Source organism: Elaeis guineensis, chromosome 4 (assembly GCF_000442705.2).
Source record: "Elaeis guineensis isolate ETL-2024a chromosome 4, EG11, whole genome shotgun sequence".
NCBI lineage: Eukaryota > Viridiplantae > Streptophyta > Magnoliopsida > Arecales > Arecaceae > Elaeis > Elaeis guineensis.
In genome coordinates, this window is record NC_025996.2 from 70626610 (window position 1) to 70698698 (window position 72089).

A 72089-nucleotide genomic window follows, 5' to 3' on the forward strand; every position below is an offset into this window, starting at 1 on the left:
AAAAGTAATTTTGAATCTATCTAGGGACCTATAGATAATTTTTCTTTAATAATTGTGTCATGTTCATGTTTAGATTATATGGATCGTGTTGTAAACAAATTGACCCGTTTACGAGCTGCCAACATGAATTGCCACCCCTATCAAGTGGCTCGAGAGATTCTAATGCAACAGTAAAAATAATTCATATTCTTAAGTACAATGACACCATGTCTTTTTTAAGCAAAATGTTTATATTGATACATGGTTTCTTTCTTGAATTGAAGGGTAAAAGGACTTATGAAAATAGTATAGATTCAGCACTATTTAGTCAATCAAATGGACCACCAAGACAAAATGTAGATGTAATAGTTTATTAATGAAGATGATCAAATATAATTTTTAATTTCTTAACTGAATGCCATTTGTAAGTTCTATTTATATATTATATTTTTTCAAATAAAGGTTACAAAGAAGACTGCCTATGGAGGATCATATTTTCAAGGGCTTTCATCAATAATCAGTGGCAAGTGGATGCTTCATGTGAGCTTATCCATATCCTCATTATAATCCTTTGTTTTATCTTTCATTTATCTTCTTATATATTCCATATTTGCTAATTTAATTATTACCATTTCTATTTTAGGGCTCTAACCAACTTCGAACATCATTGATAAATAGAGCTGCACCATCTAACATACCTGATATAATGGCATCATGACCAGTACCAAGTCAATCTACATCAACTATAGCTGAACTCATAGCAACCCCAAGTACACAATAAAACTAGACAGAATCAGTGGAGAATGTTTTAGTACAAATTGAACCCACTGCAATCTAGTCTGCTAAAGTAAGTAATATTGCAGTGCAGGAGGATATATTAAGTTGAGGGTGTGAAAGGTGCTTATTTTTTAATTTATGAGAAGAAATCCTTATTAATAGCAATGTAATTATAGGCACATGTTATATGTTGTTGCCTTTTTTGTGTAAAGGTTAGTGTCAAACTATAAAGATTGATACTTAACTGGCAAACTTTTTTATATACCATTCTCTTCTTACAGAAATTTAATGAAAAAGAAAAGTTTTTATTTATATCATATTTTTAGAATAACTGATTAATTATGATTAGTTATGTTTAATATTTATTTTGTAATTCCAAAGAGTTTTCATTATATACTAGCAATATAGTGAAGCATTATCTGCTATGGAGTTAATATCAATGTTGCAAATGGAAAGGTTCCATTTAGACATATTCATATATCAATAATTGGTCTTTCCTCTGGTATAAGTAATTGAGATTTGCCTTGTCTTGCCAAACATGATTGAGATTTGCCTTGCCTTGCCTTGCCTTGCCTTCCTTGATATATGAATATATCAACAAAATATTTTGTACAAGATTCAGTGATATGTTCAACTGTTATATGGATTCTATAGAGCTTTCACTACATGGACTTGTCCTATATAATTAGGTTATATGTCCAGTCTATGATGGTCATCAAAACTTAAAAACTGTTGCAATTGGGATCCTGTGCTACATAGGGTCTATTAGCAGCTTGTTATCACATTATATACCATATACTTAGTAGTATATAGTAAAAAAGAGATTGAGCAAAAAAGGCACTATTCTAAAACATAAATAATAGCAATTCATTATAGATTCTTCTGGTCATTACAGAATTATTGTTACAAGTACAATCAGTATTATCCAAACTGAAATAAAGAAAATAACTCTCTCCATCATAAATATTGCAATGTCACTTATACTAGCTTAAACCACACCAAAAAAGGCATAAGTCATAGATAACCATTGGTGCTTATTACCATCACATCCCATAACAGTTTTTTGTTCTAGCTAAGTAAATATATAAGAAGATAAACATAGAAGACACAAAAAAACTAATGCAAATCTCATAAAGAAAACAACATAGTTTGAAATATATTTTCCTTCTTCTTCGGGCTACATTTTTCATCTTTATTCTTCTAACCATTCGTAGTTGTCCTATAAAAACCTGTCTCTCACGATCACTAACTAGAGAGTCATGCCAAGTAAAGTATCTACATGCACTAGATTGCTAGAATCAAAAAAAAACAAGGAGATCAAATATGTTATGTATCAAATAAAGAAAGAGCATAGGATTCTATCAACTAATGAAAAAAGAAAAGAAAGGCAGCAAACCCATCCCATAATTTTTGCATTAGAGAAATCTCCTCCAAGATTGATCTTTATCCTTGAAGTCTTTAATAGTGTACTTTTGCTAAAAAAAAAAAGTTGACTATATTAGGTGCTTTCATTTTTGAAAATAAGGTAATTCTTCTCTTTCTCAATGCCTTAATTTTTTTTTCTTGTAGAAGCTTTGTTCTCTCTCAAATTAGAGTTTTTCCTCTCTTTTCTTTTTTATAAAAAATTTCTTCCCAACAATACAATGATGTAGCATATTCCCTTCTAATTAACTCTTTCTGTCATATCTTAGATATATTAATACCATATAAAGCCATATGTAAAGTTTCATTTGATTAAGAATGGAATATTGATGGTCATGATTATAATGGATTCAATCTTTAAATTAAAAATTTAATTAAAATTTTAAAAAATTGAGGACTCAAGTAATTGCAGCCCAGATTGCAGGATTATTTTATTAATTAAGCCGTATCAAAATCAAAACAAAATTTAAGATTATATATTTTATTTTTAAAAAAAATTGATCTTGAGAAGCTTCTGGAAGCGCCCACCTGCCCCGCGATACGTTCAAAAGCAGACCAAACAAGCGGAGCGCACCTCATCTTCTTAATTTTTCTTGGTATACCTCACCCTCTTTATTTATTGCCACTTTAATTTTTTCTTGGTATATCTCATCCTCTTTATTTATTGCCACGCCTGTACGTCTTTCATTATTTAGCTCTCGCTCATACCGCGTGGCCCACCTCAACCATCATTTCCTCACTCCAACCGCCCACGCACGTCCATGTTAACCTTGCTCCAGTTGATGGGAAACGGGATGTGAAACGTGCCAACATTGATGGGAAACGTCTGAGATACAAGTATACCTTGCCCTGTCTGTTCCTGAGTTACGGAACTTTCCCTTTTTATGCTTTGCCCGAAAGGCATCATTTTTGGAGTAGAAAGAAAGGAATTCCTATGGAGCACAACTGGGATACCAAACACATCCTCGATTGCAGCGTACTGGCGTGGTTTAAGATGGGTGACGCATGGCAACTGTGTTGGTAGAGCTTTGGGCCTCACAGCTCTGCTTGAAAGATTTAAAGATAAAAGGGGGACGCGGCATTTCATGGAAGCGCTTCAAACCCTCCGCTCCAGAAAACCTAGAACCCATTTAATTTTATCCTCGGCCGCTCTATTCGTTTGTTAATACATACTACATTTTATCCTCCCGACAGAACCATCGAGCGACGACTTGTACGCTTCCTCCAAAGCAAATACCCAGATCGAAGAAAGCCAAGGAATTCAATCCACAGAGAGTGGAGAGGAGCCTCCTCTCGTCCCAGCCCTAGTCCTTCGAGATCCGGTCCCTGCAAAACTCCCCGGTTTGTTCCCAGATCCACATCTCTCGTTCAACAATTCCAGATCCGATCTCTATCTTGATCTGGAGTCGTTTTGACGCAAATTGGCTTCGATTTTTGTGTTGCTTTTGGATTGATTCAGAGGAATGGCGGATGATGCCGGCGCGGCCGCGGGGGAGGATCCGGCGAAGTCGTTGGCGTCGGCGGCGGCGAAGAAGCAGCGAAGGGGGATCTTCTCCCGGATTTGGCGGGGGATCTTTGGAGTGAGGAGTGAGGACTATGAGAAGAGGCTGCAGTCCTTGTCCAAAGAAGAGGCCGCGGTTCATGCGAGGATGAAGCGGCGGGCTCAGTCGTCCAGGAGGATGGTCAGGAATCTTATTGTTCTCTCAGTGATCGTGGAGGTGCGTTCTTGATGCTATCTTTAGGCAGTGCTTTCGTTGTTGGAGTTGTTTGAGATTTTCGGAGTTGGAAGTTTAGTTAGTAATGCGGTGAATTGCTTCAAGACTCTGTGTTTGGTTTGTAGTATTGGTCAGGTAGTTTGTTGGTGCTCAAGTAGGAAAATTTATTGTTTTATCTTAAATTTTGCGCTCATACTTGCTCTTGCTGTGACTAAGGCATAAAAAAAAGACACGAAAAATAAAAGAAAATAGCTTGCTTATGAGAATCATGATAGCTCTTATAGATTTTTGGTTCCTTATTTGGAAAATCAGCTAACAGAACGCACTGGCTGTACTTCTAGAGCTTGATTTCAGATGAGTGTCTTGTGGGGATTGTGGCTTTTGCTGACCAAATCTACTTTGGGAAAAAGCTTGTAACGGTGGAATCTTGAATACAGTGTCAAGAAAGAATCGCAGTTAGGGCTATTTTGTTCCAGATGATTTCCTAGGAATGGAACTAGAGGTTTGAAGCTGAAGTTCTATAAGATATAGTTCACATTCAGCATACAACTAACAAATGATCTCTTCAGATGCTTACACCTATTCTCTCCAACTTATTATACCCATCTACTTGTATTCCATAGTTTGGTCCCAAATGCGACTCCTAATCATTGTAAGAAAACTTGATATTAGCCATTTGACTTCTTCCTTAAATCTGTATTCTCTACTTACATGGTCAATCTGCTGAGACAATAAGCAAAGTGCCACCCACTTTCATGTCTTTTGGGCTTCTTTTGTGTCCTTGAACAAGCCCATTCCCTTATTGGTGACACTATATCCTTTACTTTTCGGTTTCATGGAATTATTTCACAAAATTTGTCCTAGAGATCGTCAAACTAGTGATGAACCAATATTTGATTTTAAAAGTAGAGGCATCACCCTTGATGATTTCATATTTATTGGAGTATTTGACACTAAATCTGTGCATGGATATGTAAGTGATGATCTGATCATTGTAAACCACACATCTTTTGAAGAACCAACAGTGTTCCATTGAGCTATATGAAGATGTCTTTGGAACCACATTAAACAGGGTTAATAAAACGTTGATATCTCATTAAGGTTTGTTCATGGTTATTTTATCAGTGACAGTTTTATTTGCTTTTATTGATATTCAATTTCTTTGTGAATCCGCGAAAAATGATATTTCCTCTTACATTGCCATAAATGAATAAAGCTTCAATATGTTATAGAAATCTTATCATGGTCATTGATGAGTTTAATTGTTTTCATTATTGATTAGGAATTCACCTTTACGATTCTATATCTTCACAGTTAGCATTTTCACTGACTATTGGAGCATGTTTATGACCAGTTTTGGAATTGTGGTGCACTTTCTTTTAACTTTCAGTGCTAGTTCAAACTTGATGTCATTTGTATTGATACGACCTAAGATTTACGAAACTGATGTAATTAAACTATATAGAGGCCAGTTCCAACCTTTTCTCCATCTAAAGTTTAATTTGGACTCTGGGCATGGTCTGAGATATTTTTCTCTATTAATCATGCGTGAAGGCCAACCAGTTCTAAATCTTAAAAACACAAAATTACTTGATGTTTTCACACCATCATTTTTCATTTTCATTGCTGCACTAAGTTTGAAAAAATCTGTGCTACAATAACTGGGTAATCCTAATATTCTAGCCAATGAACTTACAACTGGTGCGTTGGACATGAATGCGGAGGATTATGTTATATTTTCTGCCATGCAGGAGCTTCTTTGCTTGAATGATGATGAGATTATTGCATTAACTACGTCAACCATTCTTTGCAATCTTTGTATTCTTCATAATTTTACTCTTTTGCCTTCGTTAGAGGGGCCGGGGGGTGGGGGGTGGGGTGAGGCATGGTGATGCAGGATAATTTAGGAGGATGGCCTGCTATGTGTAGATGGGCTTAAGGGGTGAGTGAAATCAAGAAAATTGGGAGAAAAGTGTATAGAAGAAGAAATTAGAGATAGATGACATAGAGAGAGAGGGTAAGGAGAGGAGGAGAGAGAGAGAGAAGCAACTTTCTTGTTCAACAATACAAATACAATACATGATTCAAATATATTCTCTTAGCTACAATCAATATATATAACATACCCTAACTTGAGAAACTCATAACCAAATACATTGAAAAGGTGACTTAGGGCCCAAGTAACTTGACAGACAAGTAACTTGAGGTAGGCTAAGCAAACCAAGAAGGATCATGATTCTAATAAAATATTAAAAAAAAAGCACCTAATACATTAACAAATTTGGACCATATGATAGTTTTCATGTTTCAATATATTGTGTTGATACCACAAGTAATTGGATGAGGCTTGAATCATTATAATAAAAATTGTGTCCCATGATCCTAGCCCTTAACTTCCTCATACTCTTGTGCTGCATGGATCTTGTCCTCGAGATCATTTTGATGTTGTCTATCATCATGCTCCATTGTTGGATCTCCAATATTTGATGATGCAGGCCAACTTGTGATTTTCTTGCAATTGCTCCATCAATTGATTCTTTAATCCCCCTATGATCAATGACCGTGAAGCTTTTGATTAACCAATTGATATCACCATTGATAAATATGCAAAATCGGTGAGAGAACTGATCTTCGAAGTTCTTTGGTACAATTTCAATCCTTGTAGATGGTGATCCATCTTTCATGAATTAGAGAGTCCTTCAAGGCTGCATCTTCAAAGCCTTTAAAGCCTTCACTTTTCTTATCAAGGTTCTCTAGGCATGGTGCATCTTCAGTTGCAGCTTCTTGATATCAAGGGTTAATTGCTTCTTGGACGTTCCATGGACTGATCTTTGATGATAGGACTCTTATCTGATTGATATTTGTATGCAATACTTTTGATTTGTGGTTATTTATGTTGATGGATCTGTATTTGCACTGGAAGAATATGTGCAGAAGCTTGCTGATGATTGAGGATCAGATGGGATGAAACTAGATAGATGTATTGTGCAACTCCTTGGGCTATAGCAGATTCTTGCAACAAAGCTTTAGTTGATGAAAGATCAATCCTAAAACATAACCCTTCATTTGATACCATGATGATGAGGGGAAAGAGGAACGATAAAAAGATCAGCAGGGGAAGAAAGGAAGAAAAGAATAGGACCCTTTAGCTTTGTTATCCTTTGTCAAATTTGACTCACTATTTCATGACATGTGAAAAGACAACCAAAGGAAGAGTAGAACAGTGGAATAAGGAATGCAGGACAAGTTAGGGGGATGGCATGCTATGCATATATTGGTCTGGCACAATAAGATAATCAAGGAAATAGAGAGAGAAGAAAGTATGGGAAAGAAGACAAGGCACTTGAGCATGAGAGGAGAGAGTGAGGGCGAGGCGAGAGAGAGGGATAAGAGGAAGCAACAACTTTCTTGCTCAAAAATACAGATTCATTCCATGATTAAAGTCTATCCTCTCAGCTAGTTCAGACACTCGATATATATATATATATATAGCCTACCCTAACTTAAACATGTAAAAAATACACAAAAAATGTGACTGACTGTCCAAGTAAATTGATGGCCAGGTAACTCAAGTCCCAATGTACTCAAGCCTTTGCAATGCAAGGACCAAGGACCATGACTCTAGTAAAATATTAAACAAATACACACCTAAAACATAAACAAATTTGGACCATATGATAGTTTTCATGTTTCAATATACTTCATGGATACAAAAGTAACTGGATGAGGCTTGAATCATTATGACAAAAATTGTATCTCATGATCCTAACCCTTGACTTCATCAAGGGGAGGTGGTTTCAGCATAGAAAAGATTGAGGCGATCAAATTTGAAATTCTTCATGATGATCTCAATCTATTTCGAATCTATAATTTTCACCTAAATTTGGAATGAAAAATAAGATCTACACAACAAATATGTGAGAGATAGGTTTTGAGTCTTACCAAGGAAATAGCAAGAATTATAGAAAAGTTGGCAGTGAAGAGAAAGAAGAAAACAAGGCTCATTCCTTGATGTATCCAAAAACTTCCTTGTCATTGTTTTTACTACATGTATATAGGCCTTATAACTTCCCACTTCTTGAAACTTTGTTTTAACTATTGATTTAGTCAAGGTTTATGGTACCAGTTTTGGTACACATGCCAATACCCAAATGGTAGTTTTGGTATATTATGGTTCTTGGTATCAACAGTTGGTATTGGGAAACATTCCTAGGGTTGCAAACAAGCCAAACATAAGCAAGCTAAGGCTAGCTTGAGCTTGGCTTGAAATTTTAGAACATTAGCTTGAGCTTAGCTCAAGCTCAATTCATATTGGGAGGATGGAGCTTGGGCTTCACTGTCTCACATTAATCCAGCTTGACATCAGCTCTCTTCAACTTAAAATGGCATTGTTTCCCTATTGAGGTAGCAGAGATTGTGAAGAGAATCTAAGCAGCCATTGAAATGGATGTCAAGGCTAGGTATGATCAGATCAATATTTTGTTGTGAAAATCACCTTCTTCAAGGCTAGGATCATAAATATGAAAAGAATATAAGTAAAGCTGGAATGCCAGTGTCAAGAGATGTGGGCTTTCATGGTGAATAGATGATTTTGTAGAGGAGTCGGAGTTGTGTTGGTGGAGTTTGTATGTGAGAGAGAAGAGGGAGGAATGTGTAAGGTAACAGCCATGGAGGGTTGGAGGGAAGAAATAGATCTTTCATCAGAGAGAAGAAAGAAGGGTAGTACACCACTGTGGAGTGTTGTAGGTAGATAGAAGGAGTGGACTAGGGTATCTTAAAAGCTCTCCCATCAATTATGATCCAAGTGCTAGAATGTATATGGCATCTTAAGAGCTCACTTATTAATCCTAACCTTTAGATTTTGATCAAATGACTACAATGTACTGCATATATTTACAACCATTAAAATACATTCTTCAAACGACAGTTGCTAATTTTTAATTTCACATGCAATGAAATATTTATATATAATGAAAAGTTCTATCTAGTATTTGATGCTATATTGAGCCAAGGATGAACAAGCTATGGCCAGTCTGTTTTCATATTTCTTATTTTTCAAGCTCAAATTTCTTGCTCGTGTTCATCTTGTATACCTGTTGAGAAGCTAGTATCAAGCCTTGTTTTGAACCAAACATGAGTTGTTCATGAAGAGCTTGTTCATTTGACAGCCCTAGGTGCACAGAGTATTGGTTCCCTATGGGTATGCATTAGTATGCCTAGTAAGGACCAGTATGCTCAGGTATTGTAAACCATGGATTTAATCAAATTTGTCCAAAGCCTAAACTAAACTTGTGGGTAAATAAAATAAAACTATGATATTATATTTCTAATCCTGCCATGACCCCCTTCATACTAGGTTAACTTGGTCAAACCAAGTCTGTTTGGTGTCTGAAACACAATGAATCGATTTGTCTCCCAAAGCATGTGGCATATAGCTGAAATGGACTTTGGCATCTGAAGTCATGGCTTCCAAAATTAAGAGATTATTCCTGACAGGAGGAAAAAAATTCAAAATTTAATTATGGTAAAAGATTTATCTGATCCTAAACTACTAATTAACTGTTTACTGTTGCTTTATTAGTTGGGCAGGGGAGTGGAGATGAGGGTAGGCATATGAAACATCTTTGGCTATTCAAATTTGAAATTCCAAAAGATGCAATTATCTTATGGATTAGTGACTTCTAAAAATGTCAAACAAGTTTTCTTCTTCCATCAAATGGATATTATCATAGCAAAATAGTTCTTGATGCTTAAACTGAAGCAATTAACTTGAGAACCAGTCAACTAAGTTGTTAACTGAGGACTTTCAGTGCTGATGAGCTTTTCACAAAGAATAAGTGCTAAACAGATGTTTTTGAATTGCCATTAATGTGGCATATTAAAATCTTGGTATTCATATAAACAATGCTATATTGGTAGAATATACCTTTTAACACTGTCCTCTTCTAATGGTTCGTTAGTAAATTTTGTTGGTCTACTTCAAAATGAGATAAGTTGATTAGTGATAAAATTTCTGAATGTAATGCGTTTCTCGCTGAGAATGTTGATCAGAAACATAATGCATATTTATTAAATTTAAAGTTTTGCTGCTCAGTTATGACCATGAATAACAAGCGAAGACACTTAGAGTTTGACCAAATTTGTTGAATTTCCTTGTTTTGCAACATGTGCAACTATTTCTTACTGAAAAATTATAAATTTGGTGGATTTGTTGTACATATGCTTGTATAGTCACAATACTAGACACTCTAAAGTATTAGGCAATAGATGGCTTGAACATCCTTTCACCTTTTGAGGACTAACATCTATAATATAGTGGATTAATTGTAACAATGCTTTAAATATCTTTTATATTCAAAATGCTTTCAAGATCCTGTGCATGTCAAAGTAGGTGGTGGAGGTCAAAGCAGGTGATCCATATTCTTTTGCAATCTTCAGCTAATACTTATTTTCCATCTATGGGATGCTTTTGCATTTAACCCTAGGGCCTTATTAGGCAAATGTGGTTAAATAAATCAAATCTCCACAAGTACATGGCTATCATTTGTCATAGAAAGACAGGGCATATAGCTTACTTGAAGAGGATTTTTGTCTGACATTATTTTTCAAAAATTATGTGTCATATTTTTCAGTGAACTTTGCACTTTTAATCTTGCAATGATCATTTCCTTGTGGACCTTAATAATAAATATATAATTTTTAGAGGGGCTTTATTTCTGATCTTTCTCTTACTGAGTTTGACATCCAACATCTCAAAATCTGGATCCAGCCATTGTGCCTTTATAACAAATATTTTCTTCTACTTTAACGCTAGCAGGTAGTGTTATAATTTGAGGTGCTTGATAACCTTTTGACTCATATGAAGTGTTTTAATTCCTCATTATAGCAGAGGGACTTTTTATTGGATGCATAACCTGCATGGCTATGAAATTTATAATGCTTTTGCTGTTTTCCCATGTATGGTGAAAATATAGGTGTAAAATTGTTTGATTCTTGATACATGTAAGTTTTGTTTGGATATCAGAAGGTCTTACTGGCTGATAAGATCCTTAGGTGGGCATTATTATTGGAAGTCATGGTGAAAATGGAATCTTTATGAGGGATCAAGGAGATATTGGCGAGCTGAAGGAGCAACTAATATCTAAATTTTTAGGATAACATAGGTCACATCTGAGAAGTGTTTTCTTATCCTGAAAAATAGGACTAGCTGTCTGCCTCCTATCTATTTCTGCCACTTGGTTCCGATGGTTTTCTCAAAAGAGAGGCCTTGTTGAAAGATCTTGTTAGACCAATAACATCTTCTGACATCCAAACTGGACTCTTAATGTAACAATTTACTTGATACAAATGGGCTTAAATAAAGTTGCTGTATTTGTCTTTGAGCATATCGAGCATAATTTATTTCAAGTGTTAGGTACTCATTTAAGGTGCACAAGAAGTTAACAAAATTCAAAGGACTTCTTTGGTTGATCAGTGGACTTCCTGTGCTTAGGGATGGTACTTGATCTTGGCCTTGCATTGGCAGCATCATCGGCCTAGCATAGGACATATACGTATACGTATATGTATATATATATATACGTATGCTTAGGGATGTGCAAGAGTTTCTAGTCACTTTTGTTGCAAAATGGTGTGATTCTTTTCATGGTTTTAAGTCCTAGTGCGATAGGGGGCATCCCGGCAGGACAAGGGGCGTCCTAGCTATCCTATCCTGTTCCTGTGAGAAAACGGGATAGGGATGAAGTGGGAACTCCGAAATCCATCCATGTAGGGAGAGAAAAAGAAAGAGGAAATAAAAAAAGAAGGAAAGATGAAGAAAAGGAAAAACTAAAAGGAAAAAAGAAGATTAAGAAAAGAAAGAAAGGGAGAAGAAAAAGAAAGGAAGCAAGGGAAGAGAAAGAAGAAGAACAAGGAAGGGAAGAAAAGAAGAAGAACAAGGAAAAAAGAAATAAAGGGATAAGAAAAAGAAAGAAAAAGGAAAAGAGAGAAAGGAAGGTAGAAGAAAAAGAAACACAGGGAGGAAGGAAAGAAAGAAGAAAAAAGAAAAAGATGAAAAAGAAAGAAAAAGAGAAAAAAAGAAGGGGAGAGAGACGGAGGATATCTATTGGGATACATGATCGGGATGCTATTGAGAAGGGGCAGGACAATGGGGCATCCTGTTCCATGGAGAAATGGGGACATGCCTGCCTCACGGGATTTAAAACATTGATTCCCTTGTTGCAAATTTATTTATAATCTAGGTGAACAATGAAATGTGCATGTCTTATGGTTTAGTTGATGAAATCAAGATGGATGCCTGTGCCATTAGATGATATCATGTCAAGCACTGCCATTTCAGAGAATAATCAAATAGCAGACATGTACATAATGTCATTGATATACGTACTCCCAGATGAGGGTGTATATAGGAATTCTGCACTTACTGAAGCTAGTTTGTATGTTTCTCCATGTTATAATGCAAGAACAGTCATAGTTGAAAGATCTCGTTAATGTTTTATACAAAAATAATGAAATTTGTTGTAATTTTAGGAGCACTCAAGCTGGCATATTTGATAATTTAGGGGTTGCTTCGATTTGATGTTAGCAATGTTTACATCTAGTCTAGATAAAGTTCTTAAAAAAGTGCTTGACTTAGTTCTGTCTTGCTGAGACGTATTCTAGACTTGTTTTCATCCTTTATGCACGGTGGCAGGGAATAAAGATGTTAGTCTATGCAGATTTTCAGATATTAATATCAGAATACTGGAAATTAGTTGGCCCCTAGCTAGGTGAAGACCACACTATATTCTGGATTTCCTTTTTTTCCTTTTTTGTCAATTGTTGTTTCTTTTCTTTTTGAAGTTTCTTATAGATGCATGGTTGCAAGCACTTGTTACCAAACAATTTGTGCTGTTGCCACTTTGTCAAAATAGGCTGGTTATTTTTCATATATTCTTTTGTTTAGGAGTGGCGTCAGTATTCATCTTGTCTCTGTGAAAAATACATGCTTTCCTATTTAGTTATAGATTGCATTTTCAACTTGAACCGTGCTTCTTATATCTCTTAACTTTTTTCTTTTCTTTTTTTTTTTTCAGGTCATAGCAGTTGTATATGCTATTATGACCACAAGATCACTAGATCTGAACTGGCAGATGAGGGCAGTTCGAGTTTTGCCTATGTTTGTTTTACCTGGTTTATCTTCTGTTATCTATTCAACACTTGTAAGCTTCACAAGGATGCGTAAATATCTCAAACTCTAAACTCAAGCTGAATTGTTATTTAACCTTCACATTTACTAGTGATCTTCTATTTTTCATCTACCAATAGATTGTTTTTACTATTTATTATTTATATATATATATATATATATATATATTTGGTCTTGTGTATTATTCGGTTGAACTGATTTACCATGGAGAGTACCTTTATGCCAGTGAGAAGATTGTGTTTCCAAGATGTCTGTTTGGTCAAAACTTTTTTCTTTAACACTATGCAGTATAAATATGAATATTTACATGATGACACGTGGCTTGGAAATTTGAATTTGTGACGATTTTGACACAAAAGGGGCTTTAATGGCAATATTTTTGTCATTCAAAAACATGTATACATATTTGATGAATTATGCCTTTGTAGGTTGCCAAATGTTATCATCCTAACCAATGACCACCGAACCAATATCAAGAGTCATACCAGTCAGCGACTGGTATGGTACCTATATGTACCTTATTGAATCACAATGTACTGGAATTAGGGGAGGGAGAGGGAGGGGAGGGAGAGGAAGGAGTGGAGGGGGGGGGGGGAGGCGGAGGGAGAGAGTGGGAGAGGCTGAGGCCTCACATGGAAATAGAGAGGCTGATGAGGGCTTCGAGGAGGAGATGAGAGAGGGGGAGAGGGGAAGCAAGGGCTTTGAGAGCTTCAAGCTGTCCGACAACTCTGGATCCTATGATGGAGACTGAGAGAGAGAGAGAGAGAGGACTCGGTCAGGTTGTGATTGTCGTTGGACATGGATGAGATGTTGTCAAATGGTGCTGTCAAAGGACAAAGGTCGGTTGAGGAGGTGGCATGGGGAGAGAGGGGACGCGAGAGGGCTTCAACCTTCGAGGGCTTTGGGAAAGTCAGAATTCTTCGAGCTTTCTTAACCAATGTTTATTCGACTGGCTGAATCATGCCTATAACCAACCTTTATGATTTGGTACATCCTGAATTGGCCAGTTTAGCATAGTTTGGTGATCCATGATTCCGAATCAAACACCAAAAAATGCTTAGCATTAGAGGTGCACTGGACTTAGGTCTTTACCTAGTACGTAGCAGACCATCATGCTCTGTAGCTAATGTCACTGGTGGCCCTCTCTGTGGCAGCTCCTACTCTAGTCTAGGTCACCCTCTCTATGTGACAGCTTTCACTTGAGGACAATAAGGTAGCCCTTTCCCTATGGCAGCTATGCTCTAGTCACTAGGACCGGCAGTTCTTGCTCTAGCCCTTTTTTCGTCGAGCAGCCTTTTCTATAGGTTGCCCATTCTGTGGCTCAAACCCCAGACATAGGGCTAGCTTTGGTACCAAATGTTATGATGCTAACCAATCCACCAAAAATGCCTAGGTGTTTAGAGGCTTGGAAATTCGAATTTGTAAATGATTTTGACACATAAGGGGGCTTTAATGGAAATACTTTGGTTGTTCAGAAAAAAAGTTATGTATTTTGACATGTTTAAGCCTTTATAGGATGCTCAAGCAGAAAATTCTTCTACATATCTCTAATACTAAAGAGCATTACACATTCAAAATTTGAATAATATGCATTTCTCTGAGAATGATTCCATTTGTACTTTAACATATTACATCGTAAATTCTGACCTCATTTTGTTCAGGTCCTTCATCCTTCATGCTTTATCAGGAATATCATTCAACTTAAAGAATAGTATATTTGGATGTTTGACCACTAATTTAAACTATTTTGACAAACCATATTAACAATCAATGCCGTCTTCTGCTGAATCATGCCTGCTATAAATTTTTAATGATCTGCCTAATTCCTTTTTATCATTTTAAATAAATTTCTTCCTTCTGTCAATGTACTTTCTAGTTTCAACTCCTGTTGGCAAAAATTATTTCAAATAAAATCTTGCAAAATACAGGAGGATTTATGTATTAACAAAGTTGCCTGTCACAGCTCGTCCGTTGTGCTGGAGCATTCTCCTGGCATTTGTTCTCATGTTAATTAATTTTCCATTCAGTTTAAACAAAGGCATGGAGCTTGCGTCCATATATCATTTGAACTTGTCTTTAAAATATTGTGGAGATGTCAACATGTCCACAATTCCCATAAACAGCATAACCTATGTCAATGTTGGTTGTGTGAAATAGGTGAGGTTCTAGAAATATTTGGGTCCTCAGTGATGTAATAGTCTGCATCATGGTCATATTTTCGAAAGAAATCTAACAATGTCACGAAAAAATTACATCCCTGATATATGATAATGGCAGATTAATTGACTCTAAAACATCTTGGGAATACCTAACTTACAGACTCCCCATTCTCATGGGGTAATCATAACCATGATCTCATTCTTATCATTTAGGATTAATTGGTGGAGATGGAAATCCACAATTTGACAAAACTTTATAAGAAACAAAATGCATATGAAACAGAATTTTCCAACGACTATGGAGATGTCCTAAGCTTATATTTGAGTGAACAAAGATCTTCATGTAAAGTTCATGAGATTTTGCTACGTTAGAGGCATTTCTATGTTATATTTATTGTAGTTGATGTCCTAGAATGCTTGGTTGATGAGGATTTTTAAAGTCAAACTCGTTGGAAAAGGATTAGATGGTTGTGATCATGGTTTTCTGAAGCATCTCGAATCAAATGGTTCAAGCTGTGCCGAACCGTAGCAGTGAGAAACTGATTTGGTTCCGGCATACAAAACGGCACGGTGGAGTCTCGAAGGAAGGGAGAAGAAATAGAGGAAGAGAGAGAGGGGGGAGGAGAGGGAGAGCAAGAGAGGGCGCTGGAGGCCGTCGGAGATCATCCAAAGCTCTGCCAAGCTTGGTAATGGCGGAGGGAGAGAAGGAGAGAGGGGGAGACTGGGAGATCGGGGTTACTGGATCATCGAAGCGACTTTGACGTCGATGCAACTTTTTCGACAGCAGGTGTGCGAGCATCGAGGACGGCCTCCACCCTCTTTTTGTGCGGAATAGGGGCTCACCCTTGTTTTGTGTTTTTTTTTTATTTTTAACGGGCGAAGTCGGCAACGAAATTGCCGACTTCACCTTTTTTAAAAAAAAATTTGATTGAAGTTGGCAAATTATTTGCTGACTTCAATCGATTTTTTTTTTAAAAAAAAATAAGGTGAACCCCTATTTCGAATCCGGCCTCCTCCAGCCCAGCCGTCCTCCGCTCCCTCGGAGCTGGCTCGCCAGCCATCGGAGAGCTTGCGGTGGTTTTGCCGTCTGTTCGGAGGCCTTTAAGGGCCTCCGGTGATCCTATGAGTTCTTCGTCTCTCTTCTTCCCTCCTTCCGGCCTTACCATGCTTGGAAGCCATCGGAGGCCTTCTGTTCCTCTCCCTCTTCCTCCCCTCTTTCCCTCTCCCTCTTCCTCTCCTTCTCCCACCCCCCCTCTCTTCCCTTTTTTCTCCCTCTCCCCTTCTCTATCGTATCAGTTTGCGTCGATCTGGTCTGGTACAGATCCATACCGATTTGTACCCCGATCGGCCGACACAGATCCTGGTTTCGGCTCCGAGAACCTTGGTTGTGATTGTGATATTTATAGTTGGCAGGAATCTAAATGGTTTGATAAATCCTTCAGTTTTACAACATCACCTGAATCTTTCGATTTGGTTGGGCATTCTTTGTGGTTGATAAGTTATCTTTTGCGTGGAATCCCTATGTACAGGATTGGTTCTTATTCTTGACGTTTCTGTTGTCCAATTTTTTTATTCTTAAGCAAGCTCCTGATAAAGCTTGGTTGATCATGATTCATTTTTTTGTCTTTGATTTTTTTTACTTTTGTTTTGACAAAGATTTCACCTAGCTTTTTTTTCCTCTTAATTCTTTTTCTTTGCAAGAATGCTAGCCAATCTCATTGGTGTCTTATTTGGGCTAGATGGTTGTGATCAAGGTTTGCCATCTCAGTATCGGCCCCGTACCGGTGTCAACTTGTTATTTTGTTAGTATGGGACTAGTTCAGTGTACCGAGTGTCAATACGCCCCTTGTACCACATACCGGTATTGAACTGATACGATGCGGTATATGCCTCGTACCATCCATTTTAGTATGGTTTGGCAAACCTTGGTTGTGATTGTGATGTTTATTTATTGTAGGATGAAATGCTTGCCTCTAGTAGAATTATTTCAGAGTTTGCTATACTTGTCAACACCGGTGCATACTGACCATACTGTACCATATCGGTATTGAACTGATATGTGGTATTGGGGGCGCATCAATACTCGACATGTCAAATTGGCCCCCATATTGGGTATATAGATGTCATAATAGGATGGTACCGGTATGGGGATTGTATTGAGATGGTGAATCCTAGATTTTTTCATTACATCTTTGGAAGCCAACAGAAATATATATCGACAATAGACAATCCTTCTTGCTTTATTGTGGTGGCTCATGTTGATTAATATTTATAAAGTCCTTGTTGAATTCAAAAAGTTTTGATCCATCTTCATGTCTCCGTTCAAGTTTTCTTGGGTTGCTTCTGTACCTCTTAGCACTTCATTTTCCTGATTCTTGAATGTGGGTCCCTTGCTTTGCTTGGTCTATTGGTAATTCTTCATTGCATGTGATTATTCCATCCCAAAAGGTTCTGTTTCTTTACCATCTATTTCTGTAACTTCCACTGATGATATAATCTACCTATTGTATCTTGGTGGCAAGGCTGGGTAACAGCATGTAACTAGTCCACCAAGTCACATTTTTTGCAAGATGTTAAATGAGTTTTTCTTGGTTGGTTCTGCATCTGGCTAGATGTTTGGTCTGTTTTGTGCAGAATTTTCTTTAATGGACTTAACAATGACAAATATGTGAAAGAGAGTTTCTTTTTACCTTTTACTTTTCTTCCACTTGTGCCTTAAGAGTTTCTTTACTTCAGGTATCTTATGGGATTTCTGTTGTCAGAATTGTAATCTCTCTTATCAGAATGTTGTTGCATATGTTGTTGTAGTTGATATCCTGTTAGATTTCTAATGACCAAATATTGTTTAAAATTTGTGGAGTTCTTTATAACTTTCATGTGTAATTTAACCATTCAGCAACTTCTTCTGCTGACATATTTCCTGAGAATGGATGGATTTTATTGGCATTTTCAGTTCTTTTTCTTACGAGTTTATGAGATGCTTTTTAAGGAAGTTGCCGATTCATTACAAATGTTGATAGTTGCTGTGTGTTGCAAAATGTTGATAGTTGTTTATGTTGTATGATTAATTGGGATACTGATGTTATTGGGCACTCAAACTGATTATGATCATAATATCCTGCTGGTAGTTGATCGCAAAGACCAGAAAACACTTGAAAGGCTACGTGCTGAGAGGAAAGCAAAGATTGATGAGCTTAAAGAAAGAACAAATTATTACACAACACAAGAACTCATTCAGGTGATTAGCTCAAGTTGATCATGTACTCTTTTCTTCCTTCCTCTGTTCATCATTTTTAAGGCAATATCTTGGCTTGAATATTATATGCCATATACATGTTGTTATTATGTTTAGGATACTACATCCAAATTCCATTCCTGCATTTGATTTCTATCTAACATTATATCTTGTGCATAATCCTGAAAAATAACCATCATAGCTCATTGGTATGCTATCTAAGTAAGTCATTTTGTTTAATGATAATGTTAACCTATGATGTGATATAGTCTCGGAAGCTCGGACTAGCTAAAAATGAAAGTCTGAGAGCTTGGATCCAATTGTTTCCGTCTTCTGCTAGTATGGTGCTGGTTTGCTTATATTTAACTCCACTTATTTGGTGCCTCTTTATCCAGAAATATGACCTTGATCCTACTGCAAAGGCTGCAGCAGCAAGTGTTCTAGCATCTAAATTGGGGGCGGATTCTGGTTTGAAAGTATATGTCGGAGATGAACCTAAGACCAATTCACTGGCCAAAAGCAAGGATGTTGAGCTGGTGCAATCTGATGGGCTCCGGAATAGGAAACAATCTCATTCAAGAAGCGATCATGCTGGGAGTGCAACTACTTATGTGGTCGATGAAACTTCCATGGGGTTCAGGGGTGACAGCCAAGATGTGCCAGTTCAGTCTCCGAAGGTTGTTGAACATTTTAAAGGTTCAAGCCCTAGCAATGGTGGATGGATTGCACGCATTGCTGCACTGCTTGTGGGCGAGGATCCATCACAGTCTTATGCGCTTATTTGTGGCAACTGCCACATGCATAATGGTGTGAATAAATATCATGTTTCCTTAATAAATTCGTGCAACAGTTGTTTGTTCCACAGGATGCAAAGTAATTGATTCTGTGGTTGAATATGCAGGACTAGCCAGGAAAGAGGATTTTCCACACATAACATATTACTGCCCACACTGTGATGCTTTGAACACATCGCAGCAATCTGGAGAACTTGCCTCAGGTTGCGGTTCTGGCAGGACCAGTCCACCTACTCCAGTTGATGGAAATCATGCTTGCAATGCTTTGACGGGGAGGGAAGTCACGAACAACATGACAAATGCTCGGGAGCCTTCTGTGTTAGGGGGTGGTGATAAAGTAAATGCTGTTCAGGCTAGTTGAGGATTTTGCATACGTTGACAGTGTTTCTTTTTACCTTTTCTCTATATTGTGATATGCCCTGTGTTCTGGAAAGGAAGTGTGATAGGACTGCTTACCATTTAATTGTATATTGTGAAGGGAGAGTAGGTTGGCTTGTTATATGTAGTGTAAATTTGTGTCTCATAATCCATGATTCCACATGAATTCCGCGTGTCGTTCATAGTAGCTGTTGGCAGAACGTAGGAGAGATGATTTGCGAAGATAGGATCTAACTTCTCTCAGACCCCTCAGTGCTCTGCAGGGGGAATTTCAAACCACTTACCACTCATTAATATGAATTGTTTTATGTGCTGCAAGCAAGTCTTTAGAGTGCCAGCGCTAACGAATTGCCCTCAGATTATGGGAGATTCGTTGTGTTAGACTAAGCGTATGTTTCGTTATTTTCATTTTTATTGAACCAAGTGGGGAGGATCTAGCTCGCGATTGCTTTATTGTCCTTTTAGACCTGTTTGGACGATCAAAAGAGAGCTAGTGAAAGAAGAAGAGATCATTGGGAGAACTGTGTGAGATCGTTGATCTTAGTCAATCTGCATCACTTTGAATGCATGAATCTGTCTGGTAAAGGTGATATCCAATATGAAAAAAGATGCTTTACAGAAGAAAAGGATTGTGTATGGAAAGTTGGAACAGAGTTACGGGCTCCCTTTTTTTGCATTATTCGCCTCATTTCCTGCTCTCTTTTCAATTCTGGTTTGAGAAATCTCATTTGTAGGCTGGAATGCTTTTTCTTTTCTTCCCAGAGCAAAGAAGTCTCTTCGTAACTTTCTTATTAATCAATTTAGTCATGTTCTTTTGCATTTCTAGATGGATAAGTTGTTATTATTATTATTATTGTTTTAGTTAAGATGGAGTTATCATATAAGTCTAGCATGGATATAATAAAAAAAGTCAAAAAAAAAGATATGATGAAATGGCACCGGTATACCAGTAAAATCAATCCATAAATCTCTTCTTGAGTGCTCAGCAATAAATGAGGCCATTCAGTCCAAGATACTATTGGTATCATAGCAGACGAGCTTGACAACAATTAAGGCATAATCTCCCAGCAGTCGTCAAATATTTTGCAAGAGTAGATGGGTAGTAGGTGCCTATGTCTGCTTCCGCATCCAATCTATCACAATGGTAGAGTCTCACTTGATAACCAGATGGTTGGCCCTCAGGGTCAGCCTTGTATATGTAATGCTGCCCAAGCCATCCACAACTCAGCTCTCGAGACGATGATATCAAATAGGTGGCTTTCACCTACCACTACAAGCCTCGAGTTTAGATCTTGGATTACAAATCTAGCTCCACCACTATTGTCGATTACATTACTAGTGAAATTGACCTTGAGAAAATATATTGAGTCGCTACATAAGCAGATGGAGTCTCAGGTGTCCCAAATCATCAAGATCGAATCTATGGATGATAGATGAAGAATCTCAACAGCCTAAGTAATAGCAATCTCCAAGATGATCCTACTGGCTGCCATCTCATCTCAAAGACCTTGTTATTCGGGCCTAACCGGATATGATATATAGTATAAGCTATCTGAATACCCATTAGCTTGCAAGTCTTAGCCTTTATGCCTGCCATAGTGTTGGAAAAGGTGCAGGGTTTCATGCATGAATTTCAAAATAATTTTGAAATATAATGCAGCGGAATATGTAAATTAAATAATTTAATATACAAATATATGTAATCAGATTACTAAACCCTACAATTAGGACCTATAACATGTCATATTGAATTTATAAATCAAAAAATAAAAGCTTTGGTATTGATCAAATCAATACCCTAGATCTAAAACAGTTTTAGCTCTAAAACCTAGATCACATCTAGATAAGAGAAGAGATCAGATCTCTTACCTTCATACGGGTCGAGAACTCCACGGTTGATTTTTTTTGTTACTTTTGGAGCCGCACACACGTCCGACCTCTACAGGTGATCCACACGAGGCTGCAACAAAATCGGAGGTTCGTCGAATGAAGATCCGCTCGAAGTGCTAGCTTCTTGCAGATCCCTCCGGATGATTGATCTAAAAATATTCTTTGGATCTCTTGGACATTCCAAGAGATGAAGAATATGAGGAGGAATAAGGAAGAAGTCAAATCTTTTGACCTCCCTAAAATTAGAAATAATAATATAAAAGAAAAAGTCCTAAGAGAAGACAGTTCTTCTCTTTCAGTACATCAACGATTGATGTCCTGAGAACATCTCTATGCTAGGACATGAGAAGACCTTCTTCTCTAGATATTTTTCTAATTTTCAGATCTTATGATATCTGATTTTTCTTATAGAAAAATCTCATGATTTATGGAGAAGAAGGGTTCTAAAAGAAACCTTAAGAGAAGACCTTCTTTTCTTCTTCTTCTCTCATCAGAACATGATTAGATCACGTCCAAAATTAGATCACCATGCTCCAACTCATTGGAGCATGAATCCACCACACCATCCCTCTTTCTCTCTCATATTTTTATCACATAAAAATATAAAATAAAGAGAGAATAATCTGAAAAGAAAATAATAAGAGAAAATAATCTTCTCTCTTACCTTTAATTTCTACAAGATATCAACTTTTGATCTCTTGATAGAAGACTCTTCTCCAAGAAATTTGATGCCTCAAACCATCCATTCCATCCTCTTTTTCTCTGAGATTTTATCACATAAAAAACACAAAAAATAAAGAGAGAACAATATGAAAGAAAAACAATGAGAGAAGACAATCTTTTCTCTTACCTTTTTTCTCTACAAGACATCAATTTTTGATCTCTTGATAGAGGACTCTTCTCCATGGATATTGGTGCCTCAAACCATCCATGCCATCCTCTTTCTCCTCTACTATTTCTATCTAAAAGCCACAAATTTTTGACTCTTATTTGATAGCATATGGGATGGCAACTTTTTATATGGTAGACTAGGTCATAAAACCTAGTCTAACAAGGAGTCCATGGGCGTCCAACTCTTGAACGCCCCCTCCCTCATAAATTTTGTGGAGAGCATGAAATAAATCATAAAAGGGGCTATAAAAAGAAGGGATAAGCTTGGGAAAAGTTGGTGCAAGAGAGGAGAGAAGAGTCCTTGTGAAGAGGGACTCTTTCAAAAAAAAGGATAAACCTAAACCACTTTCCATAATTAGCCAAATCTCTTTCCATATTGAATCAAATCAAATCTGATTCAAATCTCTAGAATAAGTGGTGTGAGATAACATTCCTTGGACATAGATATCATAGAAAAATATTTGAAAATTAATTAATGGGCATGGGCTTGAGATTTCTTAGGTGGCGCAAGAGAAGAGATGGAGTCCTAGTCTAACTAGGATTCTTATGTAGATTAGGTCAAACACTTTAAATCCAATCCAAATTAATTGCAACCTAATTAATAGTGATCCTAGTCCAACTAGGAGTCCAATTAAATCATATCAAACCATATTTAATTCTAATTTAAATCCTAACTTAATTAAGAATTAGGTGCATACAAGTCCTAGTCGAATAGGGACTTGTTCTCCCTTGCAACTGGTTTATCCAATAAACCAATTAGACTTAATCTAATTAAATCCAAACTAATTCTAATTGAATCAAATTCAATTAGACTTGATCTCAACCCAATTGCTCAATCAGATTGAGCCATTTAGCAATCCAATTGCTAATTGATCCTCCTACAATACTTACATTAGGTCAAACATCAATCATATTGATTGTTTAACCTAAGAACGATTCTCAATCGTCGATTAACCATCTGATTAGATTACAATCTCTTATGTGTATGACCTTATAGGTTCGAACTTAAGCTGATAGCACAGAAATCAATTTCTGTACCAGGCGAAGTAACCATCTAGCAATGGTTCTCGACGTCCAGATAGGTTGAATGTATGCAAAACAACATTCTAAGAATTCTGACCCATGGTTACCGTATAATTTATCCTTTTGACCAATAATGCTCAAGACAATTTTGAGTATGCTGTCAATCACTCGTATAAGTCATCTCTATTATGTCTCAAAATTTTGCAAATCTCGTGACTCCTCACGAGGATAACCCAGGCCTAGGTTTTGCTAAATTGAAACATAGCAAGATATTTTCTTTCTAAAGTTAATCAGGAGTGATCAATCCCATCTTGACTCACATACCGACTTCATAAGTACTTGACTGTACCCAAAAATTTTTCAAACCTATATTAAAAATACAGACAGTCCGGCACCAAAGCACAGTGAGTTGCTTGCAAGTCACCGTGGTGATCTCAGGTCAGAGGGACACTTATACCCATTGGCCTTAGCTAACTACTCTTGACAGTAGAATGTTACATTGGTTATGTTCAATGCAGATGTACTCCTACATCTCACTTGGATGCCATACCAGTGTCTCCACACCACTTGGTTACGAGGACAATCAATGCATATGGCATACAGTGACCTATACTTGATAAGTTATCGTCCTTGTTAATAACATATCATTTGGTCATGAATAATTTAAGAACCATCCGATAAATCCTCCTTTATCGATTGATTGTGATTTTAAGGACTTTTTAGGAGTTCATTTAAAAAAGATGAAACTTTTATGATGAACTTGCCAAATAATTATTGTTATTAGATAATTCATATACTAATTCCAATCATCTACCACTTAGATGATTGACTTTAGGACACATTTTTCAATAACTCCCACTTGTACTAAAGCCAATCAGAATGATATCAAATATCCTATCTTCCACTTGAGTTCATAGAACTTCTTAGTTTCGAGGCCTCAGTAAATGGGTCGGTCAAGTTCTCCTTTTTCATCGATCTTCCAAAAATCGATGTCACCCTGATCTAAAATTAGAAGTGATAGCAATACAGAGTATGCTTGTCCTTTGGTTCTTTAGTCAGATTTATGGCTTCAGTGCTACGATAGGATTGGACCATCAGTGGAGGGTGCCACTCCCAACCTGCTAATGAAGCTCAGCAACTACACAGCTTACATGGCAGCATCATATGCTACGATGTACTCTACATCACTAACTGAGTAGGCTAAAGTATCCTGCTTGGAACCTTTCCAGCAAATTGCTCCTATAATTAGGGTATGATCCGACACTTTCTTGTTGTCATCTTGATCTGACTGAAATCAAAACATCCTCATATTTAAAGTCAGTATTTTCATATTTGAGTCACTGGATCTTAGTATTTTCCAAATACTTAAGGATTGTCTATATAATCTTCCAGTGGTTCTTACTTAGATCAGACTAGTATTTGCTCACTACCATTAGTGAGTATACCATATCTGATCTTGAACATGGAGAAATTAGATGACACTCAAATCTTTATTCTTTGCAATGCTGGAATGCCATTCCCGATTAAGAGAATTTCATCCACAGACAACACAAGGAATAACACTACAGAATATTTTGCCCACTTATAAATGTAGGGTTCCTCTTTGTTCATAACAAAAATATATGTTCAAAACGTATGTTCCAACTCTGGGATAATAGCAAAAACAGGCTTTATAGGTCTCCACCTTCTCGTCTGCGCTACTTTGATCCTTTTGAAAAATCCATTCATACCTAATGAGTTTTATCGTTTCAAGTGAATCATCTAGTGTCTATACACTATTGATTTCTATGGACTTCAATTTGGATTTAATGGCTCCAAGCCACTTCTCAGAGTTAGACCACTGCATTGCATCCCTATAGGTAATCAGATCCTTGTTAATCTTATCGAGATCAATAGGATCGTCGTCCCAGGCCTAGACACTGAAGTGTCTGTCCGGCTAATGCGATACTCTACTAGATCTCCTTAAAGGTGTTACTTTAATGGGCTCAGAGTTTGATCTAATCAAATCCGATTCTGTAGGTTTACTAGATTATGTCGGTTCATTTTCTACCAGTCAAACTTTCAAGTTCAGCTTGATAGGTATCAGTTCCTTCCAAAAGGAATGCCCTACTGCTGATGAGCATCTTATGTTCTTAGCATGATAGAATCAATAACCCTTAAACAACTATTGGACCAAGAACCAAGTTTATCTGTATGCAAACCTTTGACATAGGCCGATCAACTCCAAACCCAAAGGTGAGAGAGTCTAGGTCTATGTCCGATCCATATCTCATATGGAATCTGCACAACAGACTTACTCAGTATATTTTTAGAGTAAAACAGGTAATCACAAAAGAGCACAATCCTGAAACAGGCAGAGAGGTGAACCCTATCGTGGATTGAACCATGTCTAACAAAGTTTAACTTCTCCTTTCAGACACACTGTGTTTCAAAAAAGAATTCACTGAGAGAGAATTCAATTCTCTCCTAGATATGTCACAAACTCACTGGATAAGTATTCACCTTTTCGATCTGATCAAAGAGTTCTAATACTTTATCTAGTTTGTTTCAATCTTTCATTATTGAATCATTTGAACATTTCAAATGATTAGGCCAGACACACCCATGCCCAGATAGATCGTCTGTAATGAAATATTAATATCTTCCTCTAGCACTTAAGTTCACAGGTCCTCATACATCACTATGTATGAGACTTAGAACTTTATCAGCTCCTTCACCTTTTCCATTAAAGGGTGACTTTGTCATCTTTCCAAGAAGACAAGACTCACAGGCTATCAGTGATTCACAATCATTGAAGTTGAGATTTCTCTCTCAAGCTAATCCGTTTATCCTGTTCTTGTCAAGGTGACTAAGTCAAAGATAGACTTTCATGATATTATCTAACTTGGGTGTGTACATTATACTTAACAGGCTATGTAAATGTTAAATGTCATTTCCTTCTTGTCCATGTATTATTGTAACATTATTCATAATAATATCATAATAATCTTTCTTTATTAATGAATGATGATCATCTTTGGCTAAAAGGCCAACAAAGATTACATTCATCATAAACAATGGACAATAGTAATAATTACTCTAAATGATAATATTTGAAAATAAGCTCTATAATTCTTAAAGTTAGGATTGGAATAAGACTTCCATCCCTAACATTCAAGAATCTGACACCATTTTCAAACATTCTACTTACTTGTAGTCCTAGCAATAAATTGCATAAGACCATCGGTATCTAATACCTAGGTAGTAGAATTACGTAGAGAAACTTTAAGGTGTTATTATATAACATCCTTGATGAGCAACTCTTGCTCCTTTCTCTTGTTTAGCCTATTATGGTCAAAGGAAGCAAGACAATTCTTCTTCCTATGATCCTGCTTTTAGTAGAAGCAACATGCCTGATTTGGATCAATTTTGGACTAACTATTTTGACTGGACTAAGAAGTCCTAATACGAACCCATTCGTACTGCTGAACCAAATTCAACTTTCGATACTAATTAATGAAGTTGGATCCCATAAGTCATCACTATCTAACAGCGATTGGAGCAATTAAGGTTTAGCCTTATTTTGAGAAAATGGAACAATGACCTAATGTATATGAATTATTTTAAGCCTAGAGACTTGGACTTTAGTCTTAAGATTCTCCCATTATTTTATTCAAATTAGTAGCCTCTACCTCCAATTCACAAAATTACTTTAATTTTCTAGTAGGTACTAGAATCCACATAGACTACAGACAAGCCCGACTTTGGTCGGCCAACCCATCTGCATCTACGGGTAGGTTCATTAACCAATTGTTTCTCCAAACAACTTCTAATAATTTAATTTTGCCTCAGAAACCTAATCAGTAGGCTTTGGCCTCCATTGTAAGGATCCGGTTAGGTCCAACCATTAACATGACCATACTTGATGCATCTAACCAACGAATAATTAAGCCCAACTTTGGTTGACTAATCTAACCACCATTAGATAGCCACTTCCAAGTCGTCATATGATGAGTGATAATTCCATTAGTCAACAAGCACCAGGCTTTTGGGTCTGCAATGATTATTGAGTTAATGGACTCATTATCAAACACCTTAATGGGAGGCTATGACTCAGTTATCTCCATAACTTTATCATTTTAAGGACCTAATAATTTTAGAAGATTTAAAATTATTAGTGATTTAAGGATAGAAAGGACACGGATCAATTTGCTCCCACTGACTTCACCAAGTCAAGTCCTCCCACTGACTTCTCAAGTCATTAACAAGGACTAGGATCAAATTTGGTCTACGGGCACTTAGATCAGTCTTACTGAATGAAATCAGACTCACTGATTTCCTATGTGACATGGGTTAGCACGAATCAATGAGCAACCTAATCAAGACTTGATTAAGCACATTGGCCAGGTAAGTATGATCGATGAGAGGGTTTGCCAAAGCTTGCCTTAGACACCATCAGAAATGATCAGATAAGTGAGCTCCCAATTAAAAACCACCAGTCAGATTTACCTTAGACACCAACTGATTTATTAGTTTTGATTTGGTCTGTCTAAAGACTCGAGCTCAACCGCTGAGCCACGATCAGTGTCTATTTGTTAGATATATGGACTTTGATCAACTATAAATATTGAAGTGATCTATAGAAATGACCTAATCCTAATTAACTTTTAATTAGGTTTGATCAATTTTTTAACTTAGTCCATATTTAATCTAACCTTAGGTCTAACCCAGTTAATGACCTGATCAAAGCTAACCTATTACCCTTTAACCCATGTTTTATGAAATTATCTTAGGATCTTTAAATCACAAACTTAGATCCTAAACAATCACTTAATTTTTTTAATTAAGTTTATGGCTGAGGGTTGGGGTTCAGCATTTTGAAAATCATTTTCAACTTTTGTAAGTTTAATACAATTTAGTGTTGTTTCACTAAATAGGTCGACTCATTTCAAAAATGGGTTGACTTATTTTACTAACAAACACTAATAATTAAAATCAGTTAGAAAAATAATTCAACCAACTTTTTAGTCGAGCTAGCATACTGGTCGAGCCAGCTTGATTTTCAGGCGAGTCGATTCGATTAGCAAACAGAATCTTCGCAAGATCCTATTTTTGGTTGATTTTAATCTATGTACATTACATAAAAATTTTATGAAATGAAATAGATCAAATCTAAAACATTCATGATAAGATTTATTTAAACTCTTTTAAATTTTTTAGATCGCAACGTACCAGGACAATCTTTGCACTGTAAGGGGTAAACCTTACAGCAGGACAACCTACAGTCCATGTGATATTTATTTTATTTTTTAGATTTATTTTAATGCAATTATGAACATGTTATAAAAGAACCTAGATGCTCTGATACCACTGTTGGAAAAAGTGCAAGATTTCATGCATGAATTTTAAAATAATTTTGAAATATAACGCAGCGGAATATATAAATTAAATAATTTAATATACAAATACATGTAATCAGATTACTAAATCCTACAATTAGGACCTATAACATGTCATATTATATTTATAAATTAGAAAATAAAAGCTTTGGTATTGATCAAATCAATACCCTAGATCTAAAACAGTTTTAGACCTAAAACCTAGATCACATCTAGATAAGAGAAGAGATTAGATCTCTTACCTTCATGCAGGTCGACAACTCCGTGATTAATTTTTTTTATTGTCTTTGCAGCCGCACATGCGTCCGGCCTCTACAAGTGATCTACATGAGGCTGCAACAAAATTGGAGGTTCGTCGAACGAAGATCCGCTCGAAGTGCTAGCTTCTTGCAGATCCCTCCAGATGGTTAATCTAAAAAATATTCTTTGAATCTCTTAGATATTTCAAGAGATGAAGAATATGAGGAGGAATAAGGGAGAAGTTAAACTTTTTGACCTTCCTAAAATCAGAAATAATAATATAAAAGAAAAAGTTCTAAGAGAAGATAGTTCTTCTCTTTCAGTACATCAACGATTGATGTCCTGAGAATATCTCTATGCTAGGACATAAGAAGACCTTCTTCTCTAGATATTTTTTTAATTTTTAGATCTTATGATATCTAATTTTTCTCATAAAAAAATCTCATGATTTATGGAGAAGAAGGGTTCTAAAAGAAATCTTAAGAGAAGACCTTCTTTTCTTCTTCTTCTCTCATCAGAACATGATCAGATCATATCCAAAATTAGATCACCATGCTCCAACTCATTAGAGCATGAATCCACCATGCCATCCCTCTTTCTCTTTCAAATTTTTATCACATAAAAATATAAAATAAAGAGAGAATAATCTGAAAAGAAAATAATAAGAGAAAATAATCTTCTCTCTTACCTTTTATTTCTACAAGATATCAACTTTTGATCTCTTGATAGAAGACTCTTCTCTAAGAAATTTGATGCCTCAAACTATCCATTCCATCCTCTTTTTCTCTCAAATTTTATCACATAAAAAATACAAAAACAAAGAGAGAATAATATGAAAGAAAAATAATGAGAGAAGACAATCTTTTCTCTTATCTTTTTTCTCTACAAGATATCAACTTTTGATCTCTTGATAGAGGACTCTCCTCCATGGATATTAGTGCCTCAAACCACCCATGCCATCCTCTTTCTCCTCTGCTATTTTTATCTAAAAGCCATGAATTTTTGACTCTTATTTGATAGCATATGGGGCGGCAACTTTTTATATGGTAGACTAGGTCATAAAACCTAGCTAACAAGGAGTCCATGGGGCATCCAACTCTTGGACGCCCCCTCCCTCATAAATTTCATGGAGAGCATGAAATAACTCACAAAAGAGGCTACAAAAAGAAGGGATAAGCTTGGAAAAAGTTGGCGCAAGAGAGAAGAGAAGAGTCCTTATGAAGAGGGACTCTTTCAAAAAAAAAGATAAACCTAAACCACTTTCCATAATTAACCAAATCTCTTTTCATACTGAATCAAATCAAATCTGATTCAAATCTCTAGAATAAGTGGTGTGAGATAACATTTCTTGGACATGGATATCATAGAAAAATTTCTAAAAATTAATTAGTGGGTGTGGACTTGAGATTTCTTAGGTGGCGCAAGAGAAGAGATGGAGTCCTAGTCTAACTAGAATTCTTATGTAGATTAGGTCAAACACTTTGAACCCAATCCAAATTAATTGAAACTTAATTAATGGTGATCCTAGTCCAACTAAGAGTCCAATTAAATCAGATTAAATCATATTTAATTCTGATTTAAATCCTAATTTAATTAAAAATTAGGTGCATATAAGTCCTAATCGAACAGGGACTTGTTCTTCCTTGCAACTGGTTTATCCAATAAATCAATTAGACTTAATCTAATTAAATTTAAACTAATTTTAGTTGAATCAAATTCAATTAGACTTGATCTCAGCCCAATTGCTCAATCAAATTGAGCCATTTAGCAATCCAATTACTAATTGATCCTCCTGCAATACTTACATTAGGTCAAACATCAATCACATTGATCGTTTAACCTAAGAACGATTCTCAATCATTGATTAACCATCTGATTAGGTTACAACCTCTTATGTGTATGACCCTATAGGTTTGAATCTAAGTCGGTAGCATAAAAACTAATTTTTGTACCAGTCGAAGTAACCATCTAGCAATGGTTCTCGACGTCCAGATAGGTTGAATGTATGTAAAGCAATATTCTAAGAATCCTGACCCATGGTTACCGTATAATTCATCTTTTGATCAATAATGCTCAAGAATACTTCGAGTATGCTGTCTATCACTCATATAAGTAATCTCTATTGTGTCTCAAAATTTTACAAATCTCATGACTCCTCACGAGGATTATCCAAGCCTAGGTTTTGCTAAATTAAAATATAGCAAGACATTCTCTTCCTGAAATTAATCAGGAGTGGTCAATCCTATCTTGACTCACACATCGACTTCACAAGTACTTGACTGTACCCAAAAATCTTTCGAATCTATATTAAAAATTCAGGTAGTCCAGCATCAAAGCACAGTGAGTTACTTGCAAGTCACCGTGGTGATCTCAGGTCGAAGGGACACTTATACCCATTGGCCTTAGCTAACAACTCTTGATAGTAAAGTATTACATTGGTCACGTTCAATGCAGATGTACTCCTATATCTCACCTGGATGCCATATCAGTGTCTCCACACCACTTGATTACGAGGACAACCAATACATATGGTATACAGCAACCTACACTTGATAAGTTATCGTCCTTGTTAATAACTTATCATTTGGTTGTGAACAATTTAAGAACTATCCGATAAATCCTCCTTTATCGATTGATTGTGGTTCTAAAGATTTCATCATAATTTAGGAGTTCATTTAAGGAAGATAGAACTTTTATGATAAACTTGCCCAATAACTATTGTTATTAGATAATTTATATACTAATTTCAATCATCTACCACTTAGATGATTGGCTTTAGGACATATTTTTCAACACATAGTGCCTCAAGGAATGACTAAATAGCCATTGCCAAGTGAACGACTACTAGGGAGAGGCTAGTTAGTCACCAGACCTGCATGGCTCTTGGTCAATGGAACAGGACATGCTCCACCATCATGTCCTCCAATGCACAATAGGGACAAGAAATTAGAGTGTCCATCCCTTGAGTCCTCAACACCACCTTGGTAAGGAGACGGGCTTAGGCAAACTTCTAAATAAATAGGCGGACTCTCAAGTGTACCCTAGTCTCCAAATCTAGGTTGCCTCCAATCTCCTAGCCTGCTCCTTCCTATATAGGTCATAGAGGTCTCTAGCTACCATCCTTGGAGTATAGGATGATCTCCAAACCCTAACATCCTGAACCCCTGAATAGGAATCACTTGGGCCAACATCATCTCTGCTAGTTGGTCTTCAAACAGGCAGGTCACCAACTCGATACTCCAACCCCTCCCTTCGGGCTGAAATAAGTCACATACCTATATCAACTCTCCAACCTCTATACTCATAAAGTCGGCCACTGACTCAATAAGAGATCAGCAATCCACAGGTCTTGAACCAAGTCCATTATTTGCCTATCTCCAACTAGCCACCTAATGCAGGCCATCACATTTGGAGCACGAGTGCAGATACCTTTCACATGAAGGAGCTACTCGGATAGGCCGAATGTTAGCACCAAAGATCCCGATTCATACTTGGCCCTCATCACCATGCTCTCCAGACTGTTAGGCTAAAGAAGAAATCCCATAGCATGTTGGGCCACAGGGCATCATGCCTAACCAGCAAGGACTATATACCAAGCCCCCCATCACTGATCAACTGATAAATGACATCCCAGACCATGAGATACACTCTACCCCCTGTTAGAGCACCTTTTCAAAAGCATGGAGACCTAAAATCAGCAAGAAATCATCACAAAAGAAGAGGTGGCATGAGGATGGAGGCACTAGGAAGCAAGGGGTGCTAAGAAACCCTAGGCGCTAAGGTTTTCTCCTTGCGAAACTTGGCAAGTGGAACAAGATAGAGAAAATTAGGAGACAAATGGCTCTCATTCATTAATCAAATTAGATTACAACCTCATATATATATGAGTACAAATTGGTCTAACCCAAGACCAAACCCAAACAACTCCTATGGCTAATCCACATGTGATTGTACTCATCCAAGTCCATGTACACCCATGTCTTGCATACTCTTACCCTCTTTAGGCCCAAACTTAGTCCAAAAGTAGATTAGCCCCCAAAATCCATGTCTCCTGGGTTTTGAGACTGTGAAGGCAGCCTGCCTCCTTCCTAGGATCCAGAATCGATCCTAGAACCCCCATGAATGCTTTATAGGCTTCAAACCTTGGCCTTTTTTTTGACCATTGGAGGTTTGAGAGCACCACACTTAGGCCTACAATCTCCATCTTAGTGCTCCAAAGCCCCTGCAAAATCTGATTTGTCCATCAGCCCCATCAGCGCCACACATTTATGAAAGCTGTTCCGTGAAAGAGTCTTCGTAAGTACATCAGCTGGGTTCTTCTTGATATAAATTTTGACCAGCTCCACCTCACCTTCTTCCATTAGCTCTCTGATCTGATGGTACCTGATATCGATATGTTTGGTCCTCACATGACAGATAGAGTTTTGAACCAAAAATAGTGCACTCTGACTATCACAATACATCCTAACAGTATCCTATGCAACTTCCATCTCCAATGCCAAATCCTTCAGCCATAATGCTTCTTTTGCTGCGTCCATAATGTCATGTACTCCGCTTCTATTGTAGATAATGTCATAATTGGTTGCAAGCAAGATCTTCAAGAAACTGGACCCCCATTCAAGCTAAACACAAATCCTATGGTCGAACGCATGGTGTCCATATCTCCATCAAAATCTGCATCCACAAACCCAACTAATTGGCCTTGAGCTTTCTTGGACATGTCAGAGCTTCCCTCGACACCATCTTGCTACCCATAGCTAATGTCGACTCTAACCGTGCCTACCAAATACCTGAAGATCCTCTTTAGTACTCTTCAATGCTCCTTGCCTGGCTGCTCCTTGAACCTGCTGACTTGGCTCACTGCATGGGCAAGTTCTAGTCTACAATACACCATTGCATACATAAGGCTTCCTACACCTGAAGTATATGGTATCCTCTCCATCTCCTCAACCTCCACCTCATTCTAAGGTGATGTTGATTTCAAAAGACTGATATGACCGGCTAACGGTAGTGCTGCCGGTTGCGCATCCTTCATTCCAAACCTCTCCAACACCTTTCGAACGTAACTCCCCTAAAACAAATGCAAAACTTTCCTTGTTCGTTCTTTGAGGATTTTCATACCTAGGATCTTTCTTGTAGGACCTAAATCCTTCGTCTCGAATTCTCGAGATAAAGTTGCCTTCAAATCCTGTACTACACTTTTACTCTTGCATGCTATCAACATATCATCAGCATACAAGAGTAGATACAGTCTAGACTCATTCTCAAGCATTTTAACATAGACACAAAGATCATACTCACATCTGGTTATGCCAATACTCCTCACATACGAGTTGAACCGCTTGTATCATTGTCTTGGTGACTGCTTCAACCCATAGAGAGATCACTGTAGTAGGCAGACCTTCTCTTCTGATCTCGATTTTTTGAACCCTTTGGACTGCTCCATGTAGATCTTATCCTCCAAATCTCCATGGAGGAAAGCTATCTTGACGTCCATCTGCTCCAATTTCAGGTTCTGAATTGCAACAATACTCAATAGTACCCGAATTGAAGTATGCCTGATGACTGGGGAGAATACCTCGCTGTAATTGATACCTTCCTTCTGGGAGTATCCCTTGGCCACCAACCTCACCTTTAATCTAATACCTCCCTACTTTGAAGGCCCTTTCTTACATTAGAAAATCTATTTGCAACCAATGAGTTTCTTTTCCTGTGGCAATTGCATCAACAGCCATGTCTTGTTCTTCTGGAGGGACTGCATTTCTTCAATCATGGCTTGGACCTACCTCTCTCTATCCTGGCTCGGACGGCCTCTTCAAAGGTTTGAGGGTCCCCATTTGCTGTTACCAGGGCATATGACACTATCTCCTCGAAGCCGTATCTCTATGATTGCCGCATGTTTCATTTGGGCTTGTACAGTGCAATCCTGATGTCCGTCCTAGGTTCAACCTTCTCTCGTTGAACTTCTCAGCCTCTACCCTATGTCTCAGCCCTCTCCACCTATGGAAGCACCTCTAGATGGTGCCCCACTTAAATATCAAGCCCTTCAGATGCACCTACGAAAGGCAAAATAGAATAAGATGTTAGCTGTCCAACATTGTCTGACTGGACCTTTTGTTGCACCTGCTGTTCCTCCATGCCTTCTTGTCTCTAAAGGACTGATTTTTTATCAAAGACCACATCCCTACTGATGGTGGCCTTCTTCTCCAATGGATCCCACAGTTGGTACCCCTTAACTCCTCACAGATAGCCTATGAACACCATCTTTCTTGACCTAGCGTTCAACTTACTCCGCTCACCAGCATCCATGTGCACATAAGCCGTGCACCCAAAAACCCTTAGGTGGCTCAGCTCCACCTTCTTTTAAGACCATATCTCCCTTAGAATTTCATCATTTAACTTGATGTGAAGTGATCGATTCACTAGATAACAGGCTGCATCGACTGTATCCACCCAGAATACATTGGAATGTGCTGCTTTCAACCTCATGCACCTAGCCTTCTCCATGAGAGTTTGATTCATTCTCTTAGCCACCCCATTTTGTTGAGAAGTTCTCCTTACTGAGAAATATCTTTTGATGCCACATTCCTTATAGAAAATTTGAAACTCCTTACTGATGTACTTCCAGCATTTTCTGACTGCAGGCACTTTACACTGCACTGCAATCCTGCTCCTTCTCCACTTTGACTTTCTATATCTTAAATTTTGTGAAGACTTCTGATTTCTCTCTTAAAAAATAAACCCACACCTTCCTTGAGAATCATCTATCAGGGTAAGAAAGTATCTAGCTCCATTTTTGACTGAAATTGGAGCCGATCCCCACACATCAGTGTGAACTAGCTCTAGGGGATCTGCACTGCGAGCTGTGCTAATGGCAAACTTTACTCTATACTGTTTGTCCATCTGACATGGCTTACATACTTCTGAAATACTGCCATCTAGATCTGGGATCAACTTATTTTTGCTCAATATCTTCATACCTCAATCTCCCATATGGCCCAGGAAGAAATGCCACAATCAATACGCTTCCTGCTGATCCTGTGCTGCAGCTGCTGTCTCGGATCCTCCGATCACCACAGATCCTTCTATTCTATATAGATTGTTCTCCAACCTCCTATCTCTCATCATGACTATTGCTTCTTTAGAGATGTTTAGAACACCACTTCTGGAATTACTACTGAAATTGTAGCCATTCCACTCCAAGTAGCCCAATTATACTAGATTTTTCTTCAACTCCAGGATGTGCTTTACATTGGTCAGAGTCCTCATGATCCCATCAAACATCCTCATCCTGATGGTCCCTATACCAACAACTTTGCATGGATGATCATCTCCAAGTGTCATGCTTCCTTCATCCATCTTGATGTATGTAGAGAACCAAGATCGGTTCGATGTGTAGTGATGAGAGCAGGTTGAATCCAAAGTCCAAACTTTTGTCCTATTCTTATGACCATTTGACATCACCAAGAGGTCATCCTCCACCTCGAGATCAGCATGGCATAGCGAATCAGATCCACTCCTTTCTCCCTGCTTCTTCTTCTGGAGAGGATAATCCTGCTTGAAGTGCCCAACTTCTTTGCACTTGAAGTACTTTGCCTCCTTCTTGTCCTTTCGAGATTTTGACCATTTTCTTGACTTGCTCTCATCCCTCCCTCTTCCAGATCTCTCCTCCATGGCCATACCCTCCTGGGGAGCTCCTTGATCAATTTTTTTCTCTTATCATTGGATCCGAGTATCGAGACAATATCTTCATAGTATAATATCTCCTTTCTAGAGCAGTGTCGTCATTAACAGATTGTAGGAATAGGGTAGTGAGCATAGCAAAAGCAATAATTTATCTTTCTCATCCAACTTCAAACCAAGATTTAGTAGATCATTGCTTATCTAGTCGAACTTTTGAATGTGCAGGACGATGTCCCCACCTTCTTGCATCCGAAGGCTGTATAGTTATTTTTTGAGCATCAGCTTGTTGCACATGTTCTTCCTCATGTACATGGTGTGCAATTTCGATCATAATCTCTTGGGAGTTCTGTCTTACAATATCAAATGCATGTTAGATGTATGACCTAAAAAGTCAATTGTTGGCTAACACATTGTATTTTTCTAGGACATATTTTTGTACTCGATTTGTTGAAATTAATAAAAAAATATTTTTATTATCTATTCATGTGTAATGTGTCTATGAATCATCCAAGGGATTAATGGACAATGACATATATTCTCAAGAGTTGAGAATTTGATATATGTGTCATTATAGATTAACTCCTGAATTATTTTCGATCGTTAAATCATCACAGGGATGGTGATTGATCCGTCAAGATCGGTGCACAGATCACTTTTTTTTCGGATAGATAAGTCTCAAGTCTGCAGTGTAAGAATACTAGAGTGAGAGTGTAAGTGGTTATTAAAGAATAATGATACTGAACTTGATCAAAAACGAGAAGTCACTTGAATGTCTACTCACTCGTTAGTGACTATCTCGATGCTGTAGTTGTGTGAATAGTTCTTTAATCTGTGGTGCCTCGACTGCTTACAGTGAGATTACTGTAGTTTGACAACACATAAATATGATCCCTAGCCATTCAAAATCTTACAGTATTTGTTGGCTATAGTAGGTTCGCTGTAGAAGTAGGGTGTGCACTTATAGGAGATCTATCGACCTTAGTAGTTGAGTAGTCCTATGCAACCTAAGAGGCTGAGTCCTTAAGTCTGTGGCCACAATAGCGTGATAATGAAAAGAAGTTTTTATGGGATTCATGATTGGACTCATGCTAATTAAGTCTTATATATGATGGATGCTTAGGATTTGATGAGTTTTCATGACCTGTATTCTGTCAGAACTTTCGATAGAAGAATTGAATCACACGATAAGTATACCTAGAAGTTTTATTTTCAGTTCTACTGGATTGCCATTACATATTGCTAAATATCACTGATAAATTATGAGAACATACTAGGATCATTCTGGATCGATGATTCTTAATGGATACGAGTTGAAATTATTCCAATCCATTGAAAGGAGTTTCAATGATACTATGATGGAGATTATGGTATGTCTCGCTACTAGACAAAATTGAACCTATGAGATCACACATTAAGGGATTTAATCTTGAATTAATCAATTGAGCTTGTGAAGTCCCAATTGGATTAGAATTTGATGAAATCTTATTGGATTTAGGAGAACCATGCTAGCACATAGTTAAATTCAATTATTCTTTGGACTGGATTCCTTATTGGATAAGGATTAGATCAAGTCAATTAATAGCCTTGAACCTAACCTAATTCTATTTGGATTTGGATTTATGGGGCACCACATTGGGAGCCCCATGTGGGTTGGATCAAGCCAAATGTTGGCGCCTTATCTCCTCATTTTTCTCCCTAGAAATTTTTTTTTGGCATAGATTAAAAGAAAAGATGAGTGGGGCACACACCACCTCTAGATGAGATCCAGAGGAGGCGCACGCCTCCTTTTTCTTTTGGAATGTTCGGGGGTGCACGCCCCCTAGAATTTGCTTGGAGAAAGAGAGGGGGCGTGCACCCCTCTCTATATTTTAGCATGGAGAGAAAAGAGAGAGGGCGTGCGGCCCCTCTCTTGTATGCATGAGAAAACTTGGAGGGGCACCAAACCTCTGCTTTCCAATTTGGGTATGATCCCTTTCCATTTGGGTTTGGTATTCTTGGGAAGAAAATCATCAAGGGAGGAAAGAGCCCTTATGTGATAAGGACTTGCCTTTTAATCCCAATGGAGTTTGGTTTGAACTCCAAGAAGGGCTCTATTTATGATGCTTTTCTCCTAGGGTTTGATGAATTAAGAATTCAAATCTAGAGCCCTCTTCCTATCTGCATGCCCTCCTCTCTCTCTCTCTCCTCTCGATCCTACGCCCAAGTGTTGGGTGTCCCCCTTCTCCACATGCCCAAGATTGGTTGGGCAATCCAATTTATGCCAAGCAAAGGAGAAAGGCTGTGATTCAAGTGTTGAGATCGTAGAGAAAGATTAACTGTTGATCAAGGATCCAAAAGGCTGCAATTTATTTTGGAGAAGATGAATCTACAAGGAGAAGAAAGGTCTAAGATAGAATCTGATGGATACCTATAGAGGTCGGATATTTGTACGGCTAGATCATAACTGTGGACCTCCTCAGATCTGAATCTTGAAGAAACATAGGAGCGATTCAGATATGGATTCGATCCATCTCTTTGAAATCAATATTAGAAAGCAGTGTGGTTTCGTACGTGTAGTTTAAAATTTTTTAAAAATTTTGTGCAGCGAAAGTAAATAAATTAAAAGATTTTTAATTTAATATACTTACCAGATCAAATCTAAAAATCATGCTTAGGATCTTGACTCGAATAAGAGATCTTGATCTAAAATCTAAAAAAAAAATAAACATCAGTAAAATAAAATTAGAGATCAGATCTCCATACCTTTAGATCCTGCAGATGTCAGGAGTTTCGATCGTAGCCACGCACGTGCCCGATCTCTGCCGACATCCATATGAAGATATCTGATCAAAGCACTAAGATCATCGGTGTACTTGTACCTTGCAAATCTCACTCCTCAATCTTGGATTTGAATCTCTTCTTCTAGATCTCGAAGAAGATATCGCTCCGCAAACTCCTTCGCATAGATCCGACAGGATCTGAACCAGATCACAAAGAAGAGAAGAAGAATCTTTCTTCTTCTCTTCCTCTCTCTCTTTTTCTCTCTTAGATCTGATCTCCATCAGATTTTAGGCATTGGGGTGAAGGAAGAAAGAAAGAAGGCATTAGGAAGAAGCTGTGCGGCAAAAAAGAAAACAAAAATAACTTAGCGCATGCCACCACCTTTCTCTATTAAATTTTGTCGCACAAAATTAAGGTCCAACACCTTTTCTTTTTAGATATTTTCTCTTTTTTAGTTGGAATCAAATTCAAAAAGAAAGAGAGAATGAAATAAGAAAAGATGACACATAGAGAAGGGGCGCCAACTATTGGCGCCCATCTTTCTTTCAAGCATCCTTTCTTTTTCTTTAATATTTATCACACAAAATATTCAACTCCCATGCCACATCTGATAAGAATTTGATCCTATTTTTTATCAAATTCAAATAAAAAATAAATTAGAAAGAAAGAGAATCCCGGATGGAGTGGGGTGCCAACTGGATGGAGTGGGGTGCCAACTGTTGGCACCCCTCCCCTTCACGCATGCAAAAATAAAAAGGGGGCACATCTCCATGCACTCCCTCTTCTTTTTCTGCATAAGATTTAAAGAGAGAGTTCTAGAGAATCTGGACTCTATGAGTCATAGTTCATCTGATTCAAATTGAATCTTAATCGACTTCAAATCGAATCAAATAAGAAAGGCCGTCAAATCTGATCCAATCAAGTTTGAAATCCAAATCTGATTTGGATAATTGAACCCAATTAGTATTAAATTAAATCAAACTCCTAATTAAATTTAATTTAAATTATTAAGATTTCATCATAATTTAATCAGTCCTAATAAAATTATAATATTTATAATTAAGTCTCTGCGCTAACAATTAGCAGTTGCCAAAACTGTAACACTTACAAGTTGGTAGTTTCTAAAATTCAAACTATCAATTCGATTGATAATTCGAATATGATCCAATCAATTTATCAGGTCATGCTCCTTTTGTATGTGATCCCTCAGATTCTATTCTATTTAGTAGTGAGACATATCATGATCTCTGTCACAGTATCATCGAAACTTTTTTTGGTGGGCTAGGACGATTGTAACTCACCTCAACAAGGATCATTGATCCGAAAATGATCCTAGTAAATTCTCATGATCCACCAGTGATGTCTAACAGCATATAGTGACAATCCAACAGAATAAAAAAGTTGAACTCTTAGGTGCAGTTATCGTGTGATACAATCTCTCTATCATGAGTCCCGACTAGACGGAGATTATGGAGAACTCGTCAAATCCTATCGTCAGTCATATGTCAGATTGGCTCGACTTGAGTTTATCTATGAATTTCATGAAAATTCTTTTTCAGTATTCACTCTTGCTCTAGCCAGAGACTTTCTGAACTCAGTCTTGCGAATCGCATAGGACTACTCTTTTTCTACCAAAGTCGATAGATTTTATCTAGGTACATCTTACTCTAAACAGTGAACCTGAACCTATAATAGCCAACATACCAGCAAAGATTCAAATGGCTAGACACCAAGAGAATGTGCAGTCAAACTAAGTAGCCTCGCTGTGAATAGCCGACACCGCAGGTCAAAAGACCCATCACACTACTGCAATATCGAGAAAACCACTGATGAGTGAGTAGATATCCAAGGATTTCTCGTGTTGGTCACGTTCAGTGCAAGTTATTCTCTAACAATCACTTGCACTCTCATCCCAATGTCTCCACACTGCAGACTCGAGATTCATCTACCCTAAAAGGAGATGATCTGTACACCGATCTTGAATGGATTGATCATTATCCTCCGTAATGATCCTTCGATCGAGAGTATTTAAAACTTAACCACTAATGATGTATGTCTCAAATTCTCAACATCTTGAGAATATACAAAATCATCCTTATTAATTTTAGGACAAATTATAGACATATATACATGATTGATAATAAAGACTGTCCATCAAGTATAAAGTATCTCCTAGAGAAAGATGTGTCAATCAAGATTGACTTCTAGGACACACATCTAACAATCAGATCTTGTTTTTATTCCACAGTGATACGTGCATAAATTTACCCATAGAAATATTAATTTATGGATCAAATTATCTTTATTTTTTTTTAAAAATATATTTTTTTCATATATTTTGTAGGAAAAATATACATTAGCATGAAGAGTCTGATCTGTAGGCTTAAAAAAATTAAATGAGATCAAAAATAAATTTAAAATTAAAATCAAAAATTTATCGAATCCAATCCGTAAGCTGGTGGTCCATCATGAACCACTTGATCCATAGGGAAGGAGATGGTATTTAAAATGATGGATCCACGGAGGCATAGAAAGCAGTCCATTTCTTCACAAGGAAATTTAAAGTGGCCCAAACAGAACATGTTCACACGATGAATTAAATGCAAGTGGGTCCAGGGGCTTTAATTGGGATAATTCAAATAAGTGAAGTGACTCATAACAGGGGAGCATTCTACGAATTTTCTTCATGCGGCTTACATCAGAGTGGGACGTGCAGCTGAAATGAACGGGAGTTTGAATCCTTTTAAAGAAGGGGAATGCACTATCATGAAAGCAGGGGGGAAAAAAGGAAACAGAGAGCACGTTGGCTGGGGGCGTGAATGGCCGTGGTGAAAATATTTTTTGGAAGTTTTTAAGAAAAATCCTACACCATCTTCCTTTCATCTCAACCATCTATTTTTTAACCCTTATTTCTTTCTTTAGTCCGACACCTAAAAACTATAAAAATCTCCTCCTTCTTAACACCTATAAAAAAAAAAAGCTTCAATACCTCTATTCTAGAGGATATCTCTCTCCACACCATACTTCTTGTAGGAGGCTCATGTGACAGGCAGACTACCCATTTTTTATTTTTTTTTAGCCACCTTATTTTCACTTTCTTTCATCCTTCCAACACACAAGAAGAAGAGTCGTCCAGGAAGAGATCGGTCTCAAACCAAGAGAGAGAGAAAAGTCAGATTCTGTAAAAAAAATTTATTTTATTTTTTTTTCTAACTCTAAGCCTCGTTAATATCTTAGGAGTTAAAATTTTTTTGTATTAAAATTTTTATTTACAATAAATTAGTTTTTTTATTTAATTTCTATAATTTTAATTTTTACAATAGAGTAGTTTAAATTTCTGCATCTTTTAATTTTATAAATTTTAATTTTTGCAAATTAAATTTCAGCAAATAGTATAATATTTTATTTTATTTTATTTTTAGGCTTCAAATCAAACTATGTCTGGCTAAACAATTTCTCTGGAGTTTGCGATAAAGCTAGACTATGAATAGTAGTTTTCTTCTTTGAATTTCTCCTTTCGAGCTTTAATTTATGGAGTCCTTCTCTCTTCATCTCTCTTATCAAGGGATTTGATGGGCTACCGTTGGATCAGAATCTCTTCATAGTCTATGCTTGATTCGATGCAAGAGGAGATGATTGGTAGAAGGCTCATAAATTTTTAAATCTTTTCTTCTCTTTCCATGTGGAAATCTTAATGGGTTATAGTTGGGTCAGAATTCCTTCATAGCCCATACTTGGGTAACACAAAAGAAAAAGAAAAAAAAATTTAATTAAGATGAAAGTAAAATACTTGATGGATCATAATTGAGTTAATTCTATTCACGATCCATGCTTGCTCATGTTTTACGCCTTAATCAAGGGATATTATAAGAGAAACCATTGGAAGGCTCTTTAATTCATTGGTTTAGTGGATTCAAAAATCTTAGATTTTTTAGATAATTTATCTTTATATTTAATTAATTTACTACTTTGATAGTTCATAATTTCACAAACAATCTCTCCTCTTTTTTTTTTTAAAGCTCACCTGAGCAAGTATTTGAATATATTTTTAAATTTAATTCTTCGTGGGATCGATCCATACTCGTCGGACGTGCTATATTGCATACCATGCGCTTGCGGTAAATTTAAGACACATTAAGTTTTTGACGTTGTTGTCAGAGAAGTTGGTGTGTTTAAATTATATTTCAGATTCTTGTTCTTCGTACTTTTAGTTTTAGTTTTAGTAATTTCTTTCTATCTTCTTTGAGTTATTTTAGTCAAATCAAAATCTATCTTGATATAAAGTTGCCCTAGCGTAACAGGAAGTTACGTTGTATGATTGTCCTAGAATAGATTTTGATTTGCATAAAATTTTTTTTTATTACCTTTAATTCTTAGATTTCTTCTTTAATTGCTGCTTTATTTGCTTAGTTAATTTTAATATAGATTAGAATTCTCACATTATATTTAGATTGCATAAGTTTTCTTTTCTTATTAGCTGATTTAATTTTTTTTTAGATGAACCTCTTCATTTCTTTCATAACTCACTAATGTATTCAAAACTTAATATTTACTTTAGTTTTTATAATTAGATTAACATAAAAAGAAAGAAAATACTAATCACATAGGATTTAATTAATACAAAGAAACATCTAAACTTTAAAAACCTTCTACTTTATTTGGCCACCTTTCTTTCTTTGCATTGTATTTTCATAATATATCTTAAGGGCATCACCCATTAATCTGATAAGGTGAAGATTTGATCACCCTTCCTTAGCCCACAAATCACCTCCTTACATCTACATAACCTAATCGTTAAATAAAAATTGATTAGAAGCCAGTCCTAGGGACATCCAAGCTCATTAGGACAAGGGAACCCAAGAGTTGGACCGAGTTCAAGTTGGTTAGCCTGTCGGTGTTTAGGAAAGTGATTCAGAAACTACGTTCTGAAGAAAGGTGATTATCTAATTAGGTCCGTTGCGAAAGTATGGAGAACCTCCCACCAATCTTACACTTACCTGATTGATTCGGTTAGCTGATTTCGAATTTGGAGTGCTCGAAGGCAACCTTGACAGTTAGGAGCTATCTAGAGTTAGGAGAACCTTAGTTGGGATTCCTCTTCTTTTATCTTCGCTTCTTTTGATAAAATAAAATAAAATTAAAATTAAAAATTAAAAAAAATCCAAAAACATAGAAAACAAAGTGCTTTCTCCATTTTCTTCGTGGAGAAGGGTGTCGGGTCGATTAGTAAGAATTGATTCGATTCTTATTTCAAACCCAATAACTTCTATAATGGGAGAACCTAATCGGCCCCAAATCCTTAAGAATTTATGTTATCCAATCGGTTCCATCCAACCTTTTTGCATCAGGTTGCCCCAACCCACCGTAAATAACTTTGAAATTAAATCTCAACTTATCAATATGCTTCCAAAATTCATGAGAATAGAGGATGCATACATATTTATTAGAGAGTTTGAAGAGGTTTGCGCAACCATGAGGCTGCAACAACTGTCAGAGGATGAGGTTAAGCTAAGATTGATCAATTTTTCCCGTAAGAACAATGCTAAAAAGTAACTTTATAGTCTTCCAAACCAATCTATCACAACCTGGGAGCATTTTGTAAGAGTGTTTCGAAGTTCTTTTTCCATCACAAAACAGCTAGGATTAGGAATGTGATAAACCAATTTTATCAATTAGCTGGCAAATTATTCTGAAAATACATCGATCGCTTTAAGAACCTCTTGACTCAATATCCATACCATGGAATAGAGACCTGAAGGCTATGCCAGATAATTTATGAAGGGCTAGATTCAAATTTTAGAACCTTGCTAGATTTCATGTGCCAAGGTCAATTTATGTACAAGGAACCCACTGAAGCTTGGCAATTTTTAGAAGACCTAGCTGAGAGAAATTTACAATGAAAAATAACTAGGAAACCTGAGAGACCAACACCTTCGAGAGGTGAAATATACCAAATTCAGACCTCCCTAACTGCAGAAGCTAAGATTGCAACTTTAGCACGTAGGTTAGAAGCTTTAGAGCTACAGAGACCAACCAGTATGAACCAAATTTTTGCACCCATATGGAACCCATGTGGTGCACCTGACCATGTCCTTGAGGAATGCCCCTTCCTGATGAACCCAATAGAGAATGGATGTGCATAGATAAATGCCACATACCAGAGACCAGTAAATAATCCTATGCACCCATATATAATCTAGGATGGAGGAATCATCCCAACTTCTCATGGTCACAGAATCCAAATGTAGGTAGTCCTAGCTTCAATCAGCAAAATCTAAGGCCTAACTCTGTGATAAACAACCCACCAGGCTTCAATAATAATGAGAAGAAACTTAATTCTCTAAAGAAAAGTCTAGAAGTCCTGTCCAAATCCAGTGTTGATACCAATACCACACTGAGCAATTTCATGCAAACCATGAGCCCACTCATAAATACTAACACCTAGGCCATTGCCCATTTGAAAATATAAGTGGATTAGCTAGCCTCTACCATAAGTGAGCGAAAATGAGGTAAGCTATCTAGCCAACCTGAACCAAACCCAAGAAACCAAAATGGTCCATGATTTCAATAAGAAAATCAAGTCAACCATGTGAATGCTATTCATATTTTAAGATCTGAAAAATGATTGGACAATAAGGTAAGTACATTTGATAATAAAAAGAACTCATCTGCTGAGTCACCTTATGAACAACCCATCTTACAAACTCAAGCTCCTGAAATTGATAGTACACCAAGCCTAGAACCCACAATTTCTAGAGCTCCTTTTTCAAATCGACTAAGATCCAATAAAAATCAAAATATTTGGATAAAATATTAGAGGTATTTAAGTAAGTCCAGATGAATATCTCTCTTCTAGACATGATTAAATAAGTTCCGACATATGCTAAATTTTTAAAAGATCTTTGTACCAAGAAAGAACCATCAATGTATCCAAGAGAGCATTTTTAGCAGCAAGTATGAGCTCGTACTTGTCTAATTATGTGTCAATAAAATATAAGGATCCAGGATCTCTGACAATATCATATGATATTGGAGAAACCCACATTGAGAAAGCCTTGCTAGATTTAGGGGCTAGTGTAAATATTCTTTCATTTTTAGTTTATAAGCAGCTAAGATTAGGAGAACTTCTATCAATAAAGATCACATTACAATTAGCAGATAGATCTCTTAAAATCTCTAAGAGAATGGTAGAGGATATTTTAATCAAGATTGATAATTTTATCTTTTCTGTTGATTTCATCATTTTAGAAATCGAACCAGTTATGAATCCCAGGGGTTGTATCCCTTTAGGAAGACCATTCTTAGCTACTACAAATGCTAAAATCAACTACCGGAATGGACTTATGAAGCTATCTTTTGGGAATATAACCATTGAACTGAATATATTCAATCTAGAACAAGAATCCATCCAGCATGCTGATGTAAATATAATTCAAAAAAAAAATTATGAACCCATTGATATTAGCGATGAGGAAGTTGACCTCGAATCTAGTTTTGGTCCATCAATGAACCTAAGAAAATCAATAAAATTTCTATAGACAATAGGAATAGCCAGAGACAAGAGCCTCCCACTGAACCAATTATGAAAATGGTTAAACCTGAAGGAAAAACCGCTTTTTTCCTTGTAAGATCTTCCAGATCTAATGAGATCTGGGGTGGAATATTTTAAAAAAAAGTTATCCTACTTTATTTCAGATCTAAGGTCTATTAGATTTGATTCTTATTATCTGATATTTAATCTAAAATTAAATCTAAAACTTGAGGATTAGAGAAATACCTCTAGGGTAACTAGATTACCCTATAGATGATCGCAGCAATACTCAAGATTCAAAAATAGCCACGCAGTCACCTGGCCTCTACCGGTATCCACTCTAATAGGATCTGGATCATCTTCTCCTCATAAATCTTTGCTCCAAAAATCAGATCTGGATCTGATCTAGAAGATCTTCAAAAGATCTTCTGAAGCTGGAGCAGTAGCTTCTCGACAAATCTCTGCAGCCTTCTGATCAGGGAGCCACCACGCCTTGGACAAGCACCAGATGGATGCCCAACTTCTTGGATGTGAAGAGGGGAGAGAGAGGACCAGAGGGGATATAGAGAAGTGGAGGGATATCAGGCTTTTACTGGGGATTGAGCAGATTCTCTATACCCTAGGCGCAGACAGGATTTAAATAGACCCTGCTGCGCCATGCAGTGCCACATCATTCGACCAATCAGAAAATTTCAATTAATTCTGAAAAAATTTTGATTGATGGAGTGATGTCATCTGATCATATCAGATAAAAATTCCATCAAATCCTCCTACTGTTGGCACCAACACTGGATAAACACAGTGAGATTGGCGCCAACAATTTGAGTCGATCAAGGCATAGAGTCCTCATCTCATGGGACTCTATCCTTATCCACTTGGGGTGCACGCCCAATCTGAACTTGGCACCCACTTTGAGGCCTAATTTAGTAGGTGGACACTTCACAAAAACTCTCCAATGACCTCTTGCCAAGTGACCTTCAGTTTAAGATCCATAAGTCAATGTTTGACTGATGTCCTAAAACGAAAATGGCAGGTGACAGAAATTGACAGTGTTATCTTAAATTCATCTCATGAATTAAGACAAGACTTTTCTGAATTGGACTGACTCCAGTCAGACTGAGAGAAACTTTCTCAAGGTTTTTTGGATGAGTCAAATTATATTTGGCTCAGTCGAGATAAAAAAGATTGCACGAGGAGAAAGTTAGGCTCAATCGTGTGCTAGCACGATTTTTTTGAACCTAATTGGATTTAATCCAAATTAATCAAACTGGGCTAGCTCAATTGATGACATCCAGATCCTAACTCATGTTTGTGTGACCCAGTTAGGTTCATTTTCGTATGGTAATGAGACATGTCGTAATATCATCATTGACATCATCGAAACTCCTTTTAATGGACCAGAACTCTTCTGATTCAGACAATTAGAATGATCAATCATCAAGATCATTCTAATTGCTCCTAAAATCTATCAGTGACACCTAGCAATATATGGTGGCAACCCATCAGAAATGAAGATGAACCTCTCGCTGCAGCTACCTGTGTGATTGAGTTCCTCTATCATGAGTCCCGACTGAATTAGGGTTAAGGTGAACTCGTCAAACCCAACATCAGTCATATGAATCAATCGATCGATCTGAGTCCGATGTGAAATCCCAATGGAAAACTCTTTTTCATTATTTCACTCTGCCATGGCCATGGGCTTAAGGACTCGATCTTTCGATCATCATAGGACTACTCCTCTTATCTACCGAGGTTGCTAGATCCCATCTTGGTGCAATCTGGTTCCTACAATGAATATACTACAGCCAACATACACCTCAGGATTCTGAATGGCTAGGAGACCGAGTTATGGTGTAGTCAAACTATAACACACTCAAGGTGAACTGTCGATGCACCTCAGGTCAAAGAACTAGACACCCAGCTGCAGCATCAAGCTAGTCATCGATGAGAAGGTAGACTTCCTTATGACTGCTCGAGGTGGTCACGCTCAGTACTCTCATTCTCAATGAATATCTGTACTCTCATTCTGGTATCTCTATACTGTAGACTCAAGACTCATCTACTCTAAGAAAGTGATCGTACACCAACCTTCCGGATCGATCACCATCCTCGTGATGATCCTATGGTCAGGAGCTGTTTATGAGTTAGTTATGTAAATTCATGCCTTAAATTTTCAACTCTTGAAAATATGAATTAACATTCCTACTAACTCAAAGGATGTATCACAGACATAATATACACAATGTGATAGTTGAATAACTCTTTTTATTCATTTATAGTCAAAATTATAAATTTATCCTTACATTTGTACAGGAATGTGTCAGCCAATCTGGCATCTCAGGCACATATCTAACAAACTCCCACTTGACCTAATGCCAATTGGCTACATATCTAAGTTTCATCTTCTCAAGGTGGGCTTTGATCTTCTGCTGGCCTAATGGCTTTATCAGCGGGTTTGCCACATTGTCTGTGGAGTCGGCTCTCTTAACCTCGATATAATCTTTTTCGAGGTAATCACGGATCAGATGGAATTGCCGCTCGATATGCTTCGACTTTTGATGAGACTTTGGCTCCTTAGCTAGGGCTATGGCGCCATTATTGTCACAATAAAGAGAGATGGCATCCGATGGCATCACTCCAAGCTCTGCGATAAACTTCTTATACCAGAATGCCTCCTTCGCAGCTTCTGATGTAGCAATATACTCTGCCTCCATGGTGGAATCAGCAATCACCGTCTGCTTGAAACTCTTTCAGCTAACTGCACCACCATTGTAAATGAACAGACTTCCAGATGTCGACTTTCGATTATCTATATCAGACATAAAGTCTGAGTCTGTAAATCTCTGAACCTGGAGTTCTCCATTCCCAAAGACTAGAAACATATCCTTAGTCCTTCTCAAGTACTTAAGGATACATTTCACAGAAGTCCAGTGCTCTTCACTTGGATTCGACTGATATCTGCTTGTGACACTCACAGCATGGGCTATATCAGGTCATGTACATAGCATGGCATACATGAGGCTTCCTATTATCGAAGCCTAAGGGATCTTGCTCATGCGTTCAATCTCCTCAAGTGTGCTAGGGCACATCTTCTTGGAGAGATGAATGTCATGTCTAAAAGGTACTAAACCTCTTTTGGAGTTTTTCATGCTAAACCTTTTTAGCACCTCCTCTATGTACATCTTCTATGAAAGTCCTAGCATTCTATTTGGTCTATCTCTATAGACCTTAATACCCAGTATAAAGGATGCTTCTCCTAGATCTTTCATAGAGAACTCCTTAGACAACCATATTTTGACTGAGATCAATATGAAAATATCATTTCCAATTAGGAGGATGTCATCAACGTACAGTACGAGGAAGACAACTGCGCTCCCACTGACCTTCTTGAATACACATGGTTCCTCCTCATTCTTGATGAAATCAAACATTTTGATCACATCATTGAAACGAGTATTCCAGCTCTGAGATGCTTGCTTAAGTCCATAAATGGACATTTACAGCTTGCAGACCTTGTGATCATCATCACTGGATGTGAAACCAAGCGACTGTTCCATATAGATATCTTCCTCAAGATATTCATTTAAGAATGCCGTTTTCACGTCCATCTGCTATATTTCATAATCGAAATAGGCTACAATAGCAAGCAATGTGCGGATGGATTTTAGCATGGCTACGGGCGAAAAGGTATCCTGATAGTCAATGCCTTCGCGCTAACTATAACCTTTCGCTACGAGCCTAGCCTTGAATGTCTCCACATTCCCATCTGCACTTATCTTTTTCTTGAAGATCCATTTACACCTAATAGATACAATACCTTCAGGTGGATCTACTAAGGTCCAGACTTGGTTTGAGTGCATTGAGTCAATTTCTAATGTCATTGCCTCTAACCATTTTTCAGAGTCGATATCTGATATCGCCTCATCATAGGTTTTGGGATCATCACAATGAGTCCCATTTTCCGTGAGGAACATTTTCTCTTCTTCCGCTTGTATAGTACTAAGTACCTTTCAGGAGGATGGAAAATCCTAATCGATCTATGAGGTGGAAGAGGTTGTGTTAGGACTGGTTCTAATTGATTGGGTTCCTCAGGTTCTTTAGCTCGTTGCTCCTTGGAGACATTCTTCTTGAGCTTAATTATTCTTCCGATGCCATTATCTTGAATAAACTATTTTTCAAAAAAAATAGTATGTCGATTCACAATCACATTGTGGTCTTTCGAAATATAAAAATAGTATCCTAATGACTCTTTAGGATATTCTATGAATCGAGCTCTAAAAGACCTGAACTCTAACTTGTCCGCCTGCTGTCTCTTGATATGAGCCGAACAACCCCAAATTCTGAGATGACTCAGACTTGATTTCTTGCCATGCCATATCTCATATGGTGTGGTAGGAACGGTTTTAGAGAGAACCCTATTCAATACATATATTACTGTCATGAGATAATATCTTCAAAGAAACTCAGGGAGGTCTGTGAAGCTCATCATGGAACGGACCATATCTAATAGGGTCCGATTTCTCTATTCTGAAACTCCATTGAGTTGTGACGTTCCAGGTGGAGTCCATTGAGAGACTATGCCATTGTCCTTAAGATAGTCTAGGAACTCCCGACTAAGGTATTCACCTCCTCAATCTGATCGAAGAATCTTAATGGACCTTCCTGTTTATTTTTCTACTTCATATCTGAATTCTTTAAACTTTTCAAAGGCTTCAGACTTATGTTTCATTAGAAACACATACCCGTACCTAGACATATCATCGGTAAAGGTAATGAAGTAGACATAGTTGCATCTAGTCGGCACATCAAATGGGCCGCACACATCCATGTGTACTAGGGCAAGTAGGTCTGTGGCCCTTTCCCCATATCCCATAAAAGGGAGCTTGGTCATTTTGCCTTGAAGGTATAATTCACAAACTGGATATGACTTGAAAGTCAATGGACTCAATAGCCCGAATTTCTCCAATTTGTTAACCCTGTCTTCCGCTATATGATCTAGCCTTAGGTGCCACAGATACTTATCATTTAGACTATCTCTAGGCTTTTTAATTCCTATGGTATTCACATTTTTCTCGATATTAAATACAGATACATCAATATGTAGCTGATAGAGACCATTAATAAGAAAACTATTTATAACTTTATTATTTTTATAAAATATGTTACAATGGTTCTTATGAAAGCTAATAATATAGCCTTCTTGTACTAAACATGAAACAGAAATCAAATTCCTGCTTGCTGCAGGCACATAATAACAGTCTCTAAGAACTAAATCTAATCCTAACGGTAATCACAGAGGGTAGGTTCTCATAGCCACAGCAATAACTCTTGCTCCGTTCTCAATGCGTAGGATCATATCCCCATCCCTCAGCCTCCTGCTCTCCTCAAGATCCTGCATAGAAGTGCACAAATGAGCACTAGAACCAGAGTCAAGTACCCAACTGGATGCAGAGGAAACCGTAAGATTAGATTCTATAACGAGCATACCTCCAGAAGGACCATCCTTCTTGTTCTTCAAGGTGGCCAGGTACTGAGGACAGTTCTATTTCCAATGGCCATCTAAATTACAGTAGAAATATTTTTTCTTTTTAGCAGCCTTCTTCTTCGGTTCCGTCTTCTTCTTCTTCCCATCCACTTTCTGTTTCTTCACAGACTTTTTTTTCTTTCCAAAAGACTTTCTCTTGGAAGAAGTCCGCTCCACAGTAAGGACTGAGCCTTTTGAACTCTTCAAAGAAAGTTCAGTCGTAACCAACATGTTCATTAACTCAGCTAAGGTACACTGCATCTTATGCATATGAAAGTTCATGATGAATTGACCATATGCATCGGACAAGGACTGAAGGATCACATCAATCTGAAAATCCTTATCTAAGATGATACCGAGCTTCTCAAGCTCCTCAAGATCCTTGATCATTGTCAAACAATAATCTTGGACTGACTGCCCATCACGCATTTTAGCCTTAAAAAGTCTTTGGCAAACTTGATACTTGGCTGCGCGACTTTGATCACCAAACAACTCTTGTAGGTGAGCCAACATTTGGTGGGTAGTCATAATGTTCTCATGCTGGCGCTGTAAGTCATCAGACATGGCACCCAACATGTAGTACCAAGCTTTGTTATCGTCATCCGTCCACTTTTTCAGAGATGCTCTCTGTTCAGCAGTCGGACGTGCTGGTATGGCAGGTGGGTCCTGGTCCAAGACATGAGTCAGTTTTTAAAATTCAGAATAATTCTGTAGTTCCTCAACCAGTCCTTGAAATTGGATCCAGTCAATCTATGGGTGTCTAGTATTTTGGTCAGGGGGTTGGACGCAGACATGTTTCCTGTAGAGAGTCAAAAGTTTCTAGTTAGATTTTGTAATCAGACTTAACCAATTTATTTAGGAGTTTCATTTTTAAACAAATTAGGCTCCCACTATTTTCTCAGATCCCTACACTCCCTAGGTAGAGATGTGAAAATCTCCATGATTAGTGATTTCTAGTGGGTGGTGCGGTCTCACCGACTGGCTCACCACCTCACCTAATAGTTATTGGTGATGGGTCAATCGATGAGTGGACAACTCTTATCCAATGATTCTCTAATCATGGTGCACTCAAAACTTGATCTCTAATTCAGGAAGCTCATCGTGTCCAGAATATTACTCCAATCCTTAGTTAAGTCAGACCCACCATTTGCACGAACTAGATTTTTAATTGAGTCCCTCACCGTATCCAAAATATTGAGCACAACCCATCCTCTAATCTGTAGCATCCAATGCCTAATGGACATGGTTGCGTCTTTCTGGTGCAACTGAACCACTGTAACCAGTCGAGAACAATCAACCCCGGGAAGGGCCCGCACATCCACAATGGTGAAAGATCTTAGACTTAATATTTTCTTAAAAAGATTTAATTTAGGTCTCATTAAATTTGACTTGACATAGTCATAACAATTATGACTAACCTAGTGGCATGGGTTAGCTCGAATTGTTAGTCACCTCAAATCAGAACTGGATCGACACATATGGCCAGGTAAGTGAGACCGATGGAAGGGATATGCCATTAACTCGACAAGAACGCACTCAAGTCGAGTAGCTCCCAATTAAAAACCATTTGGTCACATCTGCCCAACTTACCTTAGACACCAAATCATCGAACCAGAATCAATTGGGTTAGTCTACAATCCAGGCTTTAACCACTGAGCCAAATTAGGTCTTAACTTGATCGAGTCACATATGAATGTGATTCAACCTTGACTTAGACTTAATCCTATTAGGCTGGTCAATTATTAGCTTTTATGATCCCACCTAACCAATTTTTGATTCGGTTTGATCAACCGCTCGACCTAATTGAGCTACCCAAGCCCGAACTCAATTTTATAAAAATGACTTAGATCTGAAATTCTCAATTTTAGATCTAATTGAATTTTATAAGCTTAATTCATTAATTAAGTCTTGGGTTCATAAACAAAATATGTAAAATAAATCCTAGAATTTCAAGATCTAGGATTTTGCAGAAAAGTAAGTTTGATTTCTGATTAAGGATGAACGCGCAGCACCCCTACACGTCATAAGAACACCCCATTGAATGGGAGGAGAGGGTCTTAAATCCTACTTTGTTCTTATGAACGGACGGCCATGAGGAACACCTTAATCAGAAATATTGATTTAACTACAAAATTAGTTAGATCTAAGTTACATATCACATATATAATTTCAGATCTAACTTATACATGCTTTGCATACATCTCATGTATTAAAATCTGATCTAATTAGCATACTTTCAGATCTGATACATCACATGTAACATCTAAAAAATAAGATTTAAATTAAACTTATTCAATATAAAATCTATTCTAGACAGTTACTAGAATAATTCTATAACTAGTCTAGGCATGCAGCAGATCAATCTTATGAATTAATTAAATTTTATTTTCTATTTTTTGATCTGAATATAATATTTATAATATCAAAAAATTAAAAATAAATTAGATCTAATTTATATTTTAATCATATTAAAATATAAAACTTCAAGACTATTCATAGTTTAAACTATTCCTAATCTAGTCATGCATCTCATACATGTTAGATCTATTTAGATTTAATTTTAAATTTTTGATTTTAGATCCAATCATATCTAATGTGACATCTAAAATTTATTAATATCAAATAAATAAAAATAAAAATTAGATCTAAATTAGATCTGAAATAGAGCCATCAATCTGGCTCTAATACCAGTTGAAGGAAAAACTGCCTTTTTCCTTGTAAGATCTTCCAGATCTAATGAGATCTGCGGCAGAATATTTTAAAAAAAATTTATCTTACTTTATTTTAGATCTAAGATCTATTAGATCTGATTCTTATTATCTGATATTTAATTTAAAATTAAATCTAAAACTTGAGGATAAGAAAAATACCTCTAGGGTAACTAGATTATCCTGTAGATGATCGCAGCAATGCTCGAGGTTCAAAAATAGCCACGCAGTCGTCTGGTCTCTACTGATATCCACTCAAGAAGGATCTGGATCATCTTCTCCTTGTGAATCTTTTCTCCAAAAATTAGATCTGGATCTGATCTGGAAGATCTTCAAAAGATCTTCTAAAGCTAGAGCAGCAGCTTCTCGATAAATCCCTGCAGCCTTCTGATCAGGGAGCCACCACGCCTTGGACAAGCACCAGATGGATGCCCAACTTCTTGGATGTGAAGAGAAGAGAGAGAGGACCAGAGGGGATATGAAGAAGTGGAGGGATATTAGGCTTTTGCTAGGGATTGAGCAGATTCTCTAAACCCTAGGCGCGGACAGGGTTTAAATAGACCCTGTTGTGCCATGCTTCTACGCCATGCAGTGCCACATTATTCGACCAATCAAAAAATTTTAATTAATTTTGAAAAAATTTTGATTGGTGGAGTAATGTCATCTAATCATATTAGATAAGAACCCCACCAAACCCTCTTACTGTTGGTGCCAACACTGGATAAACACAGTGAGATTGGCGCCCAACAATTTGAGTCGATCAAGGCATAGAGTCCTCATCTCATGGGACTCTATCCTTATCCACTTGGGGCGCACACCCAATCTGATCTTGGCACCCACTTTGAGGCCTAATTTAGCAGGTGGACACTCCACAAAAATTCTCCAATGACCTCTTACCAAGTGGCCTTCAGTTTAAGATCCATAAGTCAACGTTTGACCGATGTCCTAAAACGAAAATGGCAGGTGACAGAAATTGACAGGTGTTGTCTTAAATTCATCTCATGAATTAAGAAAAAATTTTTTGAGCTGGACTGACTCCAGTCAGACTGAGAGAAACCTTCTCAAGGTTCTCTGGGTGAGTCAAATCATATTTGGCTCAGTCGAGATGAAAAAGATTGCACGAGGAGAAAGTTAGGCTCAATCGTGTGCTAGCACGATTTTTTTGAACCTAATTGGATCTAATCCAAAGTAATCAAACTGGGCTAGCTCAATTGATGATATCTAGACCCTAACTCTTGTTTGTATGACCTAGTTAGGTTCATTTTCATATGGTAATGAGACATATCGTGATCTCATCATCGACATCATCGAAACTCCTTTCAATGGACCAGAACTCTTCTGATTCAGACAATTAGAATGATCGATCATCAAGATCATTCTAATTGCTCCCAAAATCCACCAGTGACACCTAGTAGTATATGGTGGCAACCCATCAGAAATGAAGACGAACCTCTCGATGCAGCTACCTGTGTGATTGAGTTCCTCTATCATGAGTTTCGACTAAATTAGGGTTAAGGTGAACTCGTCAAACCAACATCAGTCATATGAATCAATCGATTGATCTGAGTCTGATGTGAAACCCCAATAAATTTTTTTTTCATTATTTCACTCTGCCATGGCCATGGGCTTAAGGACTCGATCTTTCGATCATTATAGGACTACTCTTATCTACCAAGGTTGATAGATCTCATCTTGGTGCAATCTGGTTTCTACAATGAATATGCTACAGCCAACATACACCTCGGGATTCTAAATGGCTAGGAGATCGAGTTATGGTGTAGTCAAACTATAACACACTCAAGGTGAACTATCGATGTACCTCAGGTCAAAGAACTGGACACACAGCTGCAGCATCAAGCTAGTCATCGACGAGAAGATAGACTTCCTTATGACTGCTCGAGGTGGTCACGCTTAGTACTCTCATTCTCAATGAATACCTATACTCTTGCTCTAGTGTCTCCACACCGTAGACTCAAGACTCATCTATCCTAAGGAAGTGATTGTACACCAACCTTCCAGATCGATCACCATCTCCGTGATGATCCTATGGTCAGGAGCTGTTTATGAGTTAGTTATGTAAATTCATGCCTTAAATTTTCAACTCTTGAAAATATGAATTAACATTCCTACTAACTCAAAGGATGTATCACAGACATAATGTACACAATGTGATAGTTGAATAACCCTTTTTATTCATTTATAGTCAAAATTATAAATTTACCCTTACATTTGTACAGGAATGTGTCAGCCAATCTGGCATCTAGGGCACACATCTAACAAAACCATCACCCAAGCCATCAATAGAGGAGGTATCCAAATTAGAATTGAAACCCCTCCCTGAGCACCTTAAGTATGCATATTTAGTTCAAAAAAAAACTTTGCATGTAATTATTGTTAGATGTATGTCTTAGAAACCAATATGATTGATACATTGTAATAACTTTAGGACATAATTTTATACTTAATATATTGATTTGATCAATAAAAGAGCAAATTTATCTTTCATTCAAGTGTGATGTATCCTTGAATCATCTATAGAATTAGTTTTCGATACAAATTCTCAAAGTGTTGAGAATTAGAGATATGTATTTGATTCCTAAATACTTTCAATCATAGGATCATCATGAGGATGGTGATTGATCCAGATCGACTGACGCACAGATCGCTTTCTTCGAGATAGATAGGTCTTTGTTTAACAGTGTAGAGATACTGGTTGATGAGTGCGGATAGTTGTTAGAAAATAACTAGTACTGAGCATGACTATACGAGAGATCACTTGGATTTCTATTCAATCGTCAGTGATTGTCTCGATGCTGTAGTTGTGTGAATGGTCTTTTGACCTGAGATGTACTACTGCTCGCAGTGAGGCTGCTGGAGTTTGATTGACACATAAACATGAATCTCAATGAGCCCTTGTAGTGGATGTTGACGATAGTTGATCCACTGTAGGAGTAGGGAGCACATCAAGATGGGATCTATCAACCTTGATAGAGAGGAGTAGTCCTATGAGATTTAAAAGGCTAAGTCCAAAAATCTAAGGTCATAGTAGTGTGATTAATGGAAAAGAGTTTTCATAAGAATCACATTTGGAATTGAGCTGATCGAATCTATCATATGACTGATGATGAGGTTTGATGATTTATTCATGATCTGCCATCAAGTCGAAACTCACGATAGAGGGACTGAATCATACGTTAACTATATCTAGAGATTTATTTCAGTTCTATCGGATTGCCACTACATACTGCAAGGTATTACTGGTAAATTGTGAGAGATCACTAAGGCTATTCTGGATCGACAATCTTTGATGAGTTAACGTGAAATTGTTCCAACCCATTGAAAAGAGTTTCTATGGTACTTTGATAGAGATCATTGTATATCTCATTACCAGATAGAATTAAACTTATGGGGTCACACGATAAAGGGATTAGGCCTGAAATTAGCAATCAAGCTTATAAAATATCAATTGGGTTTAGAAAAATCTGATTAAGTTCAAGATAACCTTGCTAGCATATGGTTGGACCCAATTTTTCTTTCTGTTTGGATTTTTTATTTGATAAAATAATACAAACTTAATTATCTACTAATAACCTACATGAACAAGATTTTTTTGACTCCAATTGTTGGGTGTCTAAGATTTTGAATCATATGAATCAAGGGTGCAAGTCCCTTATTAATTTCTTTGATAGTTATTATGGGGTGCCACCTTGATTAGATCAAGTTGGGTGTATCCTATGATTAGAGGGCCTTTTAATCTGATATGGGGCATCTCTTGGGTGTAAAAGAAGGTGTATTTAATTGGGGGCAAGAGCTCCAACAGTTGGCGCCTAATAGAATTCTTAATGTAAGTTGAATAACTTAAGTTATTAGGAAACCTAATGCAAGTAAGACTTGTATTATGAGATTGAATATGATTCAATTTTTATGCCTATTTATAGGGACCTCCCCTAAAGTTCCTAGAGCATCCAAACCAGCAGCCCTCCACACCTAAAAGGTCCTCCCATGCCCTCTCTTCCCTTCCCTTCTCTTCTTCCCTTGGATGTCCACACGTCCCACCACTTGGGGCATCCTCTCTTCATCACGCCCAAGGGCTGTAGGGCATCCATTATTTGCTGGTTTCTAGAGCTTAGTAGTAGTACAAAGCAAGGGAGAAAGGCAAGAGAAGAAGAAGATCAAGAAAAGAGATCAAGTGTTGATCGCGATCCAGACTTTGTTCAAATTCAGCAGGCTGAATTTTTTTAGAAAAAAAAATTCAATTTGAAGAGGGCTGTTCGAGGCTATTCTTGAGTGGATACTTATAGAGATCGAATATTTGTGCGGCTAGAAAAAAATCTCTTCTCTTTCAAATTCAAATTCAAAGAAAAGAATTGCGAAACAGGTATACGATTTCATCACAATCTAAATTTTAGCATATATCAATTTCAATATATGGACTAAATCCTTGTGATTTTATATTTTTATGCATGCATGATTCAGATTAAAAGTATTTTAATCTTATATTCTACTATGATGTTTAGAAAATAAAGTTTTGAATTACACATGCATGCCTCAAACTTCGAAGTCCAATAATTATCGCATCAGACTTAATTCTAAACAAGAAGAGGAGTTGTTAGCAATTTTGAGAGAAAATTTTGAAGCAATAGGCTGGATCATGGCTAATATTAAGGGAATAAGCCCTTCGATAGCTCAACATAGGATACACCTAGAGGAAGAGGCCAAACCAACTAGAGATGCTCAAAAAAGACTTAACCCAACTATGAAAGATGTAGTCAAAAAGAAAATCTTAAAGTTACTTGATAATAGAATTATCTACCCCATCTCTGATCGCTCGTGGGTAAGTCCTGTACAAGTGGTATCCAAAAAGTTTAGGGTAACAGTGATCTAGAATGAAGCGAACGAACTTATCCCAACTAGGACTCAAACAGGGTAGAGGGTCTGTATAGACTATAGAAAACTGAATGCTATGACAAGAAAAGATCATTTTTTATTGCCGTCTATTGACCAAATATTAGAAAAATTTGCCAGACAAGAATTCTATTGAAACCTTCTGAAGATCAAAAAAAGACTACAAAAAGACTACATTCACTTATCCATTTGGAACCTTTACTTATAGGCATATACCCTTTGGATTATATAATGCACTGACTGTTGGGGTGCGCAGGGGTTTCATGCGTGCATTTCAAAAATTTTTAGCAGAAGAATATTAAATTAAACTATTTAGTCTATAAATATATGCATAAGATTTGATCTTAAAATTTCTACAAATGGATCGATGACATGAATTTATATGCATAAAAATCTGAATTTAAAATGACAAGCATGTGAACCAAAAACAACATTTAGTAATAGATCTAATCTACCACTTCTAAGATTTCGAACCCAATACTTGAGCATGGGTAGTCGAACTCTATGATCGAGAATATAGATCTGAAAGTTTTCTCTGATCGCTCGCAGCCACACAAGCATCCAACCTCTATGGATGGTCCACACGAAGTCTCTAGGACCGATCAGCCCTTTACGGGAGTGCTAGCTCACGCAATCGACTTCTGATGGAAGATCTGATTTGATCTCCTTCTTCGATCATCTTGAATCTTTTCAATGTCGAAGATAGATCAGAGGAGGATGATGGATGGTGGAGAAAAATTTGATGAAGACTCTCTTTCCTTTGATTTTTTTCTCACCCAAAAATTTAGAATAATTTTAGATCTCTCACTCGAGAGAAGAATGGTCTCCTCTTTTGTTCACGCCAAGGAAGAAAGAAAACCATCCAAACCTCATACCCCAAAGAATAATTTTAGCCCCTCTTTCTCTTTGATATCTCACGATGAAAAGCTCTCTCTTGTTGGTGCACAAAATTGTGGCCTTTTTATAGTTATCGCACAAATCAGGTAAGACAGGATAAGAGCTGGAGTTTGTTGCAATTCAAACTATTTTGAATTTCAATTTGACTCCAACTTTTTCTCACCCTTATCTGACTTAAAGAAAGACTTATCAAAGAAAATTAGACATGAAAAACCATCAGAAAGACTTTCTTTTCTCGCACACAATAGGCACCTTCAAAAACAGCCAACGTGTGGAAGGATATGGATAAGGTTTTAGGTTGAAATTCAAATCATTTTGAATTCAAATTAAAACCAACCAATTTCTATCTTTAATGGATGATAAAAGAAAGATTATCTTTTGATTTTATCATACACAAACTGATTTTGTGTGGTGAGAAAAGACATGAGACAATTTGGGTGTCGCAAGAGAGAGAGTCCCATTCATTTGGGACTCTAGGGTTTAACCAATTAGATTTTTTTCAAACCCAATCCAATTAGATTCAAATAAAATATGATGAACCTAATTTAATTAGCCTCCTATAATCTTAATTAAATCTAATCAAATTAATAAATTAATTGAGCTATAGATCTGATCAAATCAGGATCATTTCTCTCTTATCGATTAGGTCATCTCATAACCTAATCAGACCTAACCTGATTGAATCCAATTCAATCAGACTTGATCCAGACTTTAATGCTCAATCAAATTGAGCTAATTAGTGATCTAATCACTAATTAATCTTTCATTAATGATAGAGTCCAAGTCTAGTGAGACTCTTCTCTAGAGTCTCCATCCAGTGGGACTCTTCAGCTGAGTCTCCATCTAGTGGAACTCTTTAGATTAGCCACATGATCGGAGAAGAACTTCTCATGTGTGTGACCCTATAGGTTCGAACCTAAGTCGGTAGTATAGGAACTAATCCCTGTACCAATCAGAATAACTATCTAGCAATGGTATCCGACGTCCAGATAGGCCGAATGTATGTAAAAGAACACTCAAGAACCTATTTGGATATAGTTACCGTATAATTCATCCCTTTGACCCTTGAAGCTATGATTACCTAGAGTTTAAACTGTCAACTCTTAACTATGCATCCATTATGTGTCTCAACCTAATAAATTTTATGACTCCTCATAAGGATTGCTCTGGCCAAGGTCTTACTAAATGAAAACACAAAGCATTCTCTCCAATTTTTTGGAATGCTCAATTCCATCTTGATTCACGCACCAACTTCACAAGTATTTGATTGTGCCCAAAAATCTTTTAATCCTGAATTAAAAATTCAGGTAGTCCGGCACCAAAGTACAGTGAGTTGCTTGCAAGTCACCATGGTGATCTCAGGTCGGAGGGACACTTATACTTATATCCCTTCGGAGTGACTCTTTACAGCAGAGTGCTCCGAAGTTGGTCACGTTCAGTAAAATATACTCCTATATTTCACCTACATATCATACCAGCATCTTCATGCTCCTTGATTAGGAGGATAATCAATCTATATGGCACACAATGACCTACACTTGATATGTCTATCATCCTAGTAATAGTATATCATTTGGTCACAAACTCATTTAAGGACTAAACGATAAATCCTCCTTTATCGATTTAAAATAGTTCTAAAGACTTTCATCATAACATAAAAATTCGATATAGAAGATGTACAAGCTTATGATAAAAATTATCAAATAAATATTTTATTAATTAATTCATATACAATTACATCAAATAGCACAACCATCAATGAGCTGATGATTGACTTTTGGATATATTTTTCTACAACTCCCACTTGTACTAAAGTCAATCGGTACAGTATCGTATATCCATCTTCATTTTGTGATCTTCGAACTCCTTTACCACAAAGATTTTAGTTAATAGGTTGGCTAGATTCTTCTTTCCATCGATCTTCTGAAGGTCGACATCATCTTGATCCACGATCTCTCGGACAAGGTGGTAGCGATGTAGAATATGCTTTGTCCGCTGATGTACCTTCAGCTTCTTTGCCTGAGCTATGGCTCCAGTACTATCGCAATAAAGTAAAACTGGACCATCGATGGAGGGTGCCACTCTAAGCTCAATAATGAACTTCCTTAGCCACACAGTATCCTTTGCAGCATCGGATGCTGCGATGTATTCCGCCTCACAAATTGAATCAGCTATGGTGTGCTGTTTGAAACTTTTTCAGCAGATAGCTCCATCATTTAGGGTAAAGATGTATCTCAACATACTTTTGCTATCATCACGATCTAACTAAAAACTGAAAGCAATGTATCCCATGAGTTTCAAGTCAGTTTTTTCATAAACGAGCCACTGGTCCTTAGTATTTCTTAAATACTTAAGGATGATTTTTGCAACCTTCCAATGGTTCTCAACCGGATCTGATTGGTATCTGCTCACTACTCCTAGTGAGTATGCCACATCCAGTCTTGTACATATCATGGCGTACATTATAGAATCCACTGCCAAGGCATATAAAATTTTACTCATACGCTCTCTCTCTTGAGGGGTTGTCAGACAATCTTTCTTCAAGAGAGAAAGTTCATGGTCTATCGGAAGATAGCCTTTCTTGAAATTCTCCATACTGAACTGTGTTAGCATGGTATCTATGTACGTTATTTGGAAAAGTTCAAGCAGCCTCTTAGATCTATCCCTATAGATCTTCATCCTTAGGATGTAGGCTGCTTCTCCCAGATCCTTCATGGAGAATTGTGACGATAGTCACACTTTTATTCCCTGTAATGCAAAGACATCATTTTTGATTAAGAGAATATCATCCACATACAAAATAAGAAATACAATTACTAAACCATTAGCCCACTTATATATACAAGGTTCCTCTCCGTTCTTAATGAACCATACATTCTGATCACCTTATCAAAACGTATATTCCAACTCCGAGATGCTTACTTCAATTCATAAATGGATCTTTGAAGCTTGCACACCTTGGACTCATCTGTGGATGTGAATCCTTCAGGTTGTATTATATACACTTCTTCATTCAGCTCTCCATTTAGAAAATCTGTCTTCACATCTATTTGTCAGACTTCATAGTCCAGGTATGTCACTATCGCAAGCATGATCCGAATGGACTTGAGCATTACCACAGGAGAGAATGTCTCATCATAGTCAACACCATAATATTGACGATACTCTTTAGCAATCAAACGGGCTTTATAGGTCTCAACCTTTCCGTCTATGCCCCTTTTCCTTTTGAAGATCCATTTATATCCTATGGATTTTATTCCTTCAGATGGATCAACCAATGTCCACACATTATTGATTTTCATAGACTCCATTTTAGATTTCTTGGCTTCAAGCCATTTCTCAAAGTCAGATCTCTGCATTGTATCCATATAGGTGACTGGATCCTCATTGTTCTCATCAAGCTCAACAGGATCCCTGTCCCAGATCAAAAAATCTAGGTATCTGTCTGACTGATGCGATACTCTATCAGATCGCCTTAAGGATATTTGTATATTGAACTTCGAGTTTGATCTTATCAAATCTGATTCAGATTTAGTCACTGATGTCGGTTCTTCTACCTGTCGAACTTCATCAAGCTTGACTTTAGAGGCACTTATTCCTTCACTAAGGAACTCCTTTTTCAAAAAGTGTGCCTTACTACTGATAAATATTTTTTATTTAGTAGGAAGGTAAAAGTAATATCTCCTCATTTTTTTGGGATACCCTATAAAATTACACTTATCGGACCTAGGTCCGAGCTTATCAGTTTGTAATCATTTGATATAGGTCGGACACCCCCAGACCTTAAGGTAAGTGAGGTTTGGCCTATGTCCTAACCATATCTCATATGGTATTTTACTAACTGACCTGCTCGAAATATTATTGAGCACAAAACAGGCTGTCTCAAGTGCATATCCCTAAAAGAAGATCGGCAGACTTGCAAATCCCATCATGGACCGAACCATATCCAACAGGATCTGATTCTTTCTTTCTGAGACACCATTATGCTGTGGTATCCTTGGAGGAGTCCATTATAAGAAAATCTTATTCTCTCCAAGATATATCAAAAATTCACTGAAAAGGTATTCACCTCCTCAATCAAACTGAAGAGTCTTAATACTTTTTTCAGTTTGTTTTTCTACTTCATTACGAAATCGTTTAAACATTTTAAATGATTCAGACTTGTGTTTCATCAAATAGACATACTCATATCTAGATAGATCATCTGTGAACATAATGAAATAGTTATATCCTCCTCTGGTACTAATATTCATAGGTCCACAAACATCACTATGTTTTAGACCTAGAACTTCACTAGCTCGTTCATCTTTTTCAGTAAAACGTGACTTAGTCACCTTTGATAATGATTCACAATCATTGATATTGAGGATACCCTCTTGTGCTAACCTGTTTATCCTACTTTTGTTAATATGATCGAGCTTGCAATGCCAAAGGTAGGCATCTGTGATATTATCTAACTTTGGACATTTATTTGGAGTCTACATTATACTCATAGGTTGTGACAATACATAGATACTATTTCTTAATTATCCTCGCATTATTACAATATTATTCATAATGATATTACAATAATTATTCTTTATTGATAAACTATAACCATCTTTGGCCAAAAGATCAATAGAGATTATATTCATCAAAAAAGATGGACAATAGTGACAATCACTTAAAATGATACTATTAAACTTGAAAACAAGCTCGACAACTCTTAAAACCTGTATTGAAACTTGACTTCCATCTCTCACATTTAGGAATCTCTCATCATTCTCAAATTTTTTACTAACTTGAAGTCCTTGTAATGAATTGCATATGTGAACTAGACTTTCGATATCCAATACTCAGATAGTAGTGTCACATGTAGAGAAATTACAAGGTGTTATCATATAAGCATCTTGATCAGCAACTATTACTCATTTTTCTTTAGCCTATTTGGGTCATAGTCTGCTTGACTCGATTCAGCCCTAAACTTTTTAGCTAGATTGGGCTCAAGATCAACATTCAACTTCTGATACTGGTAATTGAAGTTGGATCCAATAAGCTAATCACTGTCAAACAGTGAGTGGAGCGATAAATTATTAGCCATTTCTGAAAAGAAAGAAAAACACAGACCTAATTAGTATATGAATTAATCAAGCCTAAATATATGGACTTTAGTTTAAAGGTTCTTCCACTATTTTATACGAATTAGTAACCTCTACCTCCAATTTGAGAAATTATCTTAATTTTTTAGTGGATACTAAAATCTACACAGACTACATACAAGTCCGAGTATGGCTCGACCAACCCATATGCTGAAGGAACCAGATCTAGGGTTTCAGAGTTAGATCTTGAAACTTTTTCAAGATCAGGCAGTGGAAGACTAAAATAAATCAAAATTTATCTTATAAAATTAGAAAATTTTTAGATCTAAGATCCTATTACATTACTATTATATGATATTAAATTAAAAATTAAAATATAAAGAGCAAGAACTACATGTGGATCATATCAACATGTTTCTATACTACATCTAATATATGTAAAATATAATAGATCAGATCTATTACCTTGCAAGTTAGACATTCTAATGTTGCTGATCTGGGCTTGAGGATGATGTTGTGAGCCACACATACGTTCGATCTCTAAGAGTTATCCACACGAGCCTACGAATCACGATCAGAAGTCTTGGTCCAGAAAATCAGCACAGTATGCTAGTACTGTGCTGATCCTTCTTCGATAGTCGATCAGATGCCTCCTTCTTCTTGATTTGGACTCTTTAAAAGATGAAAAGTAGGAGAAAGAGTTTTAGATGTGAGACACTCTCAGAAAAACTCACAGATAGAGGAAGGGAAGAGGTGAACTCAGCAATCCTAGAAGAAGACCCTCTTCTTCTTCTCTTTGCTCTCACCTAGACACCTAGTTTTGTGTCTATTATATCTCCATGCCCCAACACTCTTTCTCTCTAATTTTCACATTCCCCAAAGGACTCTTAATACTTTATAATTCACAAAAATCTCAAGAAAAAATTCATCTTAAATAAAGAGATATGAAGAATCCTTGTCTAGGTCAAATACCTAGTCAAGGAAAATTCAAACAGGGCAAGACAAGGGGTGCCCAACTCATGGGTGCCCCCTCCTTATTTTTCTGCCATGGACCACCAGCAAAGGGTGCACAATATGTGCCATAAAATTCATAAAAATTTTAAAAAAAATTTGGATAAAATCAGTGCCATAAGGAAAGAGTTTTGGTTTCCTAAATTTCTATCTTATAGAATTTGAAATCCAAACTAATTTCTACTTTGACTTGGTCCACAACCACATTCCATGTAAGAGAGAAAGAGTGGAAAGCTTTGAATGTGCGTGAAGGCCTGGGAGAGAAGGTTTTGTCGCACAAAATAAGAGAGAGTGGGCATGGGGGGCTAAGGTGGCGTAAGGTGGAATCCTAGTCTTATTAGGATTCAATCTATGACTTGTTTAAATTTGATTTCTCAAACCAAATCAAACCAAAACTAAATCAACCTAATTAAAATAAATATTAATCTAATTAAAAACTTAATTTAATCATATTAAATTTGATTTAAATTTGATTTAATTTTCTAATCGAATTAGAAATTAGGTTGACCCAAGTCCTAATTGGACTAGGACTAGTTTTTCCTTGCACTTGGCTTATCCAATAAACTAATTGGACTTGATCTAATCAAGCTCAAACTAAATTTAATTAAATTATATTTAATTAAACTTAATCTCAGCCTATTGACTTAATCAAATTAAGTTAATTAGCAATCGAATTGCTAATCGATCCTCCTGCAATACTTACACTAGGTTAAATGTTAATCGTATTGATCGTTTAACCCTAGAACGATTCTCAATCATTGATCAACTATCCGATCGGATTGTGAACTCTAATGTGTGTGACCTCATAGATCCAAATCTAAGTCGGTAGTATAGAAATAAATTTTTGTACCAATCGAAGTGATCATCTAGCAATGGTACCCGACAGTCGGATAGGTCGAATGTGTAGAACAACATCCTTAGAACCCATGCGAATATAGTTTTCATATAATTCATCCCCTTGACCAAAATGCTCATAGGACACATCAGAGTTCAACTGTCAACTCTGATCAGGTTGTCCACATTGTATTTCAAAATATCAAATCCATCTGATGGATTATCCTGGCCAAAGTTTTGCTAAATTGAAATATAGTGACTCATTCTTCTCCAACTCTTGGAGTGGTCAATCCCATCTTGATCACACTCTGACTTCGTAAGTACTTGACTGTGCTCAGAAGCCTTCCATCACTGAATTAGAAATTCAGTTAGTCCAGTACCAAAGTACAGTGAGTTGCTTGCAAGTCACTGAGGCGATCTCAGGTCTAAGGGACACTTATACCTATATCCCATCAGAGACATTCTCAACAGCAGAATACTTTAGAGTTGGTCACGTTCAATGATGATGTACCCTTATATCTCACTTGTATGCCATACCAGTGTCTCCACACTCCTTAGTTAAGAGGACAACCAACCTATATGGCCTACAGCGATCTATGCTCGATAGAAGCTGTCGTCCTTATTAACAACCCATCATTTGGTCGTGAACAGTTTTAAGGACTAATCGATAAATCTTCTATTTATCGAACATAAATAGTCCCAAAAACTTCTTCACAACAACGGAGTTCATTAGAAGATGAAAACTTGTAATGAAAATATCAAAAATATATTTTATTTATTAACAAATCAATTACAATACAAGATTGCTCAACCATCAACAGGTTGATGATTGACTTTTGGGACATATTTTTCAACAACTCTCACTTATCCTAAAGCCACTCGGCACAGTATCTAATACCCATCTTCGACTTGTGGTTGTCGAACTCCTTTATCACCAGGACTTTAGTAAAGAAGTCGGCCAGGTTCTCCTTTCCGTCGATCTTCTGGAGGTCGATGTCACCTCGATCCATGATCTGCCGAACCAAGTAGAAGTGGTGCAAAATATATTTCATCCGCTGGTGTGCTTTGGGTTCCTTCGCCTAAGCTATGGCACCAGTGCTTCGCAGTAGAGCAGGACTAGACCATCGAGGGAGGGTGCTACTCTGAGCTCGATGATGAATTTTCTCAGCCACACAGCTTTCTTCGTGGCATCCAATGCTGCGATGTACTCCACCTCACAAACAGAGTCTATCACAACATGCTGCTTGGAACTCTTCTAGCAGATGGCTCCATCATTCAGAGTAAAGATATAACCGACATGCTTCTACTGTCATCATGGTCATATTGAAAGCTGGAGTCTGTGAACCCACAAGTTTCAAATCTGACTCACCATAAACCAACCATTGGTCCTTAGTATTTTTCAAATACTTAAGGATGGCTTTAACCACTTTTCAGTGGTTTTCTCCAGGATCAGATTGGTATCTACCCACTACTCCTAGTGAGTATGCCACGTCTGGCCTTGTACATGTCATGACGTACATGATAGATCCCACAGCCGTAGCATATGGGACTCTACTCATATGCTCTCTCTCTTTAGGAGTGTCGGACAATCCTTCTTAGAGAGAGAAATTCCATGCCCTATCGATAGATAGCCCTTCTTGGAATTCTCCATGCTGAACCTCTTCAGCACAGTATCTATGTACGTGGACTGAGATAACCCAAGCATCCTTTTAGATCTATCCCTATAGATCTTCATCCCTAAGATGTAGGATGCTTCACTCAAGTCCTTCATGGAGAACTGCGATGACAATCAAACTTTTATTCTCTGTAGTGCGGGGATGTCATTCGCGATTAAGAGAATATCATCCACATACAAGACAAGGAATACCACAACTGCACCATTTTTCCATTTATAGATGTAGGGCTCTTCTCCGATCTTAACGAAGTCATACATTTTGATCACCTTATCAAAATACATGTTCCAACTCCGAGAAGCTTGCTTCAATCCATAAATGGATCTCTGAAGCTTGCACACCTTGGACTCATCTGTGGATGTAAACCCCTCAGGTTGTATCATATACATCTCTTCAGTCAGCTCTCCATTCAGGAAAGCTATTTTTACATCCATCTGCCAGATCTCATAATCCAGATGGGCAGCTATTGCAAGCATTATCCAAATAGATTTGAGCATTGTCACAGGGGAGAATGTCTCGTTATAGTCAATACCATAATATTGACGATACCCTTGGCAACCAGACGGGCTTTATAGGTCTCCACCTTTCCGTCTGTGCCCCTCTTCCTTTTGAAGATCCATTTACATCCAATGGGTTTAACCCCTTCAGGTGGGTCAACCAATGTCCATACATCGTTGACCTTCATGGACTCTATTTTGGATTTCATGGCTTCAAGTCATTTCTCAGAATCAGATCTCTATATTGCATCCATATAGGTAATCGGATCCTCATTATTCTCATCGAATTTGATGGGATCATCATTCCGGACCAAAAAATCATAGTATCTGTCTGACTGATGCGGTACTCTATCGGATCACCTTAATGGTACAGGTACATTAGGCTCTGGATCTAATCTAATCAAATCTGACTCAAGTTCAGCTATTGGTGTCGGTCCTTCTACCTGTTGAACTTCATCAAGTTCAACCTTAGTGGCAATGATTCCTTCACCAAGAAACTCTTTTTCTAAAAAGATTGTCTTAAGGCTCATGAACACTTTTTGTTCATCAACATAGTAGAAAAAATATCTTTTGATCTCTTTAAGGTACCCTATGAATGTGCATTTGTCAGACCTAGGTCCAAATTTATCCGTAACTAACCGTTTGATATAGGTCGGGCACCCCCAGACCCTAAGATGTGAAAGTGCTGGCTTACGCCCTGTCCATATCTCATATGGAGTCTTAATTACAGACTTACTTGAAATCCTATTTAATAGATAACAGGCCGATTTAAGTGCATATCTCCAGAAGGATATCGACAAGCTGGAAAAATCCATTATGGATCATACCATATCTAACAGAGTCCGATTTCTCTTTTCAGACACACCATTATGCTGTGGTGTTCCTACAGGAGTCCATTGGGAGAAAATTCATTCTCTCCTAGATATGTGAAAAACTCACCAGAAAGGTATTCTCCTCCTCGGTCAGATCGAAGAGTTTTAATACTCTTCCTAGTTTGCTTTTCTACTTCATTTCGGAATCGTTTGAATATTTCAAATGAATCCGACTTATGTTTTATCAGATAGACATATCCATATCTGGATAGATCATCCGTGAAAGTGATGAAGTAGAAATATCCACCTCTAGTACTTATGCTCATGGGCCCGCATACATCAGTATGTACTAGGTCCAAGAGCTCAGTAGCTCTCTCACCTTTTTCAATAAAAGGTGACTTGATCATTTTACCAAGAAGACAGGACTCACAGGTTGAAAGTGATTCACAATCACTGACTTCGAGGATTTCTTCTTGAGTCAACCTATTTATCCTATTTTTGTTTATATAATCTAGCCTATAGTGCCATAAGTAGATATCTGATACACTATCTAATCTAGGATGCTTGCCAGTAGAATAGACTACGTTAACAAGTTATGATAACATATACACACCATTGTTCAAATGTCCACAAAAAATAGTAACACCATTCATAATGATATTACAAACTTGTTTTTTTATTGAAATTTCATAATCATTTTTGACCAGAAGACCTACAGAAATAATATTTAAAAAGAAACTGAGACAGAAATGACAATCATTAAGAACAACGGTATGGGACTCAAATATAAATTTCAAGATTTCTAATGCTAGAACTGGAACTGGTCTTCCATCTCCAACATTCAAGAACCTCTCGTCTTGCTCGAATCTCCTATTGACCTGCAACCCCTGCAACGAATTGCAAATATGGTAAGGGCTACCGGTATCCAATACCCAGTCAGTTATATCACAAATAAAAAAATTGCAAGGAGTTATCATATAAATACATTGCCCAGTAACAGTTTGCTTCTTTCTTTGCCAGTTCGAATCCAGGGAGGCAATGTAACAGTTCCTCTTCCAGTGCCCCCACTTCTTGCAAAAGAAGTATTTAGTTTGACTCTTATCGGACT

General features: G+C 37.1%; 1 protein-coding gene across 1 annotated transcript; it reads left to right on the forward strand.

The window, feature by feature from the left end:
- The first annotated feature begins 3068 nt into the window (after nt 1-3068).
- On the forward strand, nt 3069-19812 carry LOC105034394 (uncharacterized protein At2g24330). The gene is made up of 6 exons (XM_010909536.4): nt 3069-3519; nt 3638-3896; nt 12968-13112; nt 18368-18477; nt 18870-19281; nt 19376-19812. The coding sequence occupies exons 2-6, from the start codon at nt 3642-3644 to the stop codon at nt 19627-19629; spliced, it is 1176 nt and encodes a 391-aa protein (XP_010907838.4). The 5' UTR covers nt 3069-3519; nt 3638-3641; the 3' UTR covers nt 19630-19812.
- Nucleotides 19813-72089: the final 52277 nt, after the last annotated feature.

What these genes read in the sequence shown, in the direction of transcription:
- LOC105034394 (XM_010909536.4), top strand. Translation starts at nt 3,642, where the DNA reads ATGGCGGATGATGCCGGCGCGGCCGCGGGGGAGGATCCGGCGAAGTCG. An exon ending in TGTAAGCTTCACAAGGATGC is followed by an intron (nt 13,113 to 18,367) that starts GTAAATATCTCA and finishes TCCTGCTGGTAG; the next exon opens with TTGATCGCAAAGACCAGAAA. An exon ending in CAACACAAGAACTCATTCAG is followed by an intron (nt 18,478 to 18,869) that starts GTGATTAGCTCA and finishes CTCTTTATCCAG; the next exon opens with AAATATGACCTTGATCCTAC.